General features: G+C 44.9%; 3 protein-coding genes and 2 long non-coding RNA genes across 7 annotated transcripts; 3 read left to right on the top strand and 2 right to left on the bottom strand.

The window, feature by feature from the left end:
- Positions 1-12,281: 12,281 nt before the first annotated feature.
- LOC103636611 (uncharacterized) lies at positions 12,282-18,723 on the top strand. 2 transcript variants are annotated; one of them, XR_002264335.1, is made up of 5 exons: positions 12,282-12,357; positions 12,533-12,681; positions 12,785-12,895; positions 18,428-18,533; positions 18,668-18,723. It is a non-coding gene; the product is annotated as an uncharacterized lncRNA (long non-coding RNA). The 2 variants fall into 2 exon arrangements; XR_002264336.1 differs by lacking the exons at positions 18,428-18,533; positions 18,668-18,723 and adding an exon at positions 12,975-13,063.
- A 21,379-nt stretch (positions 18,724-40,102) lies between these two features.
- On the top strand, positions 40,103-41,692 carry LOC103636609 (uncharacterized). Its single transcript, XR_002264518.1, has 4 exons — positions 40,103-40,194; positions 40,309-40,341; positions 40,491-40,627; positions 40,716-41,692. It is a non-coding gene; the product is annotated as an uncharacterized lncRNA (long non-coding RNA).
- A 293-nt stretch (positions 41,693-41,985) lies between these two features.
- LOC100192611 (Core-2/I-branching beta-16-N-acetylglucosaminyltransferase family protein) lies at positions 41,986-43,506 on the bottom strand. Its single transcript, NM_001137826.1, has 3 exons — positions 42,922-43,506; positions 42,668-42,844; positions 41,986-42,598 (listed from the first exon to the last, which is right to left on the bottom strand). Exons 1-3 carry the CDS (start codon positions 43,466-43,468, stop codon positions 42,093-42,095), a joined length of 1,230 nt encoding a protein of 409 aa, NP_001131298.1. The 5' UTR covers positions 43,469-43,506; the 3' UTR covers positions 41,986-42,092.
- A 1,927-nt stretch (positions 43,507-45,433) lies between these two features.
- LOC100283591 (protein COQ10 A) lies at positions 45,434-48,443 on the bottom strand. Of its 2 annotated transcripts, none has more exons than XM_035961463.1 (4): positions 47,769-48,443; positions 47,464-47,659; positions 45,925-46,056; positions 45,434-45,859 (listed from the first exon to the last, which is right to left on the bottom strand). In XM_035961463.1, exons 1-4 carry the CDS (start codon positions 48,080-48,082, stop codon positions 45,791-45,793), a joined length of 711 nt encoding a protein of 236 aa, XP_035817356.1. In that variant the 5' UTR covers positions 48,083-48,443; the 3' UTR covers positions 45,434-45,790. The 2 variants fall into 2 exon arrangements, with proteins under 2 accessions (XP_035817356.1, NP_001149964.2); NM_001156492.2 differs by having other exon boundaries at positions 45,467-45,843; positions 47,769-48,339.
- An 18,679-nt stretch (positions 48,444-67,122) lies between these two features.
- On the top strand, positions 67,123-69,580 carry LOC103636608 (protein disulfide-isomerase LQY1, chloroplastic). The gene is made up of 4 exons (XM_008658967.4): positions 67,123-67,490; positions 67,599-67,635; positions 69,134-69,217; positions 69,349-69,580. The coding sequence occupies exons 1-4, from the start codon at positions 67,137-67,139 to the stop codon at positions 69,399-69,401; spliced, it is 528 nt and encodes a 175-aa protein (XP_008657189.2). The 5' UTR covers positions 67,123-67,136; the 3' UTR covers positions 69,402-69,580.
- Positions 69,581-71,087: the final 1,507 nt, after the last annotated feature.

Below are 71,087 nucleotides of genomic sequence, written 5' to 3'. Positions count from 1 at the left end.
GCAATGGGATCAGCCTGGAGAAAAGCAAGTGTTTGGGCCAGATATTTTGCTTGAAGCCGAAGAGAACATCAAGATGGTCCGAGAGAATCTGAAGATAGCGCAATCGAGGCAGCGAAGCTATGCAGACACAAGAAGAAGAGAGCTGAGTTTCGAAGTCGGAGACTTTGTCTATCTGAAAGTGTCACCGATCAGAGGAGTCAGAAGATTCGGAGTCAAAGGCAAGCTGGCACCCCGCTACATTGGTCCGTATCAGATTCTTGCAAGACGTGGAGAAGTGGCCTATCAGCTCAGCCTGCCAGAGAATTTGTCTGCTGTGCATGATGTCTTTCATGTGTCTCAATTGAAGAAGTGTTTGCGTGTGCCAGAAGAGCAGTTGCCGGTGGAAGGTCTTGAGGTCCAGGAAGACTTGACCTATGTTGAGAAGCCAGCTCAGATCCTTGAGATTGCAGATAGAGTCACCCGAAGGAAGACCGTCAGAATGTGCAAAGTCAGATGGAGTCACCACTCTGAGGAAGAAGCAACCTGGGAGCGTGAAGATGATCTGATGGCTAAGTACCCTGAGCTCTTTGCTAGCCAACCCTGAATCTCGAGGGCGAGATTCTTTTAAGGGGGATAGGTTTGTAACGCCCCGAATTTTGCAGTTGAATTTTTTCTTTTCTTTACTCGCCAAAATTCGGGCGTTACCTTTCCCTTTTCTTTTTCCCCTCGCTAAACCTTGACCTTTTCCAAAGTCCTAGCGGGATTCGGTTTGGATTTCCCGTGTAAGAAAAACCCTAAATACCTTATGTTGTTTGATGCACCATGCCGAACCCTGCATTTCTTTTGATTGCTTTGAAAGCGCAATTGCATTCATGTAGAAAGATCGGATTTCGAAAATGTGGAGAAGATCTTTTCTTTCTTTTTTTTTTCTCCCTCTCTTTTTCTCTCCTCTTTTTCTCTCTCTCCCGCGCCGTGGGCCGACCCCGGCCGGCCCAAGCCCCTGCGCCCCCCCCCTCTTGGGCCCAAAGCAGGCCCAGCCGCCCCCACCCCCCCTCTTTTTCCCCAAATCCCCTCTCCCTCCCCCTCATTCTCTCCCTCTCTCCCTCCCCACCCAAGCCGCCGCCCCCACCCACCTCCCTGCCCTAGCCGCCGCCGCTGCCCCGACCCCGGCTGCGCGCCCTCGCCGTCGGCCACCCCCCCCTCGCCGGTGAGCCCCCTCCCCTCCCCCTTCTCCCTCCTCTCTCCTTCCCCCTCCCCTCCTTCTCCCCTTGGCCGCTGGCCCTTGGCCGCGCCCGGCCGCCCGACCGCGCCGCCCGGCCGCCCGGCCGCCCCCAGCCCCGCCCGCTCGGCCCCGGCTCAGCCGCCCCCGGCCCCAGCTCGGCCGCTCCCCCCCCCCCCCCGCGCTCGGCCGCCCCAGCTCGGCCGCCTGCCCCCGGGCCGGTTCAACCGCCCCTAGGGCCGGTTCAACCGCCCCCCCCCCTCTGTTTTTTTTTATTTTTTTTATTTTATTTTATTTACTTTCTGTGATCATAATTACCGTATTTTAAGTAGGCTAATCACTGTTCATGCTATGGGAAAATAGGAAGTTTAATTTAAAATTCCGTTATGTTATTGATTCACGTAGTTAATTGTTTACCCTGTGCAATGTTGATCAACTAAAAGTGATTAGGTTTCCATCAGTATATATAAATATATAACAGAATTATTTTGTTAAAAACCAATTGTGTCATTAGTGCATAAGATTTAACCCCCTGCGAGACCTTTCCCGTTTCTTTCTAACCATAACAAATGCGTTATCGAATGTCATACTTGATGCATACTCACTTTATTTGTTCCCGTGTATGGTGTACTGTTCTTTTGTATTAAATATGTGGATGGATGTATGTATGTTTGCGCTCGCATAGAGAACGATCCGGTCGAAGAGCCCGAGGAATTCGCAGGAGAAGCCCCTGAGCAGCAGTCGGTTGGTGGAGGCAAGTGTCCTTTGACCTATCTATGTCCTATTCATTCTTTAATTCACCTCCCGCATTACACCTTTATACCTAAGGATTGACTAGCTTTTGTTATCCATGTCCTTGTTTACCTATTTGGGTCGGATTATTACTACTTAGTCTGATGCTATTGCTCAACTCTAATCAATGAACATGATGTGATTATCTATGATACGCTGTTTTCCCGTTCTTCTTTATGATTATACTTGTGGTATTCAAGGGGGCTCGAGCGGTTTCTCGAGTGCCTCTCCGTAAGGACCTGTTCTATGGATGACCGCCCGGGAAAACAGTGCAACCATGAGGGTGGAATGGGGTGCCCTTAGCTGAATAATTAGAGGATCCGGGGTGTAGTTCACTTAGCCGTCGTGCCGTCAATGGGGCTCGGTGTATGCGGCTCGCTCTGCCAAGTTTGGGTTCGCCCCTTGGGGAGGAGTGCGGTGCATTTAGGAAACCTAACGGGTGGCTACAGCCCCGGGGAATCTTTGTAAAGGCTTCGTAGTGAATCCCTGGCCATTCACCTCGGGAGTGAATAAGGGTCTTGCAAGCCCGGGCTAGAGAGGGAATCACGGCTTGTGGGTAAAGTGCACAACCTCTGCAGAGTGTTATGAAACTGATATATCAGCCGTGCTCGCGGTTATGAGCGGCCAAGGGAGCTCCAGTGATTAGTGGTACTTGATCAGAGACATTGTGGTACAGGTGGTTATGAGATTGATGGTTCTGGTTATGATTATGGTGCTGGTAAGTGGTATTCTTTCCGTTTGGAAAGGGTACATCGGGTTAATAACTTGGGTTAATGCTAAAACTTGGCTTTCTACTAGTAAGTAATAACCTGACCAACTAAAAGCAACTGCTTGACTTATCCCCACATAAAGCTAGTCCACTACAGCCAAACAGGATACTTGCTGAGTATGTTGATGTGTACTCACCCTTGCTCTACACACCAAACCCCCCCCCAGGTTGTCAGCATTGCAACCACTGCTCAGGCGAAGATGAAGCTGTGGAAGGAGACTTCCAGGAGTTCCAAGATTACGACGAGTTCTAGGTGTGGGTTAGCGGCAACCCCCAGTCGGCTGCCTGTGAAGGCCGCGTTATCTACGTTTCTTTTCCGCACTTTGATTTATTGTAAGAACTATATGGACGTCTCAGACGTATGATGTAATCGACTATTTCCCTTATTAATACTATTTTGAGCACTGTGTGATGATGTCCATATTATGTAACTGCTGTGTACGTGAATAACTGATCCTGGCACGTACATGGTTCGCATTCGGTTTGCCTTCTAAAAACCGGGTGTTCACCTCATTAGATGAGAATGTTGATGGTCAAGATAAAATCACATTTGGAGACAACTCAAAAGGAAAAGTGCAAGGACTTGGCAAGGTGGCAATCTCAAATGACTTATCAATATCAAATGTTCTCTTAGTTGCACCTTTGAGCTTCAATTTATTATCAGTGGGACAACTCTATGATCTTGGACTTCAATGCTTATTCACTCCATCAGAGGTTATTGTAACAAAAATGGATGATGAATCAATGGTATTCAAGGGATTTAGATACAACAACCTCTACTTAGTGGATTTCACTTCAGAAGATGCAGACTTAAGAACTTGCCTCTTCACCAAAGCTTCTCTTGGATGGCTTTGGCATAGGAGGCTTGCACATGTTGGGATGAGCACACTCAAGAAGGTATTAAAGAAAGATATGGTTAGAGGATTAAAAGATGTGGTGTTTGAAAAAGACAAGCCATGCAGTGCATGTCAAGCTGGAAAGCAAGTTGCTAATACACATCCTACTAAAGCTTTCATGTCAACATCAAGGCCACTGGAACTACTTCATATGGATTTATTTGGACCTACAAATTATGTCAGTGCCGGTGGCAACCTCTACTGTCTAGTGATTGTTGATGACTTCTCAAGATACACTTGGGTGTTCTTTCTCCATGACAAATCTGAAGTTGCATCTATATTCAAGAAGTTTGCCAAGAAAGCACAAAATGAATTTGATTGCAAGATTAAGAAGATTAGAAGTGACAATGGCAAAGAATTTGACAACACCAACATTCATGAGTACTGTGATGAAATTGGGATCAAGCATGAAGTATCTGCCACATATACACCTCAACAAAATGGAGTTGTTGAAAGGAAAAATAGGACCTTGATCACCCTTGCAAGAACAATGATTGATGAGTATAACACACCGGAGAGGTTTTGGGCCGAAGCTGTCAACACTGCTTGTTATGCATCAAACAGGCTATTTCCTCACCGGTTACTTGCAAAGACTCCTTATGAACTGCTAAATGGAAAAAAGCCAGACGTCTCTTTCTTCCGGGTATTTGGGTGCAAATGCTACATCTACAAGAAACGCCATCACCTAGGGAAGTTTCAAAGACGTTGTGATATTGGTTTTCTTTTGGGTTATTCATTAAAGTCCAAAGCATATCGAGTATTCAACCATGCCACTGGCGTGGTAGAAGAAACATATGATGTGGAATTTGATGAGACTAATGGCTCCCAAGGAGCACTTGAAAATCTTGATGATGTAGGTGATGAGCCACTTAGGGAAGCAATGAAGAACATGCCTATTGGAGCTATCAAACCAAAAGAAGATGAAGAAGAGGTGCAAATCATTGACATGCCTTCTTCATCAAATGTATCACAAGATGATGAAAAAGATGAGAGGCATGCAAATGAAGATACATTTGTCTCTCATGAACAAGCAAGGGTACAAGCCGAAGATGTTGATGCTCCAGGATCTTCTTCCCAAGTGGTTGACAGGAGAAACTCATCACTTCTTCAAGCACATCCTCAAAACCAAATCATCGGGAGTCCTTCACAAGGGTTTATTACTCGTTCACATAGACATGCTAATTTTATTGAACATCACTCTTTTGTTTCTTGTGTTGAGCCTACTTGTATAGATGAGGCGCTACAGGATCCGGACTGGGTGAATGCCATGCATGAAGAACTTAACAACTTCACCCGTAACGAAGTTTGGACCCTGGAGAAGCCCCCACAAGATGCAAGAATCATTGGAACAAAGTGGGTGTTCAGAAACAAATAAGATGATCAAGGTGTGATTGTAAGAAACAAGGCAAGACTTGTCGCAAAGGGATTCTCTCAAGTTGAAGGCTTAGATTTTGGAGAGACCTTTGCACCGGTTGCTCGACTGGAAGCCATCCGTATCCTACTTGCATATGCATCATGCTATGATATAAAACTTTATCAAATGGATGTAAAAAGTGCATTTTTAAATGGCTTCATAAATGAACTTGTATATGTTGAGCAACCGCCTGGATTTGAAGACCCTAGATATCCTAACCATGCTTACAGGTTGTCCAAGGCGCTTTATGGGCTAAAGCAAGCTCCAAGGGCTTGGTATGAGCGTCTTCGCGACTTCCTCATCGAAAAGGGCTTCAAGATTGGGACCATCGACTCAACTCTCTTCACAAAGAAACATAACGGTGATATTTTCATTTGTCAAGTATATGTTGATGATATAATCTTTGGCTCGACAAATGACTGTCATTGCAAGGAATTTGGTGAGTTGATGTCGAAGGAGTTCGAGATGTCAATGATTGGTGAGCTAACATACTTCCTCGGCTTTCAAGTCAAGCAAATGAAAGATGACAACTTTCTCTCACAAGAGAAGTATACCAAAGACTTGTTGAAAAGGTTCAACATGGAGAAGTGCAAACCAATTAAGACCCCCATGCCTACAAATGGACATCTCGACTTAGATGAGGGAGGTAACCCGGTTAATCAAACTCTCTACCGTTCTATGATTGGTAGTTTATTATACCTTACCGCATCTAGGCCCGATATTATGTTTAGTGTCTGCATGTGTGTTAGATTTCAATATAATCCTAAGAAAGCTCATCTTCGCGCTGTTAAGAGAATTCTTAGGTATCTCAAGCACACCACAAGCGTTGGTCTGTGGTATCCCAAAGGAGCTACTTTTGATTTAATTGGCTATTCCGATTCGGATTATGCCGGTTGCAAAATTGATAGGAAAAGTACTTCTAGGGGATGCCATCTGCTTGGTAGATCACTAGTTTCATGGACATCCAAAAAGCAAAATAGTGTTGCCTTGTCAACTGCCGAAGCGGAATACATTGCCGCAGGTGCTTGTTGCACACAGATTTTATATATGAAACAAACTCTTCTAGACTATGGCGTAGTTCTAGAAAAAGTACCTTTGTTGTGTGATAATGAGAGTGCTGTTAAAATTGCCAATAATCCTGTACAACACTCTCGCACCAAGCACATTGATATCCGTCATCACTTCCTTAGAGATCATGTTGCTAAAGGAGATATCATTTTAGAAGGAGTGAGGTCGGAAGATCAATTAGCGGATATTTTCACTAAGCCACTAGATAAGACCCGCTTTTGCATGTTGAGGAATGAACTAAATATTCTTGATCTCAGAAATTTTATGTGAAATGTCAAATGGTGTTGTCAAGCTTGCATTGCATATTTAAATTCCTTGTATTGCATCTAGGACTTGTCTAACCTAGTTGAGATAACCGCCAATAAAGCGAGTGAAAAAGCTTAACTCGGGTCAAACCTGTCAAGTCTTAGTTTTTAAGCTTTTAGCACTAAAATTCTTACTTCTCATGCAATTATTGGTTCTTGAAATATGCATGAGGTACTGCACTTAGGGGGAGTATTCAAAACTCAAATCACTCTTGAAAACCCCTAGTGCAAGCCAAAATGCAAATTTCACCATTTGCCTATTTTCTCTAAAAATTATCTAGCCTATGGCAAAATATTTTGAAAAGTATATGAGGGTGCCAATACCTGTCCCAACAAGTGTTATTTTGTGTGATTAAAAGTTGGGATTTGGTTTGGTTAGGAGTTAGATAGAAAAATTCAAAATTTTCCAAACTCTCCTCTGTCTGGGCTCACCGGACAGTCCGGTGTGCACCGGACACTGCACTGTGCAATGTCCGGTGCACCGGCAGCCGCGCGCAAAAATCCTTTTTCCTGTGCGCTGTCCGGTGGTTCACCGGACAGCTACTGTGCGCTGTCCGGTGTGCACCGGACAGGCACTATAGACTGTCCGGTGTGCCCATCTCGCGTTTTAAAAAAAGGCCTCCAGCCCGACCGAGCCAGAGGCTCTGTCTCACTTCTCTGCCAACGCCCGCGCTCTCTGTCTCTGGCGTTTCTCCTCTCCCGCCGGCGAACTTCCTCCTCCGGCGGCCACCATCCCCGCTGGGCTCCGGCGACCTCGCCCTTGCTCTTCCCCCTCGGTGAGCAGCCCCTCTCCTCTCCTGTTCTCTGTCTGAAGGGCAGTGAAGCCTCTCTCTCTCTCCCTTTTTGTGCAAAATTCAAATCTTTGTGAAATCTTGCAAATCCAATTGGTGGAATGCATTGCATTATCCCTATCATGTATCCCTGCAAACTTTTAGCTCCTTCGGGAGGGCATTCCCACCTCAAATGGCCATTTCCCTAAAACCCTAATTCCTCGCCCTTCACGTGCTCGGTGAAATGCCCAAACCAGCCAAACTTGCTCCAATTGAACCCAAATTTTTCAGGCACCCTCACAACACTTCCAGCAACATCCTTGCCAAATTTCACGCCAATCCGAGATCCCAGGCTTAAATTTCACCAAAATTCCCGTTTTGAGCGATCGTTTCCGAGCCAAGTGCCCAAATCCCTATTTCTTCACCTAAATTCAAACCAAGCACACACTTCACTCATATTGACCTATATAAACCTATTCGTGAAGTCTCGTCTCAATCCCATATCATTTCGTGCCTCATTTCGAATTTCAAACCTCCTATGTCACTATTTGTCTGTCAAACGTCGTTTTCACGTCTTTTGACTTATTGATCGTCCTGTCTCGTGCCATATCTCTATGTGTATGTATTTATTCACATTTCATATGCTTATGACTATGTGACTAATACGTGCTCACCTCTTCTGTCATTTCAGTGACCTTGTGTGACCGTGTGCCGTCTCCCGTCCTGCCTGGATCGTCACCTCTCGTGTGAGCTTTCCAGGTAGACATCTCACTCTTTGCTAAATCTATCGGTCACTTTTGCTCTGTGCTTAGTCTCTCTATCTCATTTGCAGACATTAGTTCAGGATGCCGCGCACGAAGAATGCGTCGGCGTCAGGGGGTGGCGATGATGAGGACCCTCGTCGCCCCTTCAGGCAGGTGAAGGGCAAGACTGTGTATTTGGAGCAGCAAGAAGGCCGCAAGAAGCGGCGTACGGACAGAGAGGCCCGTGCAGCGGCAGCAGCTGCAGCAGCCGCTGCGCAGGCAGCACTTGGAGATCAGCCACATGTTCCATCTGATCAGATTGCATTCCGTGCTCGTCGTCTCACCTCCCGGCCTCGCTCCTTCACTCACACCTCCGCTTCCACTCCGCCACCCACCCTGCCTGCTCCTGTCACTCCTATTGCTCCATCCACCTCCACAGCCATACCCACTACCAGCACTACGCCAGCTTCCACTGCTTCCCCTGCTCCCGCTCCCGCTTCTGCTCCTCCTGTCCCTCCACCTCGTTTCCGGGAGCGTGATGAGACTGAGGTCCGTCCTCTGGTTTCGGATCCTCGTCTGTTTGATCTTCAGCGTGCTACTGCAGCACGGGTACGTCGGTTCAGGTACGTACCCATGGAGACCTGGCTACCAGCTCAGAGAGACCCAGCAGCAGGTGTTCTTTTCAGCACACGGATTCAGGAGTCATTCTTCAGGGCTCAGTTGTCTGCTCAGATAGCGCTGCGAGTGCACCGCCTATTGGATCTTCCAGCTTTTTTGCTAGCAGCCGGTGCTGAGTCTGAGGCGCATCTCACCTATCTGCCTGGCCTCCTGACCCTTCTGACTATCAGCGGCAGATATGTTGAGGAGTGGGTCCGCGTCTTCTACGCCTCTGTTTGGATTGACCCGGATCATCATTGGATGAGGTTCCGCTTTGAGCGCGAGGATGTCACGATCACTGCCAGTCAGATCCGACAGCTATTTGGATTCCCTGAGTCGTTGACTCGCCTTCACAGTCTCTGCTACGGCACTTCAGATCCTCCACGTCGCCCTCACGGCGGTGTTGCTCCAGGGACAGCTCACGTCGCGGCTCTGTTCCGCCCGCCTTTCACAGATGGGTCGCGACGTTCACCAGCAGACTTTACTACAGCAGCGAAGTACTTATATGAGCTCGTCAGACGGACACTCCTGCCGAGGATGGGATACAGGGAGGCTACCACTCATATTCAGCTTTGGCTCCTTGGTGCCCTGGTATCCCACTCTGAGTTTGATGTTGTGGACTTCATGATCTGTGAGATCGAGGACACTGTTCTGGATGGGATTCGTGCTCGTCGGCAGTTACCTTATGCTCACTACTTATGCCACATCTTTGCGCAGCTGATTCAGCCACCTCGATTTCAGAGCACCCTTGAGGCCTCACGCCTTGTGTTTGGATCTTACCGCCCTGCTCCTGAGATTCCTGTGCCTGCTTCTGCTTCTGTGTTTGACTCTCAGGCCGAGGATGCAGCTCTTCGACAGCTTGACACTCAGGGTACAGCAGCTGATGATGATGATGATGATGATTTTGGAGTTCCTCCTCCGCCTCCGCCTCCTATGCCTCCACGCTCACATGATCATGAGGCTGGGAGTTCTAGTGCTGCCCCTCCTCATCCTCAGGCTATGGACCCTGCCCTTGCTTCGATTCTTCAGACTCTCACCCAGCAGCAGACTCTCACCCAGCAGCAGGCTCTCCTGGCAGCCGAGCAGGCCCGTTTATCCGACAGGATGCTCTCGATGTTTCAGAGCATGCAGGACAGGCAGGATGCACTTCAGCAGCAGCTTATTCAGGATAGGGCAGAGAATAGGGCATTCATGGCTCTCATGCTTCAGCATTCTGGTATCTCAGCTCTTCCGGTTCAGTCTGCTCCGCCTCCTCCGCTTCACGCTCCAGTGGTGCCATCGATTTTGTCTGGACCCCCTGTTGGTATCTCTCCGCTCCGGCCGGTCACTTTGGCGTTCACCTCTCCGGTTCTCAGCTCTGTCTGTCCGCAGCCGCCAGTGCCACCAGCATCTGCTGTTACCACTACCGCTGTGGCAGTATCTGTGACCGCTTCTGTTCCGGTAGCTCCTGCAGCGCGGCCTCCGTCCGAGTCAGTACCAGCTCCAGCTTCTACCGCAGATCCTGGATCCGAGACTGACTCTGACCCTCCGTCGGCGTTCGCTCTGCTACCTCGACCTCGACCGGATGCGCCCCCGCCGCCTCCTCCTGCTTCAGGCGTTTAGGTTTAGGTCCCTTTTGGTGTTTGACGCCAAAGGGGGAGAGATATGAGTTGTGAGAGCTAGGGGGAGTTAGAGAGTTAGTAGAGAGTCAGAGTCATTTTGGTGTAATATATGTGCTTGCTACTCTCTGTACTAGCTTGATGTTTTTGGCTCACAAACTCGTCATATACTCTCGTTGCGTATGATTGACTGTGTGTACTATGTTTTCACCTTATATTATATCACCAGTCTTCTAGCTCTTGTTTCATTAATTTAACTTCACTTTTACATGAACAAGAATCTTATGATGTGTATGCGCTCACTCTTATTATTATGGTACACATTCTTTCTGTCAAAGATTACTGAGTATAACTAACCATTCTTTCTATTGACAGAATCTTTAAAACAAACTACTCTCACAAAACTTGTAGGGTTGTCATCAATCACCAAAAAGGGGGAGATTGAAAGCATCTAGGCCCCTGGTTGGTTTTAGTGATTAATGACAACGTAATATTATATGTGACTAACGTGTGTTTTGCAGAGACAAATGGTAAGTTAGGTCGCATGACAGGTAGAAGTACTACAACGGTGAAAACGATCCCGGAGATAAGAACTCGAAGCGACGGCTAAAACGACGGAACAAAAGGTGAAGGTCTACGGAGTCCGAGTGTCAAGGAGATGTGGACAATCGCGATTTAGTTAGGTCTTTTATTCTCTTTTAGCCGTACTATAAAGAGGGGTTGTCAATGAGTAGTTTGACCAAGAGAGTTCTAGTGTAGTGTTGGTGCACAATCACACTCATATACAGTGCTAGGTGTCACTCTAGAACTCACACACAAGTTAGAGCGAAAACCGATTTGAAAATCAGCTGAAAAACAAGAGGTAGGGTTTCTGGCTTTGGGGCACCGGACTGTCCGGTGTGCACCGGACTGTCCGGTGCACCCTCTGCCAGGTGGGGCCAGGCTGGTCCACGGCAGAGAATCTCCCCTCCACAGAAACCCGAGAGCGCAGCCTTCGGAGATGAATTTTAGTGGCACACCGGACACCGCACCGGACTGTCCGGTGTGCACCGGACGGTGGACTGTTCACTGTCCGGTGCGCCATGAGTCCAACGGCTCCCTGTCAGAACTAGCCGTTGGAAACGACCGTTGGCGCACCGGTGGCGCACTGTTGGCGCACCGGTGGCGCACCGGACTGTCCGGTGCGCCATCGCGCAGTAAAGTGCCTGTAACGGCTAGTTGGTGGGTGAGGGCTATTTATACCCCCTCCACCCACCATATTCAATGTCTTGCACTCCACATTTATTCCAGCATATTGGTAGAGCATTGCAAGCACCAAAAGCCTAGTGAGGAGATTAGAGAATCATAATCCGCGCTTGTTCCTCATTAGCGCTAGTGAGAGCCACCTAGAGCACACACCACTTGCATTAGGCTTCTCTTGGTCAAGCGAAAGTCTACGGCTTGTTACTCTTGGTGATCGGCATCACCTAGACGGCTTGGTGGCGTTGGGAGCTCGGTGATCACCGTGAAGATCTTGTTGGTGACCCGACTCAAGTTTGTAAGCGGTCTCGAGGGATCCACCGCGCCGGAGTGGCAAAGGATCATCTCATAGTGAGCACTTGGTTCTTGCGAGGACCAAGGGGGAGCGATACCCTTGCGCGGGTGCTCCAACGAGGACTAGTGGAGAGTGCCGACTCTTCGATACCTCGGGAAAAATTGGAGGAGTCTTCTAAACTTTGTTTTACATTCCGCACTTAATTCAAGCACTTTGCATTGTGTATTTGTTTAGCAAGTATTTGAAGTATTATCTTAGCTTTGTTACATTTCTAGTATTATATTCTTAGTGCTAGTTGTTGGGGTGAAGTTGGGCTCTTGTTTAGCTCTTGCTTAGGTTTTAATTAGTGTTGATTTTTAGAAAAGCCCAATTCACCCCCCCCTCTTGGGCATCGTGATCCTTTCAGCCGTGAAGCACGTCAACGAAATAAGTCCGAGTCATCTAGAGGTGATGCAAATTTAAATTTTGTAATTGTTATACCTACATGTCCCTACAAATAAAAGTTGACATGTATCTTTTCTATATGGGTAATTAAATGAAGAAGACATTAATACGAATCAGACACGTGAGACGGTTAACGTTGAAATAAGTCGAGATGTGCATCTTGGTTCAGGTAATAAAACATTTTACCATAAATTTCAGTAGATCATGTTGCTGGTTAGTATGAATTAATCCTATATATTTTTTATTTCATCATGGTTCGCAGTTAACTGTAGCACCATTGATCTCACAAAATTTTGCCTTTTGTACCACCGTTCATTTGGCTAATGCTAGGATGATTATGGTAGGTCCTATTAAAAACACTCCATCGCCTGGTAATTCTATCGAACGAAAGAGGCAAAGGGATAGAGAAAGGCGTGCAACAATGTCGGTTGAACAAAGGAATGAGTACAATAACAAGCGTCGTCAAATGCGTCAACGAAATAAGGGACAAAATGTGATGCCCAATGTTTCAGGAGGTGATGAAACCCGTCAAATTTAAATTAATATGTATGTTCATAGACCTACTATTGTAAAGTAATTGTATTCATATTTTGTAGATGGCGACAAAAAAGTAAACGTGGATCCAGATGATGATAGCGACTGGCTGCATCGGAACGAGACATTCCAGTCAAACGACTATGTCGCAACGACGGACCTTCTGCCACCAGGTACATGACTGTTCACTTTACTAAAAATAGGCAAAACAACAGATTTCGTGCAATTGAACCTATACATGCCATATTCTAGGCAGTGTGCATGAATCTGTTGGTGTCATTGGGGAACCAGGTATCAGCTTGAGGGAGTATAGGCTTCAACGCCTTAGGTTGTATAATCAGACACCAAAGCGGAAAGAGGCAAAGATAGAGTACATGAGAAAACGTAGAGTGGTACAGGCTGACACTTTGAATGTTGCGTCCATCGCCATGGAGGACCCAACATATATCCCTGAGGTTGTGCACCCTGCAACGGAACCTTCAACAGTTACCGCCTGCGACTGGGTTATCCCTGAATTCGTTAGGACACCTTTCCTACCAGCTCAAACACAGACCGAGGATGTCGGTTCATTCGATATGTCTACTGAAGCAATAAGACGTAAACATCATGTGCTGCGTGGGGAAAGACAAGCTATCTTAGCCCGTCGAAACCAGCAATTTCAAGCATCCATTGCAAGAAACGTGACTACTTTGAATGGGGATACTATCGGTGATGCCAACAACAATGGTAATTACTATCCAATCTTAAATGGATCTTGCACGACGACGATAGCATATAGTCAGACTAATCGTGTGTTTCCATCAGCACAATGTAGCGTTCCATGCCAAGTCACTACATTGCCAACAAATGGAAGTGAAGGCATAACCGAACAAGAAAGTGAGGTGGAGCATACACAAGAGAAGCCAAGGGTCATTTCAAATTGTAATTGTAAAAAATCTTTATTTAGATTACACATTTTCCCAACCCAGAATGTCTTTGTCTTTTACGTGGCTCGTATTTTCACGATCCAGATGATGATGATGATGAGGCTGTTATATTCGGAGAAGATGACGATGACGACGAGGGATACATATTCGCTGGCCAATGTACTTATGTCAATTTTTATTATGATTATGATACCAAGGCTTGTATAAATACACATGTCTTAGTCGTTGTTTTCCAAACACTATTAGATGAGGAGACTGACGAGGACATCAAAATCGATGGTACTCAAGGTGAATCTACTGGCATTGATGTGCCTGACCCATACGACAAGGTATACAGTAACCTCCCTGAAGAAACACATATGCTGAAGCCTGTTCCTGATTGCGGTTATTGCACTGCAAAGAAGTTTGAGTACGAGCCACCTGGGTTTTGCTGTCGTGGTGGGAAGGTTGAGCTAGCACCACTCGATACCCCTCCCCAGCTCAGGAGGTTGTGGGATAGTGCAGACTCTGATGCTAAGCACTTTCGTGATAACATTAGATTTTTTAATGGCCATTTCTCTTTCACTTCCCTGTATTGTTGCCTCGATAGTATGACAACTAATGTGCGAGATTCTGGTATATACACGTTCCGAGCACAAGGCGTGATGTACCACAATATCAAGTCATTCGGTAAGGAAGGTGGGTCGGAGCATAAACATCTAGAGCTTTACTTTTACGATGATGATCCCAGTCTCGAGCATCGGTACCGTAAGTGTCGTAAAGAGCAGCTTCAGAAAGACAAAGAGGTTATTAAACAGATAGTTGGCATACTCCATGGAAACCCGTACTCCGAGCACCTTAGGAGCATGGGCCATGTTGAGAACCTTGATGACTATCATATCGCATTGAACCTTGACCAGACTTTAAACCAGAAGACATATAACACACCTCTCACTTCGGAGGTGGCCGCTGTATGGATCGAGGGGAGCGAACGGCGAGGCCAGTTCAGCAAGAGTGTTATGCTACATGGGAAGGATAGGTCAAGCCACGGCATCCGCTCATACCATGGTTGCTACGATGCACTATCGTATCCACTGTTCTTCCCTAGAGGTGAACTTGGATGGCATGCAAATATCCCAAAGGTTGGTGTATCCATGGATGAAGTGGATGCATACCGTGCGTCACATAGGGCAAATAATTCAAATGATGAAGATGCAGGTTAGTTGTTTCTTTGTACTTTGGGATTTTTGCACATTATTAACTATTCTTTCAACATCACTCACTTTTCAATCCTTGTGTATGCAGAATCTCCTACCCATTTATGTGTGTCCGTACGTGACTACTACTGCTACAAATTCCAGATTCGTCCCAGGGTATTCAATCCAATACTTCATGGAAAGCGGCTTTTCCAGCAGTTCGCTGTCGACACGTACATCAAGATTGAGAGCTCTCGTTTAGATTTCATACGTAAGAATCAGGATCGTTTAAGGGCAGACCTATACCAGGGCTTGGTGGATAGCATGTTAGACAGAGATATCAGAGCAGAAAAGGTTGGGAAGCGAACTGTGTTGTCTACGTCGTTTATTGGCGGTCCTCGTGACATGAAACGTCGGTATATGGATGCTATGGCTCTGGTGCGGAAGTTTGGTAAACCGGACATCTTTCTTACCATGACATGTAAGCCCAACTGGGATGAGATAAGGAGGGAGCTTCTCCCTGGGCAAACACCGCAAGATCGTCCTGATCTTGTAGTGCGTGTCTTTCATGCGAAGCTACAGGAGTTAAAGCATAGGCTGACTAAACAGGATATTCTTGGTAAGGTTCGGGCCTACGTCTACGTCGTGGAGTTTCAAAAGCGGGGTTTGCCACATGCCCATTTTCTACTCATCATGCAGAGGAAGTACAAGCTAACGAGCCCTGAGCAGTATGACCTTTTGATCTCTGCAGAGATCCCACACAACAAGTACCCTGAACTACGAAAGATGGTTATCAAGCATATGATGCATGGCCCATGTGGGTCGCTAAACCCTAACTGCCCATGCACTAAGGGCCATGCATCGTGTAAGAATCATTACCCCCGGCCTTTTAGTGACACAACCTTGCAAGGGAAGGACTCATACCCGATTTACAGACGTCGTGATGATGGGCGTAAGGAAAAGGTTCGAGGGTGCGAATTGGACAATAGATGGGTTGTCCCTTACAACCCTTACCTCCTTCGTCTCTTCAATTGCCACATCAATGTTGAGGCGTGCGGGAGCATCAAGGCTGTTAAATACCTGTTCCAGTACATATACAAAGGCCATGATCGTGCGTCTGTTGTTATGAGAGATACGAGCAAGGCAGATGATGATGTAGATGAGATCAAGCAGTACAGAGATGCAAGGTGGGTGACTCCTCCAGAAGCGTTATGGAGGATATACGGCTTTGAGCTTAGTCAGAACTCTCCACCTGTGATGCAACTGCAACTCCATCTTCCAAACATGCACATGGTAGCGTTTCACGAACGACAAATGGTCGAGCGAGTCGTCAACCGTCCAGGTGCTGATAGGTCAATGCTCACGGCATATTTTGAAGCGAATAGGCTACATGAGGGGGCTCGTGGCATCTTGTATCGTGACTTCCCTGAGTGGTACACTTGGCAGAGTGGTAAGGGCAAAGTATGGCAACGGAGGAAGCGTGATACAGGTGGACAAGTCGGTAGAATAGTCTCTGCTCATCCCGCTGAGGGGGAGCGATACTATCTCCGTGTTCTCCTAAACCATGTGACTTGCGCCACCTCCTATGTGGATCTAAGGACAGTAGATGGTGTCACGCTACCAACTTTTCGTGAGGCAGCAGAGAGAAGGGGACTGCTTGAGTCAGACAACACACTGGATGAGTGTCTCACTGAACGTGCTCTTTTCCAGATGCCATCGACGTTGCGACGACTTTTTGCCACAATATTGGTGTACTGTGAGCCAAGTGACGTGGCGGTACTCTGGCAGAAACACCTAGATGCTATGTCAGAGGACTATCAACACAGGAGTCAGAGTAAAACTCATGTTGAGCAGATGGTATTGATTGACATTAGGAACATGCTACAATCAATGGGAAAGGACATAAAGACATTCCCTCTTCCTCCTATCATCGACACATATGACGATGCTATTGGTACTGCTAGGGAGGTTTACGAGGAGGAAAGTATCGAACCGGCAGTGGGAGATGTGGCTCTCAAAGACTCTCTTAACGAGGAACAGAGGGCTGCCTATGATAAGATTCTATCTGCCGTTGACACTGATCAGCACGGATTGTTCTTTGTGGATGAACCTGGTGGCACCAGGAAGACTTATCTATATAGAGTGCTGCTCGCGACGCTACGCAGCCAGGGCAAAATTGCAGTGGCAACAGCTACATCTGGCATTGCGGCTTCCATAATGCCTGGAGGAAGAACCGCCCATTCACGCTTCAAGATACCCCTCACTATTGACGATGGCGGTGTATGTAGCTTCACGAAGCAGAGTGGAACCGCAGAGTTGCTACGGAAAGCATCTCTCATTATCTGGGACGAGGCTTCTATGACCAAGAGACAAGCCGTGGAGGCACTGGACAATAGCATGCGCGATATAATGGGTCGGCCCGAACTACCATTCGGTGGTAAAACCATTGTCTTCGGTGGGGATTTTAGACAAGTCTTGCCTGTTGTTCGTAAAGGGTCAAGGGCTCAAGTGGTTGCTTCTTCGCTACGGATGTCTTACCTATGGGAGTCCATGTCCCACTTAAAGCTTGTTAGCAATATGAGGGCAAAAAACGACCCTTGGTTTGCGGAGTATTTGCTGCGCGTAGGCGGTGGAACCGAGGACACAAATAGTGACAACGACATCTGTCTTCCTGACGAGGTATGTGTGCCTTATAGTGGGAGTGACAACGATCTTGACAAGCTAATAGAATTCGTTTTCCCAAATCTCAACGAAAATATGTCTAATTCGACCTATATCACTTCAAGGGCAATACTGTCAACGCGGAACGACTGGGTGGATATGATAAATGCAAAGATGATCGATCGTTTTCAAGGGGAGCATATGGTGTACCATAGTTTCGATAGCGCCATGGATGATCCCCATAACTACTACCCTCCAGAGTTCCTAAACACACTGATGCCTAATGGGCTGCCACCACATGTTTTGAAGCTCAGGATTGGATGCCCCGTTATATTGCTTCGGAATATAGACCCTGCGAATGGACTTTGCAATGGCACCAGGCTGGTCGTTCGTGGTTTCCAAAGAAATAGCATTGACGCGGAAATTGTACTGGGTCAGCACGCTGGAAAACGGATTTTCCTGCCGCGTATACCTCTGTGTCCCTCCGATGAAGAAATGTTCCCTTTCCAGTTCAAAAGAAAGCAGTTTCCTGTATGGCTTAGCTTTGCAATGACGGTTAACAAAGCACAGGGTCAGACTATTCCCAATGTTGGCGTGTACTTGCCCGAACCAGTGTTCTCTCATGGCCAACTATATGTTGCTCTATCTAGAGCGACAGCCCGATTGAACATAAAGATCCTTGCCATCCCAACCTTCGATGGGAAGAAGAGGTCGAGGAAGGGTGTAAGAAAGAACCCTACAGTAGATTGTGGGACATGCACCGAGAACATCGTATACAAGGAGGTCCTAACAAACTAGACCCAGGGTAAGTTTGTCAAAACTGAATTGTTTGTTAACCACGTAAAATCTCATGGAGTAAATTTCTGTAAGCATGATCATTCATTGTTTGGTACTTGGATGATTGGGTCCTAACGCTTTTCATATTTGTTGATTGTTGCTTCAGCTTGTACCGGAAGGTTATGTGTTTGTGCTGGGAGATAACAGCAACAATATCTTCAAGTACCAATAATCTGAAAAGATGGTTCCCTACTGGTTCTGCATATAGGAAGGTATTTATCTTTATCAGTTGTATTCTGGAATATGCCATCTGAATTAATTATCTGCAATTTATCTTTATCAGTTGTATTCTGGATGACGTGTGATGTTTTGACACATCAAAAACTTGACTGGCATTATTTTTCAGCTGTGACATACCATGTATTTGTATCTGAAGAACTGTTTGACATATATTTGGTTCCTTATTCTATGATCTGCTGCAATTGGTATATTGCTCTTTTCTTAAAAAATCTCTAATCTAATGTGCAGATACCTCATGTGACTTTAATTCAGTGTTTCCCTATCAGTTATCTAAGCATATCAGAAGATTGGTACGAATGAACTGTTATTCATAATCAATTAACTAATAAATGAAGTGTTCTTCATAGTTCATATCATTGTCCTTGATAGTGTTTTTTGCAAGTTGAGTGCACTGCATGAGAATCATCAACATGTTCTTAGCTTTTTTGACCTTTTATATCGCCCGACACTTCAATGGTAGACCACTATAGTAGTCTTCTTATCTTATTTAAGCATCCATAAAGCAGGACCTAGCTAGGTACATATATTTATAGTGCTCAGTTTTATGGGAGATCTGAAAACTTTTGTAGCCATCAACTTGTTGTCCAGAAACCATGTAATAAGGGGATTAGGGGAACCCTGTGAATAGCTATGAGATAACAGCAAATCTTCCTGCTTTGTGTGTCCACCTTTGCTTCCATCTCAGCTGGTTTGGTTCAGAAGATTCTTCTTCTACTGGTGATCTTTTTATCATCTATGTGTTCTTGTCTAAAATTATCACTTCTTCACTGCCTTGTGCCCTTGTCTGAAACTATCCCTTTTGTATGTCAAGGTGACTTTGTTTGGTTATGAGGAAAGAACATTCATTTCCTTCCTTATGATCTGGTGAGCGTTGCTGCGATGTTAGGACACTGCAGTCATAGTAGCAGAGAATTCTATCACTCGAGTGTTGGCAGATGGGGAAAGATATATATCTATCGATCGTTTTGTAAATATGTTGCTGTAGAAAAGAGTGTTAAATTTATTTATATATTTATTTTTTTGAAATGTCATCAGCCTTATCCTTTATAAGCAGCAGTAAGATCTATTTATTGTTCCTTATTTATCTTTTGGTCGTTTTGCTTACATATAGCAGTAATTTGGCTATCTTATAAGCAGCAGTAAGCTTATAATCATCGCCTTTTGGTTCAGACATGCTTTTGGTTTATTCGGTTTTTCATATTGAGCTGCACAAGTGCAGCACAAGATATGGCCGCATATTTACATTACAAAGGTGCAGCTTTGCTAACAGTAAGTTATCCACTAATAGTCAAATCTGCTCTGTGCATTACAAAGCCTTGTTTCACTAATAGTCTGACAAAAGTCGTTGTTCCTGCCAGGGATCTGCACGAACCAGAAACCATCAGGAATAAGCATCGCTGTCTGAGAAATATGGCACAGGCTTCAGACTGAATGTTTGGCATAGCCTGTGATACAGCCTACAGCTTCAGCACGAGACCAAGGGGACTGTGATCACTAGCAGAGGTGTCCGGAATAATATATGAATCATGCACTTTTTCTGCGATTGATTCGGACACAAGAAAGTAATCCAGGCGCCAACCTTCAATCCAATGAATAAATCAAAACAAGTGAAACGGTGAGAGTGATCTTGACTTATGCTGGAATAACAAATGGGTATACCAATTTTGATCAGTGCTTGTGCATGATGGATGTAACTCAGAAACCTTGCTAAATTACAGAAGTTTCCATGTATTGTGGCACAAATTGCTAAAATCGTAGGTATGTTTGTAAGGGGCACATAATCTCAAGGATGTGTTTGAAACAGCACATAAGGTCATAAACACACAATACCAGGTGGAAAAGCCCATATCAATATATCATCCAGTTCCAGTATATACCTTTGTTTGTCTTCCGGGCATTATGTCTGTACCCCCAGTAACTGTAGGCAACAACATTAGGATGCATTATATATTTACTCTTTAGAAATTATTTGTGTGATTTTATTTCAATCTATTTGGGTAGACATATTTATATTGTTCTGTATCTATGTTTAATAATCACATATTTTGTCGTCACTATTGTACTCACGCCGCCCGTCGCCAGGGCCCTAAGTCCATTAGAGGGCCGTAATTTGTGTTCCGTGGCATCGCACGGGCACGTTCCTAGTTACTCTATAAGACCCCAATGTAGACGTGCACCGTAGTTCTACCCATCCCTAGTTCTGCCTCCCATCAATCTACACAGTACATATCGTGTGTCTGTGTCCCAACCTGCGTGAGCAACCCCACGCGGTCACACCCACGCTCGTGCGAGCAACAACTGCCCCACCGTCCCCGTACTCACCCTTGCCTCCACCTTGCATTATGGCAGCTCCCCCTCCCGCACCCCACGAGCTCCAAAATCAATCGCGCCCATAGCCGCAATCTCACCTCCCTAACCATCCATCGCCGGTCTCGCTCGTGCGTGGTGCGCCCGCCATTGCTTCGGGACGGTCTCTCCCACACACTTCGGCCCCATTTCTCTCCCCAAATCTGTGACCCCGTTGCCCAGTTGTAGCCTACGAAGACCGAACTCCACCGGTGCCGCCAGGATGGACTTCTCGGTGCCCTCATTCTCGATGGGTTGACTAGGACGACGATTACCCCTCGGCCAGCACCGACCGACATGAGCAGCCACGCGGGTACGAGCCCCTCGATGCGTAGTCCTTCTCCCTAGGGATCGATGACGACATCGTGGAGGAGCCTCTGAGAGCACCTAGAGGGGGGTGAATAGGTGATCCTGGGAAATTCAACACTAATAGCCACAAAAACTTTGTTATGTAAGTTAGAACGGCTAAGTAGCATGAAACGAGTTCTTGTGAACACGGATAATCAAAGGTAAAGCACACAAGAGACACACGATTTTTATCCCGTGGTTCGGCCAAGTAACAATTGCCTACTTCCACGTTGTGGCATCCCAATGGACGAGGGTTGCACTCAACCCCTTTCAAGTGATCTGATGATCAACTTGAATACCATGGTTTTTCCTTTCTTTGTCTTTCTCCCGTTTGCGAGGAATATCCACAACTTGGAGCCTCTCGCCCTTACAATGATGATCACAAAAGATGTACTAAAGTAAGGGAGGGGAGAGCAACACACACAAGACTCAAATCACAGCACACTCACGCACACAAGTCACAACTTGAGCTCAAAACACAACCCACGGAGTTCACAACTCAAATGGAGCTCAAGTCACTATCTCAAAGAATCAAATGCGCGAAGTTGGAGTCTTGGAGGCTTAGAATGTTTCTTGAATGCTTGGGTGTCTCCTCCATGCGCCTAGGGGTCCCTTTTGTAGCCCCAAGGCAGCTAGGAGCCGTTGGAGGCCAACAAGGAAGGCCAAAGTTGCCTTCTGACGGGTGGTGCACCGGACAGTCCGGTGCACCACCGAACAGTCACTGTAGACGGTCCAGTGCGGATCTCTTTTCTATTTTGGCGCAGACGACCGTTGCAGATCCGTGGCAGTTGGCGCAACGGACACTATCCGGTGCACACCGGACAGTCCGGTGCCCCCTGCCGACCGTTGGCGCGGGCCACGCGTCGCCCGCGGATTGCGCGACCGACCGTTGCACTGGCGGCCGTTGGCTCACTGGACAGTCCGGTACACCACCGGACAGTTCGGTGAATTATAGCCGTACGCAGCCGGTTTTTCCCGAGAGTGGCTTGTTCACCAGAGGCTGGCCTGGCGCACCGGACACTGTCCGGTGCACCACCGGACAGTCCAGTGTGCCAAGCCGAGCAGGACTTTGGCTGTACCAAGCCAAGTCTTTTGCATCTCTTTTCTTCTTTTCTCTGTTTCTAGCACGTCTTGAGCACCATAAATAAGCAACAAATTGCATAAATGTATAAGTAACTTGATCAAGGGCATAAAACACATGTATGCTATAGATCAATCCAAGTTACGTGAATCTAAGACATTTAGCTCACTACGCAGCCTGTAAAAGGTTTTCTCATCTAATGGCTTGCTAAAGATATCGGCTAGCTGGTTCTCGGAGCTAATATGGAAAACCTCGATATCTCCCTTTTGCTGGTGGTTTCTCAGAAAGTGATGCCGGATGTCTATGTGCTTAGTGCGGCTGTGTTCAACAGGATTATCCGCCATGCGGATTGCACTCTCATTGTCACATAAGAGTGGTACTTTGCTCAGATTGTAGCCAAAGTCCCAGAGGGTTTGCCTCATCCAAAGTAGTTGCGCGCAACACTGTCCTGCGGCAACATACTAGGCCTCAGCGGTGGATAGGGCAACAAAGGTTTGTTTCTTTGAACTCCAAGACACCAGGGACCTTCCTAGGAATTGGCACGTCCCTGATGTACTTTTCCTATCAACCTTGCATCCAGCATAATCGGAGTCTGAATATCCAATTAAGTCAAAGGTAGACCCCTTTGGATACCAGATCCCGAAGCAAGGCGTAGAAACTAAATACCTAAGAATCCGCTTAACGGCCACAAGGTGACATTCCCTTAGGTCGGATTGAAATCTAACACACATGCATACGCTAAGCATTATATCCGGTCTACTAGCACATAAATAAAGTAATGACCCTATCATAGACTGGTACGCCCTTTGATCAACAGACTTACCTCCTTTGTTGAGGTCGACATGTCCGTCTGTTCTCATTGGTGCCTTTGCAGGCTTGGCATCCTTCATCCCAAACCTCTTGAGAAGATCCTGAGTGTACTTCGTTTGAGAGAGGAAGGTGTCGTCCTTGAGTTGCTTCACTTGGAAACCAAGGAAGTAGTTCAACTCACCCATCATCGACATCTCAAACTTTTGAGTCATCACCGTGCTAAACTCCTCACAAGACTTTTGGTTAGTAGAACCAAATATTATGTCATCGACATAAATTTGGCACACAAAAAGATCGCAATCACAAGTTTTAGTGAAAAGAGTGGGATCGACTTTCCCAACCTTGAAAGAATTAGCAATTAAGAAATCTCTAAGGCATTCATACCATGCTCTTGGGGCTTGCTTAAGTCCATAGAGCGCCTTAGAGAGCTTACACACATGGTTGGGGTACCTGTCATCCTCAAAGCCAGGGGGTTGTTCCACGTACACCTCCTCCTTTATTGGCCCGTTGAGGAAAGTGCTCTTCACATCCATTTGAAACAACCTGAAAGAGTGGTGAGCGGCATAGGCTAATAATATTCTAATAGACTCTAGCCTAGCCATAGGAGCAAAAGTCTCCTCGAAATCCAAACCTGCGACTTAGGCATAACCTTTTGCCACAAGTCGAGCCTTGTTTCTTGTCACCACCCCGTGCTCGTCTTGTTTGTTGCGGAACACCCACTTGGTTCCCACAACATTTTGCTTTGGACGTGGAACCAGGCTCCAAACCTCATTCCTCTTGAAGTTGTTGAGCTCTTCCTGCATGGCCAACACCCAGTTCGGATCTTGCAAGGCATCTTCTACCCTGAAAGGCTCAATAGAAGAGACGAACGAGTAATGCTCACAAAAATTAGCTAAACGTGAGCGAGTTGTTACTCCCTTGCTTACGTCACCTAGAATATGGTCAACGGGGTGATTCCTTTGAATCGTCGCTCAGACTTGAGTTGGAGGGGCCAGTGGTGCTTCTTCCTTCATAACTTGTTCTTCTTGTGCTCCCCCTTGATCACGCGCCTCTTCTTGATGGACCTGTTCATCATCTTGAGTTGGGGAATGCACCATTGTTGAGGAAGAAGGTTGATCTTGCTCTTGTTGTTCTTGTGGTCGCACATCTCCAATCGCCAAGGTGCGTATTGCGGTCGTTGGAACATCATCTTCATCTATATCATCAAGATCAACTTGCTCTCTTGGAGAGCCATTAGTCTCATCAAATACAACATCGCTAGATACTTCAACCAAACCTGATGATTTGTTGAAGACTCTATACGCCTTTGTATTTGAGTCATACCCTAGTAAAAACCCTTCTACAGCTTTGGGAGCAAATTTGGAATGTCTACCTTTCTTCACCAAAATGTAGCATTTGCTCCCAAATACACGAAAGTAAGAGACATTGGGTTTGTTACCGATAAGGAGTTCGTAGGAGGTCTTCTTGAGGAGACGATGCAGATAGAGCCGGTTTATGGCATGGCAAGCTGTGTTCGCAGCTTCCGACCAAAACCGCTCGGGCGTCTTGAACTCTCCAAGCATCGTCCTCGCCATGTCGATAAGCGTCCTGTTCTTCCTCTCTACTACACCGTTTTGTTGTGGTGTGTAGGGAGCGGAGAACTCATGCTTGACACCTTCCTCCTCAAGATACTCCTCGACTTGTAAGTTCTTGAACTCGGACCCGTTGTCGCTCCTTATCTTTTTCACCTTTAGCTCAAATTCGTTTTGAGCCCTCCTTAGAAAGCGCTTTAGAGTCCCTTGGGTTTCTAATTTATCCTGCAAAAAGAACACCAAAGTGAAGCGGGAAAAGTCATCTACAATTACAAGACCATACTTACTTCCCCTGATGCTAAGGTAGGCGACGGGTCCGAAGAGGTCCATGTGAAGAAGCTCATGTGGTCTTGATGTTGTCATCACATTTTTGTTGTGATAAGTGCTTCCCACCTGTTTCTCTGCCTGACAAGCTGCACAAGGTCTGTCTTTCTCGAAGCAGACATTGGTTAGTCCTAACACATGTTCTCCCTTTAGAAGTTTATGAAGGTTCTTCATCCCAACATGTGCTAGACGGCGATGCCACAGCCAGCCCATGCTAGTCTTAGCTATTAAGCATGCATCTAGATCGGCCTCCTCTTTCGAAAAATCAACTAAGTAGAGTTTGCCGTCTAATACACCCTTAAACGCTAATGAACCATCACTCCTTCTAAAGACAGAAACATCAATATTTGTAAACAAACAATTGTAGCCCATGTGGCACAATTGACTTACAGACGGGAGATTGTAACCAAGCGACTCTACTAGAAATACGTTTGAAATGGAGTGCTCGTTGGTGATGGCTATCTTGCCCAAGCCTTTGACCTTGCCTTGGTTCCCATCTCCAAAGATGATCATATCCTGGGAATACTTGTTCTTGACGTAGGAGGTGAACATCTTCTTCTCCCCCGTCATGTGGTTTATGCATCCGCTGTCGATAATCCAGCTTGAGCCCCCAGATGCATAAACCCGCAAGACAATTTACGCTTGGGTTTTAGGTACCCAACTCTTGTTGGGTCCTACAAGGTTAGTTACAATAGCCTTTGGAATCCAAATACAAGTTTTGTCTCCCTTGCATTTGGATCCCAACTTTCTAGCAACTACTTTTTCATTCTTACATACAAGTGCAAACGAAGTATTGCAAGCATGGTAAATGGTAGCAGGTTCATTACGTACTCTCCTAGGCACATGATGCATAACATGATTTCTCCTAGGCCTACTTCTACCATGCACAAAAGTAGAGCTAGAGGCAATCATAGCATGTGAATTAAAGGCATCATGATCATAACTCCTATTATAATGAGCATTCCTAGAAAATTTTCTATCATTATAAATGAAAGCATGATTCCTTTGAGTACCACTAGCCATAGGGGCCTTCCCTTTCTCCTTGTTGAGAATGGGAGTCTTATGGCTTGTTAAGTTCTTGGCTTCCCTTTGAAAGCCAAGCCCATCCTTAATTGAGGGGTGTCTACCAACGGTGTAGGCATCCCTAGCAAATTTTAATTGATCAAAATTAATTTTGCAAGTCTTAAGTTGAGCATTAAGACTTGCCACTTCATCATTTAATTTAGCAATGGACGCAAGATGTTCATCACAAGCATCAATATCAAAATTCTTGCATCTATTGCAAATTACAACATGTTCTACACATGAACTAGATTTATTAGCTACCTCTAGCTTAGCATTTAAATCATCATTCAAAATCTTTAAACTAGAGATAGATTCATGGCAAGCAGATAACTCAGAAGATAGCATTTCATTTCTCTTAGATTCTAAAGCAAGAGATTTTTGCACACTAACAAACTTATCATGCTCCTCATATAAAATATCCTCTTGTTTTTCTAACAATCTATCCTTTTCATTTAGAGCGTCAATTAATTTATTGATCTTTTCTACCTTAGCTCTATCTAATCCTTTGAACAAGCTAGAGTAATTGAAAGGGAAATAGGCTTACACCTTTTCCTAAATTGATTTTGGTGGTTGAATTGCCCAACACAAATAATTGGACTAACTAGTTTGCTCTAGATTATGAGTTCTACAGGTGCCAAAGGTTCACAACAAACCAATAAAAAGACCGAAAAAGGATTCAAGAGAGCAAAAGTCAGTCGAAGTGTGCCCTGGTCTGGCGCACCGGACTGTCCGGTGCACCAGGGACTCCAACTCCAAACTGCTCACCTTCGGGAATTCTGGGAGCCACTCCGCTATAATTCACCAGACTGTCCGGTGTAGCACAGGACTGTCCGGTGTGCCAGCGGAGCAATGGCTACTTCGCGCCAACGGTCGTCTGTAGAAGGCATTAAATGCGCTACAGTGCGTGCCAGAGTCAGAGCAGAGCCAGATGGCGCACCGGACACTGAACAGTGCCTGTCCGGTGCACCACCGGACTGTCCGGTGCACCACCGGACTGTCCGGTGGCCTAGAAGACAGAAGCTCCAACGGTCGGAATCCAACGGCCAGGTGACGTGGCAGGCGCATCGGATAGTGTCCAGTGCGCCATGCGACAGCAACCTTCACCAAACGACTAGTTTGGTGGTTGGGGCTATAAATACCCTCAACCACCCACCATTCATTGCATCCAAGTTTTCTAACTTCCCACACCTTACAAGAGCTATAGCATTCAATACAAGACACACCAAAGAGATCAAATCCTCTCCCAAGTCCTTAGTTCATTCCAAATCAAATAGTGACTTGTGAGAGAGTGACTTGTGTTCATTTGAGCTCTTGCGCTTGGATTGCTTCTTTTTCTCATTCTTTCTTGTGATCAACTCAATTGTAACCGAGGCAAGAGACATCAATTGTGTGGTGGTCCTTGCGGGGACTTTGTGTCCCGTTTGATTGAGAAGAGAAGCTCACTCGGTCTAAGTGACCGTTTGAGAGAGGGAAAGGGTTGAAAGAGACCCGGTCTTTGTGACCACCTCAACGAGGAGTAGGTTTGCAAGAACCGAACCTCGGTAAAACAAATCCTTGTGTCTCACTCTTTATTTGCCTGCGATTTATTTTTTACCCTCTCTCTCGTACTCGTTCATATTTCTAACGCTAACCCGGCTTGTAGTTGTGCTTAAGTTTATAAATTTCAGATTCACCCTATTCACCCCCCTCTAGGCGACTTTCAATTGGTATCAGAGCCGGTGCTTCATTAGAGCTTAACCGCTCGAAGTGATGTCGGGAGATCACGCCAAGAAGATGGTGATCGGCGGTGAGAAGTCCGCTACAAGCCACGGGAAGGCTCCATCAAGGGAGTCAGCCAACAAAAAAAAGGATGGATCCCCTTCACGCATTCGATCGCACAAGAGTGGCGAGAAGAAGAAGAAAATAAAGAAAGTAGTCTACTACGAGACCGACTCTTTATCGCCCTCTACATCCGGATCCGACTCCTCGTCTGTCACTTCTAAGCGCCAAGAGCGCAAGAAGTATAGTAAGATCCCCCTACGCTATCCTCGTATTCCTAAGCATACTCCATTACTTTCCGTCCCATTAGGCAAACCACCGACATTTGACGGTGAAGATTATTCTAGGTGGAGTGATATGATGAGATATCACCTAACCTCACTCCACAAAAGCATATGGGATGTTGTTGAGTTTGGTGTATATGTACCATCCGTAGGGGATGGAGATTATGATGAGGACGAGGTGGCCCAAATCGTGCACTTCAACTCCCAAGCCATCACTATACTCCTCACCTCTCTAAGTCGAGAGGAGTATAACAAGGTGCAAGGATTGAAGAGTACCAAGGAGATTTGGGACGTACTCAAGACCGCGCACGAAGGAGACGAGGTGACCAAGATCACCAAGCGGGAGACGATCGAGGAGGAGCTCGGTCGCTTCCAGCTTCGCCAAGGGGAGGAGCCACAAGAGATGTACAACCGGCTCAAGACCTTGGTGAACCAAGTGCGCAACCTCGAGAGCAAAAAATGGGATGACCATGAAATGGTCAAGGTTATTCTTAGATCACTCATTTTTCTTAACCCTACGCAAGTACAATTAATACGTGGTGATCCTAGATACACAGTAATGTCTCCCGAGGAAGTGATAGGAAAATTTGTGAGTTTTAAGTTGATGATCAAAGGCTCAAAGAAAATCATCGAGCAGGATGGCCCCTCCACGCCCGAAGCACAACCGGTCGCATTCAAGGCAACGGAGGAGAAGAAGGAAGAGTCTACATCAAGTAGACTCCCCATCGACGCCTCCAAGCTCGACAACGAGGAAATAGCGCTCATCATCAAGAGCTTTCGCCAAATCCTCAAGCAAAGGAGGGGGAAGGACTACAAGTCCCGCTCCAAGAAAGTTTGCTACAAGTGTGGTAAGCCCGGTCATTTCATTGCAAAATGTCCATTATCAAGTGATAGTGACAGGGGTGACGACAAGAAGGGAAAGAGGAGAGAAAAGAAGAGATACTACAAGAAGAAGGGCGGCGATGCCCATGTGTGCCGCGAGTGGAACTCCGACGAGAGCTTCACCGACTCCTCCTCCGACGAGGACGCCGCCAACATCGCCGTCACCAAAGGACTTCTCTACCCCAACGTCGGCCACAAGTGCCTCATGGCAAAGGACGGCAAAAGGAAGAAGGTAAAATCAAGATCCTCCACTAAATACGCATCCTCTAGTGATGAAGATAATTCTAGTGATGAGGAGGATAACTTGCGCACCCTTTTTGCCAACCTAAACATGCAACAAAAAGAAAAGTTGAATGAATTAATTAGTGCTATTCATGAGAAGTATGAACTCTTGGACTCTCAAGAGGACTTCCTAATTAAGGAAAATAAGAAGCAAGTTAAGGTTAAGAATGCTTATGCTCTAGAAGTAGAAAAATGTGAAAAACTATCTAGTGAGCTAAGCACTTGCCATGATGTTATTACCAACCTTAGAAATGAGAATGCTAGTTTAATTGCTAAGGTTGATTCAAATGTATGTGATGATTCAATTTCCAATCTTAAAGATGATAATGCTAACTTGCTTGCTAAGATTGAAAAATTGAATGATACACTTGCTAGCCTTAGGATTGAAAATGAAAAATTAATTGCTAAGGCTAAAGACTTAGATGTTTGCAATGCTTACATTTCCAATCTTAGAAGTGAAAATGACATTTTACATGCTAAGATTGTAGAACTAAAATCTTGCAAACCCTCTACATCTACCATTGAGCATGTTTCCATTTGCACTAGATGTAGAGACATTAATGTTGATGCTATTCATGATCACCTAACTTTAATTAAGAAACAAAATGATCACATAGCTCAACTTAATGCCAAAATTAATGAGCATGACTTAGAAGATGAAAATTTTAAATTTGCTAGAAACATGCTCTATAGTGGGAGACGCCTTGGCATCAAGGATGGCATTGGCTTCCAAAAGGGAGACAATGTCAAACTTAAAGCCCCTCCTAAAAGATTGTCTAACTTTGATAAGGGCAAGGCTCCCATGCCTCAGGATAACGAGGGTTACATTTTGTACCCCGCCGGTTATCCTGAGCACAAAATTAGGAGAATTCACTCTAGGAAGTCTCACTCTGGCCCTAATCATGCTTTTATGTATAAGGGTGAGACATCTAGCTCTAGGCAATCAACCCGTGCTAAATTGCCAAGAAGAAAACTCCTATTGCATCAAATGATTCTAACATTTCATTTAAAACTTTTGATGCATCCTATGTTTTGACTAACAAATCCGGCAAAGTAGTTGCGAAGTATGTTGGGGGCAAGCACAAGGGGTCAAAGACTTGTGTTTGGGTACCCAAAGTTCTTGTATCTAATGTCAAAGGACCCAAAACCGTTTGGGTACCTAAAATCAAGAACTAAATTTGTTTTGTAGGTTTATGCATCCGGGGGCTCAAGTTGGATCATCGACAGTGGGTGCACAAACCATATGACAGGGGAGAAGAAAATGTTCTCCTCCTACGAGAAAAACCAAGATCCCCAACGAGCTATCACATTCGGGGATAGAAATCAAGGTTTGGTCTAAGGATTGGGTAAAATCGCTATATCACCTGACCATTCCATTTCCAATGTTTTTCTTGTAGATTCTTTAGATTATAACTTGCTTTCAGTTTCGCAATTATGTAAAATGGGTTACAACTGTCTTTTTATGGATATAAGTGTTACTGTCTTTAGAAGAAGCGATGATTCAGTAGCATTTAAGGGAGTGTTAGAGGGTCAACTATACTTAGTAGATTTTGATAGAGCTGAACTCAACACTTGCTTAATTGTTAAGACTAACATGGTCTGGCTCTGGCATCGTCGACTAGCACATGTTGGAATGAAGAATCTTCACAAACTTCTAAAGGGAGAACACATTTTGGTACTAACAAATGTTCATTTTGAGAAAGACAGGATCTGTAGCGCATGTCAGGCAGGAAAGCAAGTTGGTGTTCATCATCCACACAAGAACATCATGGCGACTGATAGGCCACTCGAGCTCCTACACATGGACCTATTCGGCCCGATTGCTTACATAAGCATCGGCGGGAGTAAGTATTGTCTAGTTATTGTGGATGATTATTCTCGCTTCACTTGTGTGTTCTTTTTGCAGGAAAAATCTCATACCCAAGAGACCTTAAAGGGATACTTGAGACGGGCTCAAAACGAGTTCGGCTTAAGGACCAAGAAAATAAGAAGCGACAACGGGACGGAGTTCAAGAACTCACAAATCAAAGGCTTCCTTGAGGAGGAGGGCATCAAGCATGAGTTCTCTTCTCCCTACACCCCACAACAAAATGGTGTAGTGGAGAGGAAGAATAGAACTCTATTGGACATGGCAAGGACCATGCTTGATGAATACAAGACTTCAGATCAGTTTTGGGCCGAGGCGGTCAACATCGCCTGCTACGCCATCAACCGGTTATATCTACACCGAATCCTCAAGAAGACATCATACGAACTCCTAACCAGTAAAAAGCCCAAAGTTTCATATTTTAGAGTCTTTGGTAGCAAATGCTTTATTCTTGTCAAAAGAGATAGAAAATCTAAATTTGCTCCTAAGGCTGTAGAAGGCTTTTTACTAGGATATGATTCAAACACAAGGGCATATAGAGTCTTTAACAAGTCCACTGGACTAGTTGAAGTTTCTTGTGACATTGTGTTTGATGAGACTAACGGCTCTTAAGTAGAGCAAGTTGATCTTGATGAGCTAGATGATGAGGAGGCCCCATGCGCCGCGCTAAGGAACATGTCCATTGGGGATGTGTGTCCTAAGGAATCCGAAGAGCCTCCACAAGCACAAGATCAACCATCTTCCTCCAAGCAAGCATCTCCACCAACTCAAGATGAGGATGAGGCTCAAAATGATGGAGTAGATCAAGAAGATGAGTCACCTCAAGAGGAGAGCAATGATCAAGGGGGAGATGCCCACGATCAAGATGAGGAAGATGAACAAGCTCCAAGACCGCCACACCCAAGAGTCCACCAAGCAATTCAATGAGATCACCCCGTGAACACCATCCTCGACGATATTCAAAAGGGGGTAACCACTAGATCTCGTGTTGCTCATTTTTTTGAACATTACTCGTTTGTTTCCTCTATTGAGCCACACAGAGTAGAGGAAGCACTTCAAGATTCGGATTGGGTGGTGGCGATGCAAGAGGAGCTCAACAACTTCACTAGGAATGAGGTATGGCATTTAGTTCCACGTCCTAATCAAAATGTTGTAGGAACCAAGTGGGTCTTCCGTAACAAGCAAGATGAGCATGGTGTGGTGACAAGGAACAAAGCCCGACTTGTGGCCAAGGGATATTCACAAGTCGAAGGTTTGGATTTCGGTGAAACCTATGCACCGGTAGCTAGGCTAGAATCAATTCGCATTTTACTTGCCTATGCTACTTACCATGGCTTCAAGCTTTATCAAATGGACATGAAAAGTGCTTTCCTCAATGGACCAATCAAGGAGGAGGTCTATGTTGAGCAACCTCCCGGTTTGAAGATAGTGAGTACCCTAACCACATATATAAACTCTCTAAGGCGCTTTATGGGCTCAAGCAAGCCCCAAGAGCATGGTATGAATGCCTAAGAGATTTTCTTATCGCTAATGGCTTCAAAGTCGGAAAGGCCGATCCTACTTTATTTACTAAAACACTTGCAAATGATTTGTTTGTATGTCAAATTTATGTTGATGATATTATATTTGGGTCTACTAATGAATCTACATGTGAGGAATTTAGTAGGATCATGACACAAAAATTCGAGATGTCTATGATGGGGGAGTTGAAGTACTTCTTAGGATTTCAAGTGAAGCAACTCCAAGAGGGGACCTTCATTAGCCAAACGAAGTACAATCAAGACATTCTAAACAAGTTTGGGATGAAGGATGCCAAGCCCATCAAGACACCCATAGGAACTAATGGGCATCTCGATCTCGACACGTGAGGTAAATCCGTAGATCAAAAGGTATATCGGTCAATGATAGGTTCCTTACTCTACTTATGTGCATCTCGACCGGACATTATGCTTTCCGTATGCATGTGTGCAAGATTCCAAGCCGATCCTAAGGAAGTTCACCTTAGGGCCGTGAAACGAATCTTGAGATATTTAGTTTATACTCCTAAGTTTGGCCTTTGGTACCCCAGGGGATCCACATTTGATTTAATTGGTTATTCGGATGCCGATTGGGCGGGGTGTAAAATTAATAGAAAGAGCACATCGGGGACTTGCCAGTTCTTGGGAAGGTCTCTCGTGTCTTGGGCTTCAAAGAAGCAAAATTCTGTAGCTCTTTCTACTACCGAAGCCGAGTATATTGCCGCAGGCCATTGTTGCGCGCAATTGCTTTGGATGAGGCAAACTGAAAGGGAAATGTGCCCTTGGGCCATTTCTAAGTATTTTGGTGATTGAGTGCCAACACAAGTGCTTAAATGTGAATCTATACCCATGGATGGACAAAGTGCAAATCAAGAGTAAAGGTATGTTTCTAAGCCTTAGTACATTGTTTTGAAGACTAATGTATTGTGTCTAAGTGCTTGAAACAGGAGAAATCGAGTCAGAGAAAAGTTGGCTGTGTACAGCCAAAAGGCTGTTCGGTCTGGAGCACCGGACTGTCCGGTGGTGCACCGGACAGTGTCCGGTGCGCCAGACTGACTCGGGCAAACTGGCCGCTCTCGGGAATTTACCGGCGACGTACGGCTATAATTCACCGGACTGTCCGGTGTGCACCGGACTGTCCGGTGAGCCAACGGTCGGCCGGGCCAACGGTCGGCCGCACGATCTGCGCGGGACACGTGGCCGAGCCAACGGCTAGAAGGGGGCACCGGACTGTCTGGTGTGCACCGGACATGTCCGGTGCGCCAACGGCTCTCTGGCGGCCAATGGTCGGCTGCGCCGTTTAAGGAAAGAAATCAGGCACCGGACAGTGTCCGGTGTGCACCGGACTGTCCGGTGCACCAGTCGACAGAAGGCAAGATCAGCCTTCCAGATTTGCTCTCAACGGCTCCTAGCTGTCTTGGGGCTATAAAAGGGACCCCTAGGCGCATGGAGGAGGACACCAAGCATTCCTACAACATTCCTAAGCACCAAGACATCGATTCCGAGCATTTGGTTCATTGTGATAGCATCTAGAGCTCTTGTTGAGTTGTGAACTCATTGAGTTGTGTTGCGAGCTCTTGTTGCGACTTGTGTGCGTGCTGTTGCTCTGATTTTTGAGTCTTGTGTGCGTTGCTAGTTCCTCCCTTACTCCGTATTTCTTTGTGAATCTCAAGTGTAAGGGCGAGAGGCTCCAAGTTGTGGAGATTCCTCGCAAACGGGATATTGAAAGGCAAAGCAAAACACCGTGGTACTCAAGTTGGTCTTTGGACCGCTTGAGAGGGGTTGATTGCAACCCTCGTCCGTTGGGACGCCACAACGTGGAGTAGGCAAGCGTTGGTCTTGGCCGAACCACGGGATAAACCACTGTGTCATCTCTGTGATTGATCTCTTGTGGTATTGTGTTTTGTTGAGACTCCTCTCTAGCCACTTGGCGATTATTGTGCTAACACTTAACAAGTTTTTGTGGCTATAAGTTTAAGTTTCGCAGGATCACCTATTCACCCCCCCCCCCTCTAGGTGCTCTCACAAACCCTTAGGGACTATGGTTACAAATTAACCAAAGTTCCTCTTCTATGTGATAATGAGAGTGCAATCCGCATGGCGGATAATCCCGTTGAGCACAGCCGCACTAAACACATAGCCATTCGGTATCATTTCTTAAGGGATCACCAACAAAAGAGGGATATCGAGATTGCATATATTAACACCAAAGAACAATTAGCCGATATCTTTACCAAGCCATTAGATTAACAAACATTTACCAAACTTAGGCATGAGCTAAATATTCTTGATTCTAGGAATTTCTTTTGATATTTTGCACACATAGCTCATAGATATATCTTTGATCATATCTCTTTCATGTGCTATGACTAATGTGTTTCCAAGTGTATTTCAAACTAAGTCATAGATTGAAAGGGAATTAGAGTCTTCGGTGAAGACAAAGGCTTCCACTCCACTCCATCAACTTACGCATCCTTCGCCGTCGCTCCGCGCCACTCTCCAACTTTGGTATAATCTTCACTCATATGTTATTTACCATAAGGAGAGAAAGTAAAAGGGCTTATATTTCACTCAAGTATCCGTTTTTGGCGATTCATGCCAAAGGGGGAGAAAATATTAGCCCAAAGCAAAAGGACCGCACCACCACCAATTTTCAAAAATTTGAGTTAAGAAAAGATTTTTCAATTGATGATTTTTCAATCGGTATCTTATTTTTGATAGAATTTCAAATTGGTAAAACTAATATCTAAAACCCTCTTGAACGCTAAGAGGAGGATTTTATTAAGGGGGAGTTTTGTTTAGTCAAAGGAAAAGCATTTGAAACAGGGGGAGAAAATTTCAAATCTTGAAAATGCTTCTCAAAATATTATTCATTTACCTTTGACTATTTGCAAAAGGACTTTGAAATGAATTTACTAAAGAATTTGCAAAAACAAAACATGTGGTGCAAGCATGGTCCAAAATGTTAAAATAAAGAAACAATCCATGCATATCTTATGAAAATTTATATTGGTTCAATTCTAAGTAACCCTTGCACTTACACTATGCAAACTAGTTCAATTATGCACTTCTATATTTGCTTTGGTTTGTGTTGGCATCAATCATCAAAAAGGGGGAGATTGAAAGGGAAATAGGCTTACACATTTTCCTAAATTGATTTTGGTGGTTGAATTGCCCAACACAAATAATTGGACTAACTAGTTTGCTCTAGATTATGAGTTCTACAGGTGCCAAAGGTTCACAACAAACTAATAAAAAGACTGAAAAAGGATTCAATTATAGAGAGCAAAAGTCAGCCGAAGTGTGCCCTGGTCTGGCGCACCGGACTATCCGGTGCACCAGGGACTCCAACTCCAAACTGCTCACCTTCGGGAATTCTCGGAGCCACTCCGCTATAATTCACCGGACTGTCCGGTGTAGCACCGGACTGTCCGGTGTGCCAGCGGAGCAATGGCTACTTCGCGCCAACGGTCGTCTACAGAAGGCATTAAATGCGCTACAGTGCGCGCCAGAGTCAGAGCAGAGCCAGATGGCGCACCGGACACTGAACAGTGCCTGTCCGGTGCACCACCGGACCGTCCGGTGGCCCAGAAGACAGAAGCTCCAACGGTCAGAATCCAACGGCCAGGTGACGTGGCAGGCGCACCGGATAGTGTCCGACGCGCCATGCGACAGCAGCCTTCACCAAACAGCTAGTTTGGTGGTTGGGGCTATAAATACCCCCAACCACCCACCATTCATTGCATCGAAGTTTTCTAACTTCTCACACCTTACAAGAGCTATAACATTCAATACAAGACACACCAAAGAGATCAAATCCTCTCCCAAGTCCTTAGTTCATTCCAAATCAAATAGTGACTTATGAGATAGTGACTTGTGTTCATTTGAGCTCTTGCACTTGGATTGCTTCTTTTTCTCATTCTTTCTTGTGATCAACTCAATTGTAACCGAGGCAAGAGACACCAATTGTGTGGTGGTCCTTGCGAGGACTTTGTGTCCCGTTTGATTAAGAAGAGAAGCTCACTCGGTCTAAGTGACCGTTTGAGAGAGGGAAAGGGTTGAAAGAGACCCGATCTTTGTGAGCACCTCAACGAGGAGTAGGTTTGCAAGAACCGAACCTCGGTAAAACAAATCCTTGTGTCTCACTCTTTATTTGCTTGCGATTTGTTTTTTACCCTCTCTCTCGGACTCATTCATATTTCTAACGCTAACCCGGCTTGTAGTTGTGCTTAAGTTTATAAATTTCAGATTCACCCTATTCACCCCCCTCTAGGCGACTTTCAGTAATCTACTTCATCATCACTAGAATCCTCATCACTAGAAGTAGAGTACTTAGGGGAATATCGAACACTCACCTTCTTTTCCTTGTCCAAGAGGCAAGTGTGGCGTTCGTTGGGGAAGAGTGAAGACTTGTTGAAGGCCGAGGCTGCCAGTCCTTCATCGTCGGAGTCAGATGAAGAGCAGTCTGAATCCCATTCTTTACCAAGGTGCGCCTCGCCCTTCACCTTCTTGTAGACCTTCTTATTCTCCCTCTTCCCATGCTTTTCTTGTTCCTGGTCATCATCATTATCGGGGCATTGTGCTATGAAATGACCAGTCTTACCGCATTTGAAGCAGGAGCGCTTTCCCCTTGCTTTGTTCTTGTTGGGGGTACTCCTTGCGTCCTTTCAATGCGGTCTTGAAGCGCTTGATGATAAGTGCCATCTCATCTTCGTTGAGGCCTGCGGCCTCCACTTGTGCCACCTTGCTTGGTAGCTTCTCCTAGTTGCTGGTTGCTTTGAGGGCAATGGTTTGAGGCTCGTGGACGGGTAGTGGACCGTTTAGAGCATCGTCCACATATCGAGCCTCCTTCACCATCATGCGCCCGCTCACAAACTTCCCAAGAATCTCCTCGGGCGTCATCTCGGTGTACCTGGGATTCTCGCGAATAAGGTTGACAAGATGGGGGTCAATTACCGTAAATGACCTTAGCATTAGTCGGACGACGTCGTGGTCCGTCCATCTTGTGCTTCCATAGCTCCTAATTTTGTTGACCAGGGTCTTGAGCCTGTTGTATGTTTGAGTTGGCTCCTCTCCCCTGATCATGGCAAACCTCCCCAGCTCACCTTCCACCAGTTCCATCTTGGTGATCATAGTGGCATCATTTCCCTCATGTGAGATCTTGAGGGTATCCCAGATTTGCTTGGCGTTGTCCAAGCCACTAACCTTGTTATATTCATCCCTGCACAAAGATGCTAGCAAAACAGTGGTAGCTTGTGCATTCTTATGAATGTGTTCATTAATCATCACAGGATTATCCGTACTATCAAAATGCATTCCATTCTCCACGATTTCCCAAATGCTAGGATGAAGATAAAATAGATGACTACGCATTTTATGGCTCCAAAATGAGTAATCCTCTCCATCAAAGTGTGGGGGTTTTCCTAGAGGAATAGAAAGTAAATGGGCATTTGAATTGTACGGAATGCAGGAATAATCAAAGGAATAGTTTTGATTATCCGTCTTTTTCTTTGATGAAGAATCGCCATCGTCGTCGTCTCTTGGTGAAGAAGAGGATTCGTCGTTGTCGTAGTAGACAATCTTCTTGATGCGTCTCTTCTTCTTCTCGTCCTTCTTCTTATGACTCGAGCCAGAGTCAGTGGGCTTGTCGTCCCTTGGCTCGTTGAAGAGGGACTCCTTCTCCTCGTCGTTGACCACCATCTCCTTTCCCTTAGGATCCATCTATTCGGGCGATTAGTCCCTTAGATGAAGAGAACGACTCCGATACCAATTGAGAGCACCTAGAGGGGGGTGAATAGGTGATCCTGGGAAATTCAACACTAATAGCCACAAAAACTTTGTTATGTAAGTTAGAACGGCTAAGTAGCTTGAAACGAGTTCTTGTGAACACGGATAATCAAAGGTAAAGCACACAAGAGACACACGATTTTTATCCCGTGGTTCGGCCAAGTAACACTTGCCTACTTCCACGTTGTGGCGTCCCAATGGACGAGGGTTGCACTCAACCCCTTTCATGTGATCCGATGATCAACTTGAATACCACGGTTTTTCCTTTCTTTGTCTTTCTCCCGTTTGCGAGGAATCTCCACAACTTAGAGCTTCTCACCCTTACAATGATGATCACAAAAGATGTATAGAAGTAAGGGAGGGGAGAGCAACACACACAAGAATAAAATCACAGCACAATCACGCACACAAGTCACAACTTGAGCTCAAAACACAACCCACGGAGTTCACAACTCAAATGGAGCTCAAGTCACTATCTCAAAGAATCAAATGCGCGAAGTTGGAGTCTTGGAGGCTTAGAATGTTTCTTGAATGCTTGGGTGTCTCCTCCATGCGCCTAGGGGTCCCTTTTATAGCCCCAAGACAGCTAGGAGCCGTTGGAGGCCAACAAGGAAGGCCAAAGTTGCCTTCTGTCGGGTGGTGCACCGGACAGTCCGGTGCACCACCGGACAGTCACTGTAGACGGTCCGATGCAGATCTCTTTCCTATTTTGGCGCAGACGACCGTTGTAGATCCGTGGCAGTTGGCGCACCGGACACTGTTTGGTGCCCCCTGTCGACCGTTGGCGCGGGCCACGCGTCGCCCGCGGATTGCGCGGCCGACCTTTGCACTGGCGGCCGTTGGCTCACCGGACAGTCCGGTGAATTATACCCGTACGCCGCCGGTTTTTCTCGAGAGTGGCCTGTTCACCGGAGGCTGGCCTGGCGCATCGGACACTGTCTGGTGCACCACCAGACAGTCCGGTGTGCCAAGCCGAGCAGGACTTTGGCTGTACCAAGCCAAGTCTTTTTCATCTTTTTTCTTTTCTTCTTTTCTCTGTTTCTAGCACTTTGACAATATGTGTTAGTACTCAGAACAATGTGCTAAGTCTAGAAACATACCTTGTTACATGATTTGCACTTCTTGCTTGTTTGGCACATAATCAACTCACTTAAATGTGTTGGGCACTTAATCACCAAAACATAAAAGAAATTGCCCAAAGACACATTTCCCTTTCAGCCTCGCATCCCAACGAGAGGTGAGCATGTGCGTGAGGCCACAGCGCCCGATCCTCCATCTTTCTACCTGGGCTTCAAGCGGCACTAGAGGTGTGTTTGGATGTAGGGCCAAGGTTGGCAGGCCAAATATTGGCCTTGGCAAGTCAATTTGACACATGTTTGGTTGGAGGCCAAATTTTGGTCATGTCCAGAAAATTTTGGCCATGCCAATGTAAAATTTTGCCAATTCTTAACCAAAATCTGGGCCGCCAAATTGACTCCCAAAGTTTCGTTTGACCATATTGCATTTTGGCCACAAGTCAAACATAGCCTAATTTTGGCGTAGCCTAGCTTTAGTTAGCTGCCTAATTTTGATTAGGTTTATTTGGTCAACAACCAAACAGCCCCCTACCGCTAGACCTAGATCCTCTGCTGCTACGCCCAGTCCCAGATCCCCTGCTGCCGCCCGCAGAGACTAATCGTTTCAAGCGACATTCTCAAGGCACACACCACCTGTATCTCTCCCTCTTTCTCCCTCCTGTTCGCACAGTTTGTTTTTTCGCTCTGGATTTTACAGTGAGATTCGTGGCTTACAGTTTCGTTTGCTTTGATGTCTCCGTGATGCGTAGATGTGAAGAAGTTCTACAAGTTGTGCGACCCAGGTGACAATTCTAGCTTGCTTCTGCCTTTTCTTTTTACGATGGACACGATTCATACAGGCACACCATCTTCAATAATATCCTATACAACAACGACTGGGTGAACAAAATCAATGTGCACACTAATCAGAGTGCATTGGTTGACCTGACAGAGGATAAGGAGACCAATGTGGAATTCATGTACTTAGCCAAGTGGAAGGATTAAGGGGACTGATCAGATATCAGCTGCTTAAAAGTTCCCCTCTATTTCCTTGTCTTCTTCAGTTGCTCGGCTTCGTCTCCGGTAATGGTAAGCGATCCTCATCCCGCCATCAAAGACTTGCACAAATTCTTTCTATATTCTTTTGAAATAATGGAGCCATTTTCCCTCTGAGCAGGTTTTGTTGGGGAAACTGACAAAAACAATGAGAAACCTTTACACTCACAAGAACATTATTACTCACAAGAACATTGTTGTTAAATACAGTGGTAACAAGGAAGGTTTTGTATATAACCTTAAAAGGTAACTGAGACCTATATGTTGGCTAATTAAATTTTCTCTATAGATAATTTATGTGAATCTAACGCAAGAGTCACCTAAGCTATTTGAAGCTGGTAAAATCAATACAATATTTTGCAAATATAGCCCATAGGTAGTGGAAATGTGCCTTCTGAATTTGATTCAAGTACATGTCGTAGCGTGTAAGTGTTGGAAGTGGTTCTTTCTCTGATCTTAAACTCCCGGTTCCTGATGAAATGAACAAGTATTGCACATATAAACCTTATTCTGAATTTGTTTTTTCGTTGTGTTCTCAGCTAAATTAAAACCGCGGCAAGCCGCAAGAAACAAGCCCTATATTTTTTGACAGTGTTTTCTCCTACGTTCCGATTTTCTTGGGAATTGATGGGTCCTTGTTATTTGCATTGCTTCGATTCTTTGCTCCACATAATAAGTTCTTGCTTCTATATAAAACCACTGAGTGGGACTTATTTTTATCTTTTTCGCTTTATTCTTCTAACGTTAGTCATGTCATGCAAAATATAACTGTATGGCACTATATTCTTGATGACCGCCATTTGATTATAAACGCTTTTTTTGTTACATGCTCACAAATTGTCATTATTGTACTTGAGATTTGCATGTTGCATACTTGAGCACAGTTCGAGATGAAAAAACTGTGAGTAATGCATGCTTTGAATTTGTATGTTAGTTACTTCAATTTGACTAGACAGTAGGTATATATACAAAAATATTAATTGTTATTCTATAATTTTATTAGTGTTATTTAAAGTGGGTGCTAAGACATTATACTATATCTTTTAAGATATGTAAATATTTATTTTTAGTGATTCTAATAAAAGTATAGAATAACAATTATTATTTTTATATCAATATATTTTTATTATATTAGTTTCGTAGCAACGCACGAGTATATAACTAATATAGACAGAAGATCGGGATTATACTTGTTTGAACTAAACAACTTTATAATCCACAAGATTCTCATATAGCTTAAGTTAGTTTTTTTTTTTTTTGAAGCAACAACTCAGCCAAAATCGTGGTGCAAGATTTGTATTGCTGGTGATCGCGGTGCGAGACGGCTTTTTGTTTTTGTAGCCAGCCGTTGAATCGTTCATTCGTTAGGTACAAAATAGCACAAGGGAATTGATGTGGAAACACAAAGAATTAATCGAACTGTCAGCCGGCTTGTCCACAATAAGCAAGCAAATGTATGAGATTTCTCCTCTATCGGCTGCCGGCGCGCCTAACCTAGCTAGCTGTTGCATCCGCCGCACGGCGCAGTACCCACGAGGCCGGCCATCAAGCTTGCCAGCTTCCTCCCCGCCGCGCCCTGCCTGACAGCATCGATGTCGCCCCCGACCGAGCACTCGCCCGCGCCGTCCTCGCCGCCACCCACCGCGCACCACTCGCCCGGCGTGATGCCGTCCAGCGGGCGCCGCAGCACCTCCTCGTCTATCCTCTGCAGCAGCGCCTCGTCGTCTCCGAACCGCCCGGCGAAGGCCGCGCCGCCGGCGACCAGTGCGTCGTACCGCGCCTGCTGGCCCGCGCTCTGCGGCGGCGGCGGCGGCACGTTGACCCGGAGGCTGTGGTTGACAGTGCTGTTCCTGAAGCGTGGGGAGTTGGCCATGACCGTCTGGAAGTAGAACTCCTTGGCCTCGAGCGAGTTGCTGAAGTACATGAGCAGCGTCCGGGGCAGGTTGTCCGGCGCGGCCACGCAGTGCTCCGTGAACGCCCGGCTCAGTATCGGCCAGGGAGAACCTGATGCGCCGTACGTCAGTTGCCGCGGTGGTACGATCGAGAAATGCACACAGAGCTAGCTAGATATACCTCGGAAGAGGTCGAACGCGTCGGGCTTCTCCCGGTGCCCCGACGCGATGGAGATCTCGGCGTTCGTGCTCTGCAGAAGATTCTGGTCGAGAACAACCACGTGATGGGTTTCAGAATCGGGCCTGTGATCGATGAAGCTGAGGTCCCTCGGCACGGAGGAGAAGGCGTAGAGCAGGTCTGCATTGGCAGGCACAGAAGCTGTCAGCGGCAGGACAGGACACGACACGCAAAGTGGCAGCCTGAATGAAACTCACCGTCCTGCGTGACGAGAGGGTAGTCCGCGGCGCTAAGCGTGACGAGCCAGTCCCACTCCGCGCCGACCCTCAGCAGGACGGCCGCGCCGCGTAGCACCGCGGCGACGGCGGACGGGCCGCGGCCGTCGAGCGCGTCCCCCTTGCCGACGACGTGCACGTTGGCGTACTCGAGGAAGACCTGCTCCGACCGGACGTACCTGGCCAGCCTCGCGCGCTCGTAGGCGCCGGCCCCGGCGTCCAGGTGCAGCAGGTACCGGTTCCTGGGGTGGTACGCGGCCTTGAGCAGCCGCGTCATCCGGAGGCAGTCCCCGCGCCCGCCCGTGATGTAGTACGCGAACACCGGCGGGTATCCGGCCCCCCGCCTAGGCGGCGCCGCCGGCCCGGACGGCTCGGCGTCCGGGCTGTACGCGTCGTCGTACTCGTACGCGGCCTGTTGGCCGAGCAAGGAGCTGGACACGTAGCCGAGCACCAGAGCGCTGGTCGTGAGGGCGGCCAGCGTCGCGAACGCGGACCACGGGGAGCATGTCGTGATCCAAGAGGCACCCATGGTGGACGCCGATCGAGAGCTTGGGATCCTATTCCTTGGGTTGGGTGGGAAGACCGTGCGATACGCGGGGGGCGGCTCCTGCTACTGGTAAAACCTGCAAGTGTCAACGCTCGAGCTGGCAACCGAACTCGGATGGAGGAGCAAACATAAGCCCTGACGCATCATTGATAGTATCATTTTTTTTATCACTTGTTTTTTCTGTTGCTGCGCTACGCGCGGCGCACATGGAGACGCGTAGTGGAGGACGTGCGTCCAAGGACGGACGGGAGCCGGCCGGCGGGGAACGGAAGAAATTCAGAAATGATTGAATGTACGATAGCGAAGGGAAGGTACGGACTACGGAGACAATCGACAATGCCAAGTATCGAGCCGGCGGTGGAACGTTTCAATTGCTGACGCGGGCGATCCGACACAAGCCACAACCGAGGCTCGAGCTCGGGTCAGCTTGCACAGGATTGATTGTGTTTGGACAACTACCGAGGAACGCCGAGCGGCCCGGCTCAGCCCGCAAGGCTGGGTGCCGTGCAATGCAGCCGTCCAGCAGCCAGCAGGCACCCCCTCAGGTCCCGCATGTGAAAAGGGGTCTCCAGTTTCTAAGACCATATTTCTTTACTCTCCAAATTATATATTTTAGCTTAAACAAATTAAGAGCCAAACAAACAATATAGATTTATATTAGATAGTTTATATAATCTAGATACCTATATTATAATAATCTATAAGTAATTTATTAGATGTTTATATAATCTATAAGCTAGATTATACAATCTTATAAGGAAACAAATACGACCTAAATACGGACCGCGGATATGCGTGAGTGCAATAATTCTGGATACTCTTGTTGGAATTAGGTTCACTAGTGGGTGACCCAATTAAATAAAGAAGTCAAGGTGATGTGTAGAGATGGCACGAGACTTTATTTCCAGATCGTCCATTTAGATGAGAGAGAATCAGCTTATACGTGGGAGTGTTCTCTACTCTTCACATGAGACAAATAAACAGCTATGGAGACTGCCACGCGCGTGCTCGCTCGCGTTTCGGGTTATTTATCGCGTGACTTATGACTTGTGACGATGTGTGATCGCGTCGTGACGAATTCTAAACGTCAGTTTAGTTTTTGTCTTTTTTTTATTTGGTTATCAAATATCACACCTAGACTGTCACGTCAACCAGGAGTAATAGCACGCACGTTACGTGCGAGATCTCAGACGGTTGCATGTAGAGATATTTCAGTGGACGGTTCATGGAATTTAGCAGATCGAATTAAGTGGTTGCGACGGCCCGTCTATAAAGGACAGACGTCTTTCAGTCGGAGAACACATATCGGAAGGGGACCCCTAAGGTTGTGCATGTCGTGCGAGGTCATAGGCTCGTTTGGTGTTTGAGCGCAAGGCCATAGGTTCATTTGGTGTTTGACCTAAAAAGATGTCAACAGTTAGCTAGCTACAAATTGTTAGCTAGATCAGCTAATAAACTAATTTAAGGTATTAGTTAGAGGTGCTCTACAGCTAATTTTAAGAGCTACCTCTGGAGGTTCCAAACAAGAGTTTAGTTGGCTTTTATTTTTTTTAAGTGAAAATTTTCCAAAAACACAACCAAAGCACCCTAACAACTTTTTGCAATATCGATCAGCATCAGCATCGGACCAACTTTCAGCAGTATAGCCCAGACTCGGCGTATGCGCTCTTTTGATTATTCTGTTTTTAGGTTCTGGGTGAAGTGCCGTCGTTTATAAATCAAAAAAATCAAATGACTCTTGTCATACAAATCAAATTGGCTCTTGGCCACTTGCCATTGTCAGCCCAATCAGGCAGCAAAAGCTCTACATGTTCCTGAGCCGATTCATTAGCAAATAATAGCTCGTCCTAAATTATTTTCATAACGTGGTGCATAAACTTGGCCTCTAGATACCATTTTTTTTTCTTGACGAGGTGTAACACGCACACTTGCAAACAGAGTCTTGAATGCATATGCTTCAACAAACAGAACATCAGAATCTGATTGACTGAATGGCTTGGTAAATAATCGTAAGAAATGGCCATTTCGTTGTATACATGTGAACCGAATTTAGAAATAGACGAAAAAATAACCTCAGAAATAGCCATGAGTGAGAACTCAAAAGTGACCGATTTCCTTGACTGATGGCGCCCTAAATGGCACTACCACCAATTATAGAAGGATTATGCTTTGACTACAAGGAATTCCCAGAGATCCACAAAGGATTCATCCTTCGAAATTGAATCATAACGGCTTCATCTTCCTTGTCCATAAGTGTTTTCCAGCACTGGAACAGCAGGGCCATATATTCTAAAACAACGGTCACTAAATGAGCTCACTAGTCGAGAAACAACTTCCTTGAAGAACATTGATGCAACCTGAGATTATAAATATCTGTACTGTATGAGACATATCTGCATATGATAAGTTAATGCAGTATCATTAAAAACATGATTTACCTGACGATACAGTGGTGATTGAAACTTAAAATCAACTAAGAAGTAGAGGTCACATGTCCCTGGAACAGGACCAGGCTTAAATTCCCAAACGTTTATCAAATGATCAAAAAGTCCACTTTCAGATGCTGTCGTCTGCATGTAGTCATTACATGTAAGAAACATAAAACAACATAATGCAATTTTCTCAAGCATAAACAAAATGACAAATGCAGGATAGAGAAAAAACTACCACATCAGTTCCTTTCAAGAAAAAATGCCACTCTGATATTAACACAGAACCATAATTTGCAAAATAATTGTACTCAGAAGACACTATAAGTACAAGAAATTCATATTCCTAGAGGCCTAGAACAGCATTTTCTGTGGCACAATCAGCACAGACACATCAAACTATCTTCCAGAAACTGATACTATAGGACATCTTGGTTGAACAAAAAAAATATATAAATTTTCAGTTAATTAACAAATACAACAGTTCACCAAAGCTATTCAAAAAAAAAAGTGCTACTCTGGGCAGATGGTTGGTAGTATGATATATATAATACTCCCTCCGTTCTTTTTTATTTGTCACGGTTTAGTCCAAAAATGAACTAGCGGTCGACAAATATTCGAGAACGGAAGTAGTATGAAGATACTTTCTGTTCAAATAGTATGGTACATGCAGCCTCTAAGTAAGGCAGAAATTTCAGATGTCTCCCATATTGTGGTAACATGAATACTAAATCTAGAGTATAAGCTCATATTAGTTTATGTGAATTTTTAATCTAGTGTACCTAACGAAAGACTAACTTGAGAATTGAGATCCCTAGCAATTAAAAGCTATCACGTAACACAAAACTGGCGCTTATTGCTAGTTCAGCTAAGGTAATGATTTTGAGATGTGACCAAACCACTTGGCAGAACAAGAGCATAGAACTTTTTCAGTGCAAATAAATAATGAAATATCAATTAACGACATCGCCAAAAGCATAACTATTGACATTTTTAACAGGAAACTTTAACTTCCACAAAGTCAGTATTCAGGAGCACAAAATGTCCAAATGTATCTAAGATTTATTTGAATTTAAGAACATTATCCATACAAAAAGTATTTATAACTTGCAGGTCTTCTAGGGAAACATACAAGGTTCCATAAGAAATTATGCCAGCCAAACAAATAAGAAACCAATCTAGAAGTACACTGATCTGAATAGTAAATTAAATCATACTAGAGGTTCTGAATAGAAAGGTGAGAGCACATGATAATAACTTTATCTGAATAGTATATCCATTTGCTACTCAACATCACAAACAAACAATTAAATCATACTAGAGGTTCTGCAGATAGATAAATTATGCTAGTGGATTCCCTATAACTTATAAGCATGCTAAGAAATATAGGCACAAATAGGTAACAAATCAAACGTCCTGTTTGATTTGTTAAAAAAAGGGTCCTCTGTGTGATGAGCCTTGAAAGTAGACCGTTTCCATATACAAGATGTTATTGTCTTCATTCCATACGGGTATGTCATAACCACATGTTCATTTCAGAATCCTCACCTTGATATACCTGGGCTTCTCCATCTCCACACGGGAGACATAGCTTTCAACAAGGAACTTGAATCCAATCTCGAGCTCAGCATCAAATGAGCCATCGTCATGCCGCCTAACAATCCTGGATCGCTGGCACCACGGCACAAAGTCCTCGTAGAGGTCCACTGCCGCGACAACGGCAAACATCTGCTCTGGCGAGTACCTGAGCTCACCAAAGCAATCACAAGAGCACCACAGCCACCAACGATCTCCACGTTATTATAAATCAATTTCCAGAACAACCATAAGGCAACTCTCGATTGACCGCATACCCCATCACACGCCTCTCCTCGTAGACCTTGGAGAGTACGCCCCCCTCCTCCCCGTCGCCGCAGCCGAGAAAACACCTGGTCTGCGTGCGCGCCATCCGCCCCGCGCCAATCACGCCGGTCTGCAGATATGCCCACCTGGCGCCGCGCTCGAGCACGCGCCCGCCGCCGCCGAGCGCGGCCAGCGTGCTCGCACACCTGGCATTGGCGACCAGCTCCCCCGTGCCGGTGGAGCACTGGCCCTCCCCGCCGCACATCCGCAGGAGGGAAGACGCCAGCCCCCTCCTCCGAAGCACCGACCTCGCGCACGGCAGCATCGCGGAGGCTCCTCTGGGCGCGATCCGGCCGTCAACGGCGGGAAAGGGGAACCCTAGATTCGGGAAGCGTCTAGGGGCGGTGCCGGCGTCGCCGGAGAAAGCGCTGGAGCCTGGAGAGAGGGCCGGAGGAGGGATTGGCACGGCAGAGAGGCGTGAGGAAGAGGAACTGGAGCTCTTGGTTTGCGGGGCAAGCCGGATTTGGGGGCAGTATAGGATGGACGGGACGGGACGCCGAGCCGCGAGGCGAAGGGAAGGCGTGGTGGCCTGGGCTGTTGGTTTCGGTTGGTGGCTTGGTGCCTACTGCCTACTACCGTACTACGGAGGATTTTCACGAGTCACGCCGTCGCCGCTGGCTCGCTTTGCGCGGTGCGCCTGGAGGCTCCTACGCGTTGTCGGATTTTTTTAAGCGTGGTGTTATCGCCGGATTGGTTACGCACTTGCGCACGGCACGGAGATCATGCCCATGTCCAGTCCCCGGCTCCCCGCAGCGTTTCTGGCTGATCTGTCCAAGCGTCAAGTGACACGTCTGGTTGCCGAATTTGACCTTTGCTCGAGAGTTCAGAATTCAGTAACTATTACCGACCATGAGTTTCTTTTCTTTCTCTCTGGAAGTCGTGTGATTGCAGGCTCCCTATCTATGTGATTGGTTACTGTATAAGTCTAGCCAGTATTAGCAGAACCAAGATGATTTTTTTGCAAACACTTTTGTTTGGTTATGTGTATAGACTCGTGCAAATTAGACATAGATTTAGTTTGATTGGTTGCACCGAAATGTGTATTTGTGAAGAGTGTATAAATAAATCTTTATATATTTATCATGAGTGATTTAGTTTTGTTCATAAAAATCTGAGGAATACAAATATTAAATGGATTCAATGATTAAATCTTTTAATTGGAAGATATAAATAGAAAAGCAAAATAAAAATATCTCGATTTCTGTGCTTAAGCGTGCGGTGAGCCTGCATGCGGGGAGATGGTCCCGCCCGCGGTTCGTGCAGAGCCTGGTACGGTGTACGACTTGCATGCAGGGAGCCTATTTGAGGAGATAAGTCAACCAAACAAACAATGCTTCGAGTCTCCGCGGGTTCAAGTGCATGAGTAGAGAAGCCAACCAATCACGTTATATATGATCTTACATGATCTTGATAGTTGAAAACATAGAGGTATTTAAATGCATTAGAACTTATAAGTGACTAAAATTAGTATGAGACATCAAACATCCCAGTTAATAGTTTAACTATTAGTTATTTTTAGTAAATTAGTTAATAGTTAGGCCATGTTTGGTTCCTTTAGTCCAGAGACTAAAGTTTAGTTAGTAGACTAAAGTTTAGTCCCTACCATGTTTGGTTCTAGGAACTAAAACTATTCAAAATATATTAAATAAATCATAAGAGAGATAAAATACTCCTTAGCATTCTCCCATCATTAGTGCAACTGCAATAAAGGAGAGGCAAAAGTGGAATTTATATGGTTTAGTCCCTTTTAATCACCTCTTGATAGACTAGAGACTAAAATAGTTTAGTCACTGTTTTAGTCCCACCGTTTATCAATTTAAAAACTAAATAAGACTAAAATGGAGGGACTAATCTTTAGTCCCTCAAACCAAACGGGTTTTTAGTTGTCTATTTGTTAGCTAGCTAATTTCACTAGAATTTTTTAGCCAACTAATTATTAGCTCTAGTACATTTAAACACCCTCTTAGTGTGTGTGATGAGATTGGAGTCTCTGTCGGATCACCATGCCACATATACCTAAGAACTCATGGGATATACTTTCGGTGGACAACAATGTCAGTTACAACGATGTAACTCGACTCAGAGGTGTTTGGTTCTAGAGACTTAAGTTTAGCTTGTATCATATCAGATATTTGAATGTCTACTACAATATTAAATATAGTCCAGTTATAAAACTAATGACACATCTAAGACTAAATGGTAAGAACTTTTTTAAACCTAATTAATTCACAGTTAGCAAATGTTTGTTGAATTACTGTAGCATCACATGGATGAATAATGAACTATCTAGAGTTATATTTAATGTAGCATCACATGGACTCATATGTATTCATAAGTTCATCTTGTCATTTAGTCCTCATATGTATAATTAGTTTTGTAATTAGACTATATTTAATACTTCTAAATATCATCAAAATGTTTAATGTGACAGACTAAAATTTAGTCTTTTGATCCAAACAGCGACGAGCTAAATCGTGTAACACCCTGAATTTGGTGTATAAAATTTCTTCTCTAAATGCCTACCAAATTCAAGGGTTACCCTTTGTCCCTCTCTAGCCTCTCCCTCCCTTTTCCTTTTGAGTAGAATTAGGTTCATTAAGTGGGGGTTAATTATTTATTTTGTCAAAACTATGTGAGTCATGAATTGTTGCATGTTGAGCCTAAATTATACTTTTCTTTGATGCACATGTTTGAAATTATTTGAATTTGGTTTGGTGTTTGAATTTGGTTTGAAAACCATAGGGAAAAATAAAAAGAAAAGGCATTAGAAATTCCTTGGAAAAATAAAAGACCATTTCAGCCCAATTAGCCTGTCGGAGAGGAAATCTCCGATCGGGTGGCAGAATGCACCCGCCATAAATCCTAAGATGAGGAGGGGGCCTAAGCGTTTTGTCTGTTGCTAGATGGACGATGAACACAAGAACACGCAAGGGTTTAGAGTGGTTCGGGCCGCCGGAGCGTAATACCCTACTCCACTGTGTGTTGTATTAAGCTTGAGAGCTTGTATGAACTTGTGAGTCTGAGAGTCTAAGTGAGTGTGAGAATGTGAGCCTTTTTCGTAACGTTGCGTGCCACCCCTTTTATAGCTCAAGGGGGTACGTACAAGGGTACTGAGCCCCGACATGTGGGCCCAGGTGAGAGCACCTAGAGGGGGGTGAATAGGTGATCCTGTAAAATTCAACACTAATAGCCACAAAACTTGGTTATGAAAGTTAGAACGGCTAAGTAGCTTGAAACGAACTTTTGTGAACACAGACAATCAAAGAGAGAAGCAACACAAGAGACACGCGATTTTATCTCGTGGTTCGGCCAAGTAACACTTGCCTACTTCCACGTTGTGGCGTCCCAATGGACGAGGGTTGCACTCAACCCCTTTCAAGTGATCCAATGATCAACTTGAATACCATGGTGTTCTTCCTTGTAGTTTTCTTCCCGTTTGCGAGGAATCTCCACAAGTTGGAGCCTCTCGCCCTTACAAGATTGATCACAAAGAAAGCATGGAGTAAGGTTGGGATGAGCAACACACACAAGACACAAATCGCAGCACACCCACGCACACAAGAGAGAAGACTTGAGCTCAAATGACAACGTAGGGAGTCCTTGACTCGAATAGAGCTCAAATCTCAAACACAACGAAACGAATGCGCGGGAACGAAGTCTGGATGCCTTAGAATGCTTAGTGAATGCTTGAGTAGCTCCTCCATGTGTCTAGGGGTCCCTTTTATAGCCCCAAGGCAGCTAGGAGCCGTTGAAAATCAACAAGGAAGGCTATCCTTACCTTTTTGTCGAGTGGCGCACCGGACAGTCCGGTGCGCCACCGGACAGTCACTGTAGACGGTCCGGTGCCGATCTCCTTCCTTTTCTAGCGCAGACGACCGTTGCAGCGCTGGGCCGGTTAGCGCACCGGACACTGTCCGGTGCACACGGGCAGTTCGGTGCCCCCCGCCGACCGTTGGAGCTGCCACGCCTTGCGCGAAGATTGTGCGGCCGACCGTTGGCTCATCGGACAATCCGGTGCACCGCCAGACAGTCCGGTGAATTTTAGCCGTACGCTGCTGATCCTCTTCCCGAGAGCGACGAGTTCGCCGTGGATGACTCACCGAACAGTCCGGTGCACCACCGGACAGTCCGGTGAATTATAGCCGTACGCCGTCGTCGAGTCCCGAGAGCAGCCTGTTCACGCGGACTAGCCTGGCGCACCGGACACTGTCCGGTGCACCATCGGACAGTCCGGTATGCCAGACCGAGCTGGACTTTGGCTGCAGATAGCCAAGTCTTTTGCAATCCTTTTCTTTTCTTCTTTTCTCTGTTTCTAGCACTTAGACAAAATATGTTAGTACTCAAAACACTGCACTAAGTCTAGAAACATACCTTATGTCATGATTTACACTTTTCTCTTCATTTAGCACATAAGAACTCAATTAAATGTGTTGGGCACTTAATCACCAAAACATAATAGAAATTGCCCAAGGGCACATTTCCCTTTCAATCTCCCCCTTTTTGGTGATTTATGCCAACACGTCCAAAAGCAACCAGAAGAAGTGCAACATCAATGCAATTGAGAACAAAATTGTCTTTGCACAAGTTTTGACATATTTGGATCATTCTTTGCCACCACTTGGTTTGTTTTTGCAAATCAAATTTATTTTCCTATCTCTAAGTCAAACTCACTTGTTTGGGCACAAAGAGAGATAATGCAAGAGTGAAATTGATCAAGTGCCAAAACTCCCCCTTTTTCCCATAATCATGAATTCTCCCCACAAGAGACCAAATTTTACAATAAGAGTATTTTGGTCAAATCAAAAGTTCTAACTCTATTGTTTTCAAAATTCACAAGTGGTAGCTGATCCATTTGCTTTGGCCTTAATTTCTCCCCCTTTGGCATTAAGCACCAAAACAAGATCATTCTTGGCCCTTTAACCCCATTGCCTCACCAAAATTGTCAATTAAGAGCAAAAAGGCAATAAGAGCATAGATATGAACTTGGAGTTAATTACACTAGTACCGGAGTGCAGTGGAAGTCTTTGCATGGTCCAAGTTCACCTTTCCCTTTCAATGCACCTTTGAGACTACATAAGGTATACTCAAACACAAAGGTTAGGCTCAAAGGGTCAAGTTGTAGCACATCTCCCCCTAAATATGTGCATCATTCACACATGGACTTGTGAGGTTCGGGGATCCCTTGCACAACTTGAGAACCATCAATAAGCAACAAATTACATAAATGCATGAAGTAACATGATCAAAGGCATAGAACACATGTATGCTATAGATCAATCCAAGTTACGCGAATCTAAGACATTTAGCTCACTACGCAACCTGCAAAACCTTTTCTCATCTAAAGGCTTGGTGAAGATATCAGCTAGCTGGTTCTCGGTGTTAATATGGTACACCTCGATATCTCCCTTTTGCTGGTGGTCTCTCAGGAAGTGATGCCGGATGTCTATGTGCTTAGTGTGGTTGTGTTCAATAGGATTATCCACCATGCGGATTGCACTCTCATTGTCACATAGGAGTGGGACTTTGCTCAGATTGTATCCAAAGTCCCGGAGGGTTTGCCTCATCCAAAGTAGTTGCGCGCAACACTGTCCTGCGGCAACATACTCGGCCTCAGCGGTGGATAGGGCAACGGAGGTTTGTTTCTTGGAACTCCAAGACACCAGGGACCTTTCTAGAAATTGGCACATCCCTGATGTACTCTTCCTATCAACCTTGCATCCAGCATAATCGGAGTCTGAATATCCAATTAAGTCAAAGGTAGACCCCTTTAGATACCAGATCCCGAAGCAAGGCGTAGCAACTAAATACCTAAGAATTCACTTAACGGTCACAAGGTGACATTCCTTAGGGTTGGATTGAAATCTAGCACACATGCATACACTTAGCATAATGTCCGGTCTACTAGCACATAAATAAAGCAAGGAACCTATCATAGACCGGTACACCTTTTGATCAACGGACTTACCTCCTTTGTTGAGGTCGACATGCCCATCGGTTCCCATCGGTGTCTTTGCGGGCTTTGCGTCCTTCATCCCAAACCTCTTGAGAAGGTCTTGAGTGTACTTCGTTTGGGAGAGGAAGGTGCCATCCTTAAGTTGCTTCACTTGGAACCCAAGGAAGTAGGTCAACTCGCCCATCATCGACATCTCAAACTTTTGAGTCATCACCCTGCTAAACTCCTCACAAGACTTTTGGTTAGTAGAACCAAATATTATGTATCGACATAAATTTGGCACACAAAAAGGTCACCGTCACAAGTCTTAGTGAAAAGAGTGGGATCGGCTTTCCCAACCTTGAAAGCATTAGCAATTAAGAAATCTCTAAGGCATTCATACCATGCTCTTGGGGCTTGCTTAAGTCCATAGAGCGCCTTAGAGAGCTTAAAAACGTGGTCGGGATACCTATCATCCTCAAAGCCAGGGGTTGTTCCACATACACCTCCTCCTTGATTGGCCCGTTGAGGAAAGCGCTCTTCACATCCATTTGAAACAACCTAAAAGAGTGGTGAGCGGCATAGGCTAATAGTATTCGAATAGACTCTTGCCTAGCCACAGGAGCAAAAGTCTCCTCGAAATCCAAACCTGCGACTTGGGCATAACCTTTCGCCACAAGTCGAGCCTTGTTTCTTGTCACCACCCCGTGCTCGTCTTGCTTGTTGCGGAACACCCACTTGGTTCCCACAATGTTTTGCTTGGGACGTGGCACTAGGCTCCAAACTTCATTCCTCTTGAAGTTGTTGAGCTCTTCCTGCATGGCCAACACCTAGTCCGGATCTTGCAAGGCCTCTTCTACCCTGAAAGGCTCAATAGACGAGACAATCGAGTAATGCTCACAAAAATTAGCTAGACGTGAGCGAGTTGTTACTCCCTTGCTTATGTCACCCAGTATCTGATCGACGGGGTGATGTCGTTGGATCGTCGCTCGGACTTGAGTTGGAGGGGCCAGTGGTGCTTCTTCCTCCAAAACTTGTTCTTCTTGTGCTCCCCCTTGATCACATGCCTCTTCTTGAGGAACCTGTCCATCATCTTGAGTTGGGGGATGCACCATTATTGAGGAAGAAGGTTAATCTTGCTCTTGTTGTTCCTATGGTCGCACATCTCCAATCGCTATGGTGCGTATTGCGGCCGTTGGAACATCATCTTCATCTATGTCATCAAGATCAACTTGCTCTCTTGGAGAGCCATTAGTCTCATCAAATAAAACGTCGCTAGAGACTTCAACCAAACCTGATGATTTGTTGAAGACCCTATACGCCTTTGTATTTGAGTCATACCCTAGTAAAAACCCTTCTACAGCTTTGGGAGCAAATTTAGAATGTCTACCTTTCTTCACCAAGATGTAGCATTTGCTCCCAAATACACGAATTTAAGAAACATTAGGTTTGTTACCGGTAAGGAGTTCGTAGGAGGTCTTCTTGAGGAGGCGATGCAGATATAGCCGGTTTATGGCGTGGCAAGCTGTATTCACAGCTTCCGACCAAAACCGCTCGGACGTCTTGAACTCTCCAAGCATCGTCCTCGCCATGTCGATAAGCGTCCTGTTCTTCCTCTCTACCACACCATTTTGATGTGGTGTGTAGGGAGCGGAGAACTCGTGCTTGATGCCTTCCTCCTCAAGATAGTCCTCCACTTACAGATTCTTGAACTCGGACCCGTTGTCGCTTCTTATCTTTTTCACCTTGAGCTCAAATTCATTTTGAGCCCTCCTTAGAAAGCGCTTTAGGGTCCCTTGGGTTTCTGTTTTATCCTGCAAAAAGAACACCCAAGTGAAGCGGGAAAAATCATCAACAATAACAAGACCATACTTACTTCCCTCGATGCTAAGGTAGGCAACGGGTCCGAAGAGGTCCATATGTAGTAGCTCCAGTGGTCTTGATGTTGTCATCACATTCTTGCTGTGATGAGTGCTCCCCACCTGTTTTCCTGCCTGACAAGCTGTACAAGGTCTATCTTTCTCGAAACATACATTTGTTAGTCCTAACACATGTTCTCCCTTTAGAAGTTTGTGAAGGTTCTTCATCCCAACATGTGCTAGACGACGATGCCACAGCCAGCCCGTGCTAGTCTTAGCTATTAAGCATGCATCTAGATTGGCCTCCTCTTTCGAAAAATCAACTAAGTAGAGTTTGCCATCTAGTACACTTTTAAACGCTAATGAACCATCACTCCTTCTAAAGACAGATACATCTATATTGGTAAATAGACAATTATAACCCATATTACATAATTGACTCACAGACAATAAGTTGTACCCGAGCGATTCAACTAAGAACACATTGGATATAGAATGCTCGGATGAAATGGCTATCTTCCCCCAATACTTTGACCTTGCCTTGGTTCCCATCTCCAAAGATGATCGAATCCTGGGAATCCTTATTCTTGACGTAGGAGGTGAACATCTTCTTCTCCCCCGTCATGTGGTTTGTGCATCCGCTGTCGATAATCTAGCTTGAGCCCCCGGATGCATAAACCTGCAAGGCAATTTACACTTGGGTTTTAGGTACCCAACTTTTGTTGGGTCCTACAAGGTTAGTCACAATAGCCTTTGGAACCCAAATACAAGTCTTATCTCCCTTGCATTTGGATCCCAACTTTCTAGCAACTACTTTTTCCTTCTTACATAAAAGAGCAAATGAAGTATTGCAAGCATGGTAAATGATAGTAGATTCATTGCACATTTTCCTAGGCACATGATGAGCAACATTACCTTTTCTAGGCCTACTTCTACCATGCACAAAAGTAGAGCTTGAAGCAATCATAGCATGTGAATCAAAAGCATCATGATCATAACTCTTATTATAACTGGAATGGCTAGCAATTTTCCTATTATACATGAAAGCATGATTCCTTTGAATGCTACTAGCCATAGAGGCCTTCCCTTTCTCCTTGGCGAGAATGGGAGCCTTTTGGCTTGTTAAGTTCTTGGTTTCCTTTCAAAAACCAAGTCCATCCTTAATAGAGGGGTGTCTACCAATTGTGTAGGCATCCCTGGCAAATTTTAATTTATCAAAATCAATTTTGCAAGTCTTAAGTTGAGCATTAAGACTTGCCACTTCATCATTCAATTTTGTAATAGCAATAAGATGTCCATTACAAGCATTAACATCAAAGTCCTTACATCTATTACAAATACTAACATGCTCTACACATGAATTAGATTTATTAGCTTCCTCTAGCTTAGCATTTAAATTATCATTTAAACTCTTTAAACTAGATACAGTTTCATGGCAAGCAGATAACTCAGAAGATAGCATTTCATTCCTTTTAATCTCTAAGGCAAGAGATTTTTGTACACTAACAAATTTATCATGCTCCTCATATAAAATATCCTCTTGTTTTTCTAACAATCTATTCTTTTCATTTAAAGCATCAATTAATTTATTGATTTTATCTACTTTAGCTATATCTAAACCCTTAAATAAATCAGTATAATCTACTTCCTCATCACTAGAATCATCATCGCTGGAAGTAGTGTACTTAGGGGTATCTCGAACACTTACCTTCTTCTCCTTGGCCATAAGGCAAGTGTGGCGTTCATTGGGGAAGAGCGAAGACTTGTCGAAGGCTGAGGCTGCCAATCCTTCATCGTCGGAGTCGGATGAAGAGCAATCCGAATCCCATTCTTTGCCAAGGTGCGCCTCGCCTTTCGCCTTCTTGTACACCTTTTTCTTCTCCCTCTTCCCATGCTTTTCTTGTTCCTGGTCATTATTATTATCAGGACATTGTGCTATAAAATGACCAGTCTTACCGCGTTTGAAACAGGAGCGCTTCCCTTTGCTTTGTTCTTGTTGGGGTACTCCTTGCGTCCTTTTAGTGCGGTCTGAAGCGTTTGATGATTAGGGCCATCTCATCTTCGTTTAGCTCGGCAGCCTCAACTTGTGGCACCTTGCTTGGTAGCGCCTCCCTGCTGCTTGTTGCTTTGAGAGCAACGGGTTGAGGCTCGTAGACGGGTAGAGGGCCATTAAGAGCATCGTCCACGTATCGCGCTTCCTTTACCATCATACGCCCGCTCACGAATTTTCTAAGTATCTCCTCGGGCGTCATTTTGGTGTACCTAGGATTTTCACGAATGAGGTTTACAAGATGGGGGTCAATTACCGTGAATGACCTTAGCATAAGTCGGACGACGTCGTGGTCCGTCCATCTTGTGTTTCCATAGCTTCTGATCTTGTTAACCAGGGTCTTGAGCCTGTTGTATGTTTGTGTTGGCTCCTCTCCCCTAATCATAGCGAACCTTCCTAGCTCTCCTTCCACCAACTCCATTTTGGTGATCATGGTGGCATCATTTCCCTCATGAGATATCTTGAGGGTGTCCCAAATTTGCTTGGCGTTGTCCAAGCCGCTTACCTTGTTGTACTCATCCCTGCACAAAGATGCTAGCAAAACAGTGGTAGCTTGTGCATTCTTATGAATTTGCTCATTTATGAAAACAGAGTTGTCAGTATTATCAAAATGCATTCCGTTTTTGACAATCTCCCAAATACTAGGATGGAGAGAGAGCATAGGTGACTACGCATTTTGTGACTCCAAAATGAGTAGTCTTCTTCATCAAAGTGTGGAGGTTTCCCAAGTAGAATTGATAGTAAATGAGCATTAGAATTGAATGGAATACAAGAATAATCAAATGAAAAGTTTTGATTAACCGGTTTCTTTTTAGACGAGTCATCGTCGTCGTCTCTTGGTGAAGAAGAGGAGGCATCGCTGTCATAGTAAATGACCTTATTGATGCGTCTCTTCTTCTTCTCGTCCTTCTTCTTGTGACTCGAGCCAGAGTCAGTGAGCTTGTCGTCTCTTGGCTCGTTGAAGATGGACTCCTTTTCTTTGTCGTTGACCACCATCCCCTTTCCCTTAGGATCCATCTCTTCGGGCGATTAGTCCCTTACATGAAGAGAACAGCTCTAATACCAATTGAGAGCACCTAGAGAGGGGTGAATAGGTGATCCTGTAAAATTCAACACTAATAGCCACAAAACTTGGTTATGAAAGTTAGAACGGCTAAGTAGCTTGAAATGAACTCTTGTGAACACAGACAATCAAAGAGAGAAGCAACACAAGAGACACACGATTTTATCCCGTGGTTCGGCCAAGTAACACTTGCCTACTTCCACGTTGTGGCGTCCCAATGGACGAGGGTTGCACTCAACCCCTTTCAAGTGATCCAATGATCAACTTGAATACCATGGTGTTCTTCCTTATAGTTTTCTTCTCGTTTGCGAGGAATCTCCACAAGTTGGAGCCTCTCGCCCTTACAAGATTGATCACAAAGAAAGCACGGAGTAAGGTTGGGATGAGCAACACATACAAGACGCAAATCGCAGCACACCCACACACACAAGAGAGAAGACTTGAGCTCAAATGACAACGCAGGGAGTCCTTGACTCGAATAGAGCTTAAATCTCAAACACAACGAAACGAATGCGTGGGAATGAAGTCTGGATGCCTTAGGATGCTTAGTGAATGCTTGGGTAGCTCCTCCATGCGCCTAGGGGTCCCTTTTATAGCCCCAAGGCAGCTAGGAGCCGTTGAAGATCAACAAGGAAGGCTATCCTTGCCTTCTGTCGAGTGGCGCACCGGACAGTCCGGTGCGCCACCGAACAGTCACTGTAGACGGTCCGGTGCCGATCTCCTTCCTTTTCTGGCGCAGACGACCGTTGCAGCGCCGGGCTGATTGGCGCACCGGACACTGTCCAGTGTACACCGGACAGCCCGGTGCCCCCCGCCGACCGTTGGAGCTGTCACGCGTCGCGCGAAGATTGCGCGGTCGATCGTTGGCTTACCGGACAGTCTGGTGCACCACTGGACAGTCCGGTGAATTTTAGCCGTACGCCGCTGATCCTCTTCCCGAGAGCGACGAGTTCGCCGCGGACGACTCACCGGACAGTCCGGTGAATTATAGTCATACGCCGTCGTCGAGTCCCGAGAGCGGCCTGTTCACGCGGACTAGCCTAGCGCACTGGACACTGTCCGGTGCACCACCGGACAGTCTGATGTGCCAAGCCGAGCTGGACTTTGGCTGCACACAGCCAAGTCTTTTGCATTCCTCTTCTTTTCTCTGTTTCTAGCACTTAGACAAAATATGTTAGTACTCAAAACACTGCACTAAGTCTAGAAACATACCTTATGTCTTGATTTGCACTTTTCTCTTCATTTAGCACATAAGAACTCAATTAAATGTGTTGGGCACTTAATCACCAAAACATAATAGAAATTGCCCAAGGGCACATTTCCCTTTCACCAGGAACATAACGGATGTAATACTTGGAGCAACTAATGCTAGTCGCCGGTGCAATCTTCTTGCGTCCTGGTATCCGCGGTCTGCGTAGCATTGGCATGCAGCGAAAGCTTCCCTGACAACGTACGAGTGATGATGAGCATAGTGCACGCAGCAGCATGGGCGTACTGTCTGCCAGCGGAATAGACAGGCATGCCGCCCGCCATCGGAATGGACAGGTCTCATTAAATGCTGAGGCAGCACCCTGCCTGCCAGTGGAATGGACAGGTCGCCGCCTGACAGCAGAGTAGATAGGCCTCATTAAATGCCGAGTCGGCACATCACATGTCAGGCGGCGCGCCTTATCCGCAATAAATGCAGGGGCCGCGCAACCCAGAGGCCTTACGTCAGGCTCCGCCTGCTGGCTTACGTCACGCGCAGTAGGCCACGTGGCAGCATCGGGTCTCCACCTAGGCGGTGAGTAGTAGCGTACGCGGACAGGCCCGCACCAGGCTGGGCCTGTACATGTGTCGGCACCGGACCCCAGCCTGACCTTGAGCAAGGCCTAGGTATTCTCTGTCACAGAGTCCTAGTACCCAGCTACGGGCGGCCCGGACCCCATAAAGAGTGGTCCAAGACCCGTCCTGGGGGTCCAAATCGCGCCCGTGGGGGTCCTGGTCCTTTCCCGGTGGTCCAGTCTACACGTACAAGGGTCTGACACTTTCCCATGGGGTCCGGACCCACTATTGACATCTTGGAGTATATCGTCTTCTCTGGCCACGTGGCGACCTCAGAGCCGTCCACGTGGTGGGGTCGGGTGCTGTTCACCACGCGACTAGAGATAGCCGCGTGGGCACCGCGTCTTCATGCTGTAATAAGGGGTACCCCTGTTTCAGGGCACCGACAGTGGCCTCGGGCCTACCTCAGGGGAGGATACGAGCCTGCAGGTGGGGCCAAAGCTTGATTGGCGATTGGCGCGTCGCTTCCATGCGCTTGCTGACGTAATCACTGCCCGTCCGCCTTCGGTCACACCAACTGCCACGCCTGTCCTCGCGGCTGACTTGACCCATGGCCCCCATACTTGATGGTTTCGTCGGGCCACGTGCGAGGCGCCTCGATACATAGTGAAGCGCCCCAATCCTCTGGGACTCAAATGTGATACAATTACTAGTCCCAGGAGGCTAGTAAACACATTTATACATCAGATGATTCTAGATCTGCTTAAACGAGACAAACCTATAAAGGTGGCGATCAACTTTAAGAGTTGGTCCACAACTCGGGACATATCATCAGAGTGGGGCTGAAGCAGCCCGATATACGCAGCGAAGCAAATCAGCGATCAAACAGCCACAGGCAAGGTTGGGAACAGTCGTAACTCTTACCCGATCTCCTTTTCTGAAAAACAACAAATAAGCAAGGGTGAGTACAAACGTACTCAGCAGCCCACCTTCACCCGCGGAATGGGGAAATTAGATATAATGCATGGAATATGTGGAGCTCAAGATATTCTGCAGAAATAGCAATATTTTATGCAGGGTTGTTTTGAAAAACATTTTTGTATTTTGCAAAGTGCATCCTCTCCCAAAGGAGCAGAAAGTTTTTCAGTATTAGAACAAAATCCCCTAGACTAAACCATCCAGGTATCTTAGCAGTTTCCCACTGGTTTTCATTTTCAAAAACAGCTACTGGACTTCCCGTCCACCATAGCTCACGGCTAAACCGCCGGACCTTTTAAAAACATCTTTTCTCAAACGCACCCCTTTTTTGAAAACAAAACACTAATTGCCATACCACACCAGACTCGTCCATACCAGTGGACACAGACTATTCGAATAGGTTTAAAACTCTGCGCAGAGGGGTACACTTTACCCACTAGTCCGGTTTCTGCGATCTCACCGTCGTGAGACTCGAATGCCGAATCTCTTTCTTTCCTTGCACGTCCTAACCTTAACGGTTATACCGGAAGGAGTTAGGCCACCGCCATGCCCAAACCGGACAAAACATTCTCCCTCCTTATCCTCCTGGTGCTCCCCAGCCTTCATAACCCTGGGGTTGGATCGTACGAGTTCAGATTGAGTGACTACCCACACAGTCTCGAGTGGTTGTACTTATCATGAGTACAGGTAGTGAAGGATGACAAACCAGTCCTTATATGAGGGGACAATCCTTCTGCTCACACCTAAACCAGCTGAGCCATTGCCTTAGGCCCTCCCCTAAACCAGGGAGTCCCTGATCATCCCTACTCAAAGGTGATAAGGGTGGAAACCCTTCATCATACACATTTTGAAAAGCATTTTCTTTTGAAAACTCACACCTTTTCTCAAATCATTTGTAACAAATATATCAAGTATTGATTACGGCAAGCGGCTGGGTGGCCATAATAACTTGTCTCAAAATCATATCATGCATAAAATAACAGGCTGAGGGTTGTGGTTGTAAAAGCATAGGTAATTTATGCATCAAAGGGATCCAGTGAGCTTGCCGTGCTTATCCGGCGAAGGGGGAAGGGGAGCTCGCGGAACTGGCTTCTAGCTCCACTGCCCGGCGTAGACTTGCAGATCTGACCTCCACGAGATGACACGAACGCTCCGATAACTATGCAACATGAACAAGCAAACATACAAACCAACAAGTATACCAACAAATATTTAGTATAGTGGTCAGAATAGCGATATATGGATGGACAGAGTCATGAGTAGAATTTGTGTCATGTGGTGTTGAGGTACTACTAGTGGTGGAGCGGAGGTGCTTACCAGGAGGGTGGACTGGAGGCGAAGCGACACTATGCGTGTAGCCGGCAGAGCGGAGTAACTGAGTGGGTGGGGTGTTTGCCTTGGCTGAGGGTGTTGAGTGTGTGGAGTGGGAGAGGGTAGCTAGGTGTATTTATAGCTGGGTGTATGTGGTGTAGCTCAGTGAAGTTCACTGTTGGTGAGAATAGTGATGAATAAATCGTCTGACTTAGTATGAACAAGAGAGTTATAGGCAGAATATGGGACAAAAGTATTTTGGGAGTTTTCTGGAACATGAACCATGCTTAAGGGATGACATGGTTGGATAGGGAATAGTTTGACAAGAATTTTAGAAACAAGAATGACTGAAATCTGAGTTTGGATGGAGGAGTTTTGGATTCTACAATCATAGGGAGAAAAAGAAAAGGAATATTCTAGAATTTGAATATTTAGAGATATTTGGAAAATAAAAAATACAAATGTATTTTTGAGCAGGGTGCGAGGAATTATTTTTGGGCTTTTCTTGGGCAGAGGTTTATGTTGGTGAAAACTGTTCCTACCTACTGTGTCACATCAGACAACAGTAAGGCAGGACCCAAATAGCTAGAATGCTGTGGTATTCTGGTCCGAGTGGGCTGTGGTATCTTGGGCTATGTTTTATAGGATTGAGGACATATCCATACAAACATGGTTCGCCTTTCTTTTTGGAAGTCTGGCTTGAAAGAATCCCAAGGTTAAGCGTGCTCAACTTGGAGAAATCTGGAATGGGTGACCAGATGGGAAGTTCCCTACTGGAAGGAAAATCACAGTCACCAGAGTTCGTATGACTGGAATATGGGTTTGGCTGGTCTTAGGTGGACTGGACAGCATGACGGATGAGTAGTTGAAATTTGGAGTAATCAGATGATCGATGAACAGTAACAATGAATAGTAACGGTGAATAGTAACGATGAATAGTGACAGTGAATAGTGATGGTGAATAGTTCGTGTGAACGAACGATGAATAGTGACGATGAACGAACGATGAACGATGAATAGGAACTATGACCGAACGATCGAATGATCGAACGAACGAACGATCGGAATTTTGACAGCATAACGACAGGAAAAAGATTATTTGGACGAACGAACGATCGAACGATCGGACGAACGAACGAACAAACTAAGAACAGGTGGACGAACGATCGAAGAACGACCGAACGATCCTTGTGCTAGTGTGTGCTTGTGTGGGAAGTGGAGTGGGAGTGGGCGTGTGGGGGGGAGGGAGTTGCCATGAAATGGCTTGGGGTGGGATGAGAGGAGGTCCTTGCCCCTCTATTTATAGCCATGGTGGAGGGATTAGGGGAGGGATGAGAGGATTAGTGGGAGGATGAGAGGATTAGTGGGAGATTAGCATGGATTTGTCTTATATGAGTGTAATTAGCTTGTAGAGCTCACCGTATGACACCGGAGGCATACGTATACGTATGAGCATGAGGAAAGTTATGGAGAAAATATTTGTAGGGACTTGAAAAATGATTCTGAAGGTATTTCTCAGGAAGAAAATACCTGGAGATATATCGGTGGAATATTTGGGCAGTATTTCTGAAAGAGTTTGAGGGTGATCACTGGGGAAATATTTGTAGGATATTTTGAGGAGGATTTTAGAGAGAATATAGACCACCATAATTTTATTTGTTGATATCAACTCGCAAACCAACATTTTGAAATGAAATTTGAAATTCATTTTGAATTTAGAGCGAGTTTGAGAAAATGCCAAGATTTGAATTTTTGGGATGCTACACAGGAGTAGCTTTTTGGAAAAACACTTATGTGCAGACTGTCCAGGCCCTTGCAGCGGACCGTCCGCGACACCAGGGTGAGCCTCGGACAGGAACACTGCAAAAACACAACACTACAGACCGTCTGAAGGAGAAGCGAGCACCGTCCGAGACCAAGCACGGACCGTCCGGCCTCAGGCGCGGACCGTCCGGTCGTTGTAAAACCAGAAAAACCCGAAGGTGACGGGTTCGGTAAAATGCATTTTTAGCGTCCTCGCAGACCGTCCGGGATGCACGGCCGGACCGTCTGCAACTACTTTATCTGACATCTGATGACACATTAAATGCACTATAGCCATTGATATAGCCGTTACTACTAACCGTTGCGATTTTAGTCGTTGATGTGCAGGGGTGGACCGTTCGCGGTTGACAGAAAAGGAGCAACAACTAGAAAGTGGTTGGAGGCTATAAATATAACCCCAACCACCTTCATTCAAAAGATCCAAGCACTCCACTCATACACATTCAATATAAGAGCTAGCAATCCATTCCAAGACACATTCAAAGCTTTCAATCTCTCCAAGTTCCACAATTGAAACACGTGATCATTAGTGATTAGTGACTTGAGAGAGTGTGATTCGTATTTCATTTGTTGCTCTTGTTGCTTGGTTTTCATAATCATGCTTTCTTCTTCACCTTCTAAACCTCCAAGTGTTTTGTAAAGCAAGCATATTGACCATATTAAATCAAAAATAACTTGTGAGTAGAGGATTGTGGATTGTTACCACTAAACTAGAGATGACAACTGGAACCTAATCCCCAATTCTTCGTATGAAATTCCCCTATTATGAGGACGGGTATGGGAGAAATTTAATCTCCACGTGAATTGAAACAGAGAAAATCTAGTCTCCATCGGGTTCGTGAGGACGAGGATGGACAATCACCCCATGCACATTCCCTATGTATTTGTACCGTGGACTTCTCTTGTTCTAAATTAGTCCATTGGAATGTTAAATTCTACAAAAAAAAACTCAACACGTTGTTTAGTATAATTAGCCAACTAAGCTTTAAAATAGATGTCTCTTGTTATTTTAAATCAATTTATATTGATTTGATATAATCAATTTTTAATTGTCTTCAAATATTGTATTTCATAATAGGGATGGCTTCCTAAATCTCTATGCGGGGATAGAGATGAGAGAAAAAGATCACCTATGAACATTTATGAGGATGGGGATGGGGATTTTTTTTTCTCCTCATGGAGACGGGGATGGAGTGCCATTTCCCGATTGGGAATTCCTCTATTGACATCTCTACACTAGACGCACGGTACAATAGAAAAAAATATGATGATATAATAGAAGTAGCCATACATTCTTATATATATACCAGAAGCATGATCAAGTTCACATATGATCTGATTTCCACACATACATGGATGGAACACCATCAGATGATAGTAACTAGGATAAGTCTTTCTTCTCTAACATGCCAACCCTCTAGTATATAAACCACTGCTAATAGTCTTGTACCCTAAAAGTCTATTAATATTCTCGTATACTGACATAACATATATTGGCTATACCTCTACACTATATCCCCTCTTCTCTTTGCTATTGCATTTTTTTTCCGTTTTTTAACTTTTATCCAAACGCCACAGATGTTTTATTTGTCTTCTCTTTCATATTGCACTTTTCCTTCCATGTCCTAACTTTTATCTTTGTTTTATTAACTATTCTAATTTTTATCTAAACGACAAAGAATTTTATGGCCTATTTGGTTTACCGTAAGAAACCTATGTGCATCCTCATCCAACGTGGTTTAGTTAGGCCTTTTCATTATCCGTAAGATACAGTCCATACCACTATATAATTTATCGGTTTAAACTTTGTAAAATTTATTCAACCAAATTATCACACACTTATAACCTCCACTAAATCCACCAAATAAATGTATCTAAATTTAACACACCATCAAACCAACAGTTCATAATAGTTAGATAACTCTCTCTCTTTTACTTACTTAAATTTAATCAACAATATTATTTAGATCATCTCTATACTTAGTCTCCACCACCTCGCGATCCCGCTATCCCTAATCTCCCCCTCCCGCACAAAACTGACGCCCCTTTCCCCTCTCATCACTCGTGCCGCTGTCGCAATCGATCTCTTCGCTCCTAGAGAACGTAGCATTAACAAGAGTTATATGTTAGTTGTTAGTAAGATCTAATGTGGTTTGATTAGGCCTATGGTGGTTTGATTAGGACTATGGTTCCTGCTGCACCTTCATTTTCAAGTTTTGCACCTTTTAGTCCTATTTGTGCATATATTTTAAAATTTGATTATCAAATTATAATATTTTAATAAATTAATAAAATTTATTTTTTAAAACTTTGATCGAATGCCTATAAAAATCGTTTTATAACATTAAATTACTACATTAGACATGCTTTAAAATATATTGTTATAATATATATATTTTATATCATAGATATTATTATTTTGTATAACACTTAATAAAATTTTGAAGATAGTTTGACTAGTATAGATCGGAAGAATCAATTTATTTAAAGATGGAGGGAGTAAATATTAGAAAATGTTGGGAGCCACACTTAACTGAAATGAGAGAAAGGGAAAGAAATTATCCGAACAACGCCCTCCTATCACTGCCACGTCACCGCATTTGCACCCAGCTTTCCTCCCATCCCATGGCTTCCCTCCTCTGCCCCGCCTCTTCCTGCCCCTCTGCTTCACTGCGCCGCACAGCCGCCTCCCCCGCTGCACCATCCTTCGCCTCAAGTCGGCACTACGGAGCCCCGCTTACGTTCCGAGTCGCCTCTCAGCCGCCGCAGGCCCTTGCCGCGGCCCCTTACGGCTACGGCAGCGACCTGCTCAGGCCCATCGACACACAGACGATCATCATAGCCGCCGCCGTCGTATCCGCAGTCTCCCTCTCTCTCGTCCTCGGCCTCAAGGTCTCCTCTGGCTTTTTCGGTTTCCTTTTCTTGCAGAATGCATGAATGGCACTGTAGTCTGCTGGTCTATGTTATGGATTTGTTATGTTCTTTGATGTGCTCCTTCAGGGCGACCCGGTGCCGTGCGACAGGTGCGCTGGGAATGGTATTTTGCAGTTCCTCTCCATTGCGTTCTTTTTTCTCTGTCCAGATGAATAGATGATAAGGGCACCTCTTAATTCAAAATAAGTTATTATATTACATAATCTATAATCTGGACAGATTATAATGCCAAACAAATAACACTGTTTGGTAACTCTATTTTTTTGGTAACTCTATTTTTAAAGTTTTTTTATTTTCTCAAGTAAAAATGAAATAATTTCTCTTAGGAAAATAGAAAACCATTACGCCCTATTTGGATCATTGGAATTGAATTCCATTCTAATAATAATAATTTAGTCATATATCAATCAAACTAATTTGGTTTTATGCAAAATATATCAGTATACTATTATTAGCAAGATGTCTGAGATATTTATGCGCTATATTTTTACTACAGAGGAGTAAGTCGAAGATCGTCTTGTAAGTTACAGAATAGAAACAAATTCTACTAAAACATAAAATCATTTCTTATCATCCACCCCATAAATTTGAGATAAACTTATATCAAAACTTTGGAAAGTGATGAAATGTCAAATTCCAAGCTAAATAGATTACTTTATTAAGTGAATTCCAATTCCTCTAAAATGAAGGGATCCAAATGACCCATTAAAAAAATGGGGTTCCCAAACTAGCCCTAAGTCTAGAAATTAGCCTGCTGTCCAAAGCCTGAAACTATAGCAAATTGTACGTGCCTTGTTGCTAATGGGTGCTGACTCATCTGGGATGTGAGCAAAACAAAGGGATGGATGTTATTGTGGTATATGACTGATCCATAATGTATGTTAATGTATATGTATCGTAAGTTCATTTTGCCCCATCTTCCAATCAGGGAATTGTCACACACCCATGCTTATATATACACACACCTGCACTTTTGAATGACCCCAAGTTGTGTGTTATTCTGTTTAGTCTGCTACTCTGCAAACATAATATGTCTAAATGATTACATAGTTCCATTGGACGTCAGCGCTTCACTTGGTGGTTTTCTTAGTCATTTCAGTGCCCACTACAAATTGATGGAAATTATCAATAGGAGATCATTGTAGGAGTGGGGCTACACATTTATGGATGGTAAAATGACCTTAGAAATAGTTAATTTGGCCTGATGGTAGATCATTGTAGGAGTGGGGCTACTGTCTGGGACTCTGGGTTAACTGTATTTCCTTGATGCTGGCAATGTCATTACAGCATTTTTTTATCAGCGGAGAGATACATTATCCTATCTTTATAGGCATGCCCGTGCATATTTACTGCCCCTCATTGAGCTGTTTGGTTATGCAATACTTGTGTTTAATTCAAAGAGGAAAATGCATTTCAACTATTGGGCAGAAAAGGCGTAAAAATATGATCTTTTCATAGAGAACCACATAAAGATGCTACTTAGACAAATCACAAATGACCACTTTGCATTGTTAAGTAAAATACAGCACACTAGCACCAATATCTAGTTACATGTTTAGACCGTTCTGTATATGTATGATGTCTCGACACTTGTCAACTAGGGGGCACGAAGTGTGTGTTCTGCAACGATGGCAAAATGAAGGTGGAAAATGGAGTCGTTGAGTGCCGTGTATGCAGAGGAGCAGGTAGCCCTGCTCCCTTATTTTTTATCCTTTGGATCTGCTCGTAATATTAGAGAGCAAACCTGAAGCTGGAGTTAGGGATCCAGTGGATTTTCTTTTAGCATCTATTCTGACTCTTTGCATTTATCAAGCAGGGCTAATACTTTGCAAGAAGTGTGCTGGTTCTGGATACTCCAAGCGGTTGTAGCGGAATCCCGGTTTGACTGGCATTCTGTGCAGTTTGACATCCGAAAGATGGACTTTGTACAGATGTATATACACTCTTCTCTTCTCTATCAGCAAATATGTATGTCCAGGCAGAGATGAGCTTGAAGGGAAGCTGATTTACAGTCTGCTGATATATTATCAGTTGCAGTTCATTTATCATGCGCTTCTTCTCTGTTTATCAAACTGTTCACACAAGTCTGCTGATATATTTTATTAGCGTGCGGCTTCGTAATCATAACGTTATAAGCAGAACCGATCGTCCGGTTTTGAATGTCTACAACCAGAGCGTGATCCCGGCCCTTAGGAACTTGGCCAATTCCTTGTACGTCATCGAAAAATATATTCATTTTTTGTGTGTCACTAGCCTTACTGGTCTTACATGTCATACACAAAAAAATCTATATGTCACTTAGTGATACACAAGAAATAAGTAAAAAATCTAATGGCATAGAAGGAATTTTCCTAGGAACTCCTCTTCTAACTAGTTAGTTATCTATACATCACTATAGTTCCTATATACTCACTTCGTATCAAAATAGTATTCGTTTTAGATCTTATTTTTTATGTCTATACTCAAATAGATGATGATGAATCTAGACACGTGTATGAAACACATACATCCAATCTTGTATGAATCCCTTAATTATATGAAACAAATTTTAATTTGAGACAAGGGGAGCATTATATAACCAGACATTGTTTAAATGGAACATCTATTAAAAACACAATGCAAACTCATAGATTAGATGAGTGTGAGTTGTGAGGTGTATAATGTGAGGTCAGACAATGCGAGATCAGTGACAGTGAGGGACCATCGATGACTAAATAGTGGATTGGTCTAAGATACGACTCATTTAATAGTGTCATGGTCCAATCCGACATAACTAAAAGTGTGCTTGTACCGTGCCTAGGCCGTTTTCTCGACTCACAGTGCCAACCCAATTCATTACCATTTTTTATTTTGAAATTATTAGTATATATATTTATAGTTTATATCTTTTATATAGCACAAGCTAATAAGTGGTGCACTAGTTAAGAGATAGGATGAAAATGGTCGAAAAAGATCAAAAAACATCTAAATTGATTTTGTTTTCATATTATTTTGACGGGACGAAAACATAAAATCAACTGTTGAAATACGGGATCGAGATTGTCGATTATTCAAAAACAATCGAAAACGATAAGCTTTAGGCAGAAAGACAAATATTTTGTAGTTTCCATAAATTCATAATAAAGTGGTAGAATGCCTAATTTTTAAGATATTAAAATACACAAATAAATCTTCTTTATCATTCATATCATTTATAGTAATTATAATTTTTGTTTTTCTGTTCTTCATTTATTTAAACACAACAAAAGTATGTAACTTATATAAATTATACTCTAAATGTATCTCATATTATATAAAACGGTATTATCATGACTCGTAAATGGAAAATACGAAAATAATTGAAAAACTAGCTAAATCGTTTCCGTATCATTTTTAATCGATTTCCGAACAGTTCAAAAATGTATAGGTAAAAACGGTATGCGGAATGGGACGGTACAAATTCAAATGAGCATATATTTTTTAGATTTTTCGTTCGTAAGTACACCAGGAACGACGCGGGAAGAAATTCCCACATCAGGAAAGCCATCATCGGCCCGGCCCATCCGTGAACGAAAG

This window comes from Zea mays, chromosome 8, assembly GCF_902167145.1.
Source record: "Zea mays cultivar B73 chromosome 8, Zm-B73-REFERENCE-NAM-5.0, whole genome shotgun sequence".
Lineage (NCBI taxonomy): Eukaryota > Viridiplantae > Streptophyta > Magnoliopsida > Poales > Poaceae > Zea > Zea mays.
Note: the sequence above shows the minus strand (reverse complement) of the source record. Positions and strands in the feature narration are given on the sequence as shown.

Excerpts from the sequence above, each read along its gene's own strand:
- LOC100192611 (NM_001137826.1), bottom strand. The coding sequence starts at position 43,468 with ATGGGTGCCTCTTGGATCACGACATGCTCCCCGTGGTCCGCGTTCGCG. Across the intron at positions 42,845-42,921 it reads CCCTCTCGTCACGCAGGACG|ACCTGCTCTACGCCTTCTCC; the intron begins GTGAGTTTCATT and ends CTGCCAATGCAG. Across the intron at positions 42,599-42,667 it reads CGCGTTCGACCTCTTCCGAG|GTTCTCCCTGGCCGATACTG; the intron begins GTATATCTAGCT and ends ACGGCGCATCAG.
- LOC100283591 (NM_001156492.2), bottom strand. The coding sequence starts at position 48,082 with ATGCTGCCGTGCGCGAGGTCGGTGCTTCGGAGGAGGGGGCTGGCGTCT. Across the intron at positions 47,660-47,768 it reads GAGGAGAGGCGTGTGATGGG|GTACTCGCCAGAGCAGATGT; the intron begins GTATGCGGTCAA and ends TGGTGAGCTCAG. Across the intron at positions 45,844-45,924 it reads AATCACCACTGTATCGTCAG|GTTGCATCAATGTTCTTCAA; the intron begins GTAAATCATGTT and ends TTATAATCTCAG.
- LOC103636608 (XM_008658967.4), top strand. The coding sequence starts at position 67,137 with ATGAGAGAAAGGGAAAGAAATTATCCGAACAACGCCCTCCTATCACTG. Across the intron at positions 67,491-67,598 it reads CTCTCGTCCTCGGCCTCAAG|GGCGACCCGGTGCCGTGCGA; the intron begins GTCTCCTCTGGC and ends GTGCTCCTTCAG. Across the intron at positions 69,218-69,348 it reads CCGTGTATGCAGAGGAGCAG|GGCTAATACTTTGCAAGAAG; the intron begins GTAGCCCTGCTC and ends TTTATCAAGCAG.